This window comes from Dermacentor andersoni, unplaced genomic scaffold (assembly GCF_023375885.2).
Source record: "Dermacentor andersoni unplaced genomic scaffold, qqDerAnde1_hic_scaffold ctg00000039.1, whole genome shotgun sequence".
NCBI classification, from domain to species: Eukaryota; Metazoa; Arthropoda; class Arachnida; order Ixodida; family Ixodidae; genus Dermacentor; species Dermacentor andersoni.
Genome location: NW_027314752.1, coordinates 6,995,033 through 7,067,121, shown reverse-complemented (window position 1 = coordinate 7,067,121; position 72,089 = coordinate 6,995,033).

Genomic DNA, 72,089 nt, shown 5'->3' with positions numbered 1-72,089 from the left:
CGCCGGATGAATTTGCGGAGTCATCTGACCGATACATGCACGGACGGTCGAATTGGCGAGCCATATTCCCCCTCACTGTAGAAAGGAAATGGGCGTGAAGGATACTGCAAACACGTACGTTTCCAACGACAGCTAATCGCGCACCTCTCATTCTTTATTTTATTGATTTTTATTTATACAAGTACCTGCAGCGCCACAAGGGTATTATTGCAGGGGGGGACAAATTGAAGAAAAGTGAACATGTGACAAAAGCTTGATACAGCAGAGCACAGGTGGTAAAAGTAACAAAGTACGTAACATAGATGAGTCATCTAGATGGCCAAACGGTCTTGTGAAATGCGGTGCAAATTTGCAAGACAGAAATGGAAAGGGTACAGTATCGCATAAATTGCAATGCCAGCCAAATGATATAAAGAAAACTGGAGAATATACTACGACAGACTGCGTGACAATAAAGAGAGAAACTCTGAACACGTTTTACATTCACCAATGCTCCTGGTAAGCCTATTCCAGTGCGCGGAAACATGCGGAAAAAATGAATTACGGTAGACATCAGTACGACAGCGCATTTCAAGGACTTTCAGCTCGTGATCACATCGTTTAGAGATGAAGTGGGGAGGGTAAATGTACAAGTTCTTGTTTATTCCTGTGAGATCAAAGTAGATTCGGAAAAAAGTTCTAATTTTGCAGTTAAGTGGCGGTGTGCTAGTGTTTTCCAACCAAGGTCCTCTTTAAGCAATGTAATACTGCTACGGAAGTTATTATTACCAGAAACAAATCTTGCAGCGCGGTTTTGGACGCGTCCCAGCTTTTCTATATGTTTAGAGCTTTGAGGGTCCCATACCTGGGAAGCGTATTCGAGTACCGGACGAACATTTGTTATGTAAAGCAGTTCTTTTACTTTCTGGGGGGCGTTATAAAAATTACGTCTAACAAGGTTTAGTATACGAGATGATTTTAAGGTTAAGAATTCAATATGTCTGTTCCATGTTAAATTTTCAGATATATAGACCCCGAGGTATTTGTCGTGTTCGAGCTTTTCAAGAAGTAGTCCGCCCAATTTATAGAGTGATCTCGCAGGAAAGCGTTTACGGGTGAATGACACAAGTTGGCATTTAGCATTGTTCAAAGACATGCCCCACTTAATGCACCATGCATGAATTTTGTTTAGATCATTCTGCAAACTACTAACATCACAATCATTTTCTACATTCTTGTATATGGCACAATCATCAGCATATAACCTCACTTTGCATTCTAGATTGTGCACAATGTCACTTATAAAGACTAAAAATAACAAAGGCTCCAAAACAGACCCTTGGGGCATGCCAGAGGTTACGGTGACAGGTGTTGATTTAGTGCCGTTTATTAAAACATGCTGTGTTAGTCTAGACAGGTAATTTCCAATCCAATGTAATATTGCAGGGTGTATACCAAGACAAGATAATTTATGTAAAAGCAATGCATGAGAAACGGTGTCGAAAGCTCTCCGGAATTCTAAAAATATACAGTCTACTTGAAATCCAAGGTCAAAAGAGTAAAAGAGATCATGAGCGAAGTCTACCAGTTGAGTCGTACATGACAAGCCGGGCCTAAATCCATGTTTAAAATCCGAAAAGAAATTATTGCTTGAATGGTGCTTCATCACAGCACTGTATATGATGTGTTCTATTGTTTTGCGACATACACATGTTAGAGAAATAGGCCTGTAGTTTTCTAGTACATTTTTGGGATCGTTTTTATGGAGGGCAACGACGTGGGCTACCTTCCACTCTGCAGGTAATGAGATGGTATTTAATGATTTATTAAACAGAGTGACTAAAAAATGCGCAATTTCTTGAGAGCAGGATTTCAATACCTGCGACGGAATACCATCAGGACCGCCAGCTGATTTGTTGTTCAGATTGGAAATAAGTTTCAGAACACCGTTATATGTGACAGTGACCATAGGCATATTCTCATAGACTATTTCTTGTATTTCAGGTGGTTCACCAGTGTATGTCTCAGAAAAAACACTTTTAAAATAGGAATTCCAAAATTCTTTAGGATTATCCCTTAACTTTGCGTCAAGCGATGAAATGTAAGTTTGTTTATTCACCTTTATTTCTTGCTTAATATTGTAGTTCACATGACGCATTTCATGGAAAACACATTGATTGCCAGTCTTCAAATACGAAGCATACAGGCGGCGTTTTTTGTTAATTAGCGAGCGAATTTTCTTATCTACCCACGGTTTATCTTTCCGGCGTCTAGTTGTCAAAAGTTTGGAAGGTATGTATTGTTCAATTAAAGCCTTTAATTTATCTCTAAGAAGAATCCAAGCTTCATCTATGCCCACTGTCTGGCTGACCTCATAAAAATAGGGAAGAAATTTGAAAGCTCTCGTGATAAAGAGATGTAATCCCCTCGGTCGTAGAAAAAAACCTTTCTAGGATATTTATGGGTTGGTCTAACTGAAGCGGCACTAGACGTGGCAACAACGCAACCGTCATCACTGATACCAGGGGTGACAGCTACATTTTGGATCAACGACTCAGAGCTAGCAAACAACAAATCTAAAGTGCTGGCAGAAAAATGGTCTCTTCGCGTGCATTCGGAGACGAATTGGGTTAGGTCATTAGTTAAAATGAACTCTGAAAAGGCAAGAGATAGGGCAGTCGGGTCTGAGAACACAGGTTTGCCATCTTCCCATTCAACAGCAGGCATGTTAAAGTCACGCCCAAGTATATACACAGTATTTACGGTAGTTAAAAAGTTTGATAGCTCGGTAAATGATTCCGGATTACAAGAAGTAGGAGACCGGTAAAAAGACCCAACAGCAAGGTAATTGCCATTGCCCATTATAACCCTGCACCATATGGATTCAGAGTGAATAAAAGAAGTAGGGAGTTCAGTACTGTGAAGGCACTCATTATTGAGAAAGAAAACGCCGCCACCACGTGTGTTTCTGTCACACCGGTAAACATCATAACCATACGGAAATACCTCATTATTGGCTATGGATTCATGAAGCCAGGATCCCGTTCCGATCACTATGTGTGGTTGAACAGCGGAAAGTAAAGCTGCAAACTCATCGGCCTTATTTTTCAAGCTTCGGTAGTTAACTAACAGAAGATTAAGTGTAAGATAGCAAGAAGTGTTATGTTCCGCACCAGTACGTAAGTTTTAGGTTCTGCACGATGCTTGACCTTTAGCTATCTTATTTCGGTTACCACCTTTTTTCCGCTATCATACCCAAAGATTTTGTTGCTCATGTGCAGTTTATCGAAACCTAGTTTAAATGAGAGGTTTGTGGCTAAAGCATATTCAACCAGTTTTGATCGTGCATATCTGATAGCAGGACTGAAAGCCTCTCGAATTGCGCATTCCTTATCTTTCAGCCTGGATCCGCAAGACAAAAGTTGTTCCTTAAGTTCATATCTACAGAAATTAAGTATAATTGGCCGGTTCTTTCCCTCGCGAAACTTTCCCAGCCTATGAGCACGTTCAATATCTTCTGTTGTATAGTCTGTTCGAGCTCAGTTTGAAAAAACGCGAGGGCTTTTTTCTCAGACTCTCTCAACTTTCATTTTCGCAGACAGGCCATGTGCATGTGCTGAAAGCAAGTGCGCCATGCGCACTTGCTTTCAGCACATGCACATGGCGTGTCACCGGAGGAATTTTCGGAGTACAGGTGACCGACACATGCACGGAGTCCGAAATGGCTAGCCATTTCATCCCCACTGAAGAAATGAAATGGACGTCAAGGAAAGTGTAAACAATCACGTTTTTAACGACAGCTAATCGCACCCCTCTCTCTCTCTCTCTTCGCTTTCTGCACATGCACATGGCGTGTCGCCGGAGAAATTTTCGGAGTGCAGGCGACTGACACATGCAAGGAGGGTTGAATTGTCTAGCCATATTCGCCCTTATTGTAGAAAGGAAAGAGGCCTCAAGGAGACTGCAAACACGCCCTTTCCAACGACAGCTAATTGCGCATCTCTCTTTTTCTCTTGCGTTCCGGACATGCACATGGCGTGTCGCCGGAGGAATTTTCGGAGTGGAGGTGACCGCCGCTTGCATGTACGGTCGAATTGGCAAGTCAAATTCACCCGCACTAAAGACAGGAAATAGGCGTCAAGGAAACTGCCAACACGAACGTTTTCAACGACAGCTAATCGCGCACAACTCCCTCTCCCTTGCTTTCCGCACATGCACATGACGTGTCGCCGGTGGAATTTTAGGAGTGCAGGTGACCGACATATGCACGGACGGTCGAATTAGCTAGCCATATTCACCCTCACTGTAGAAAGGAAATGGGCGTCAAGGATAAAGCAAACACGCACGTTTACAGCGACAGATAATCGCGCACCTCTCTCTCCGTTGCTTTCCGCACATGCACATGGCGTGTCGCAGGAGGAATTTTCGGTGTGCAGGTGACCGACACATGCATGGACGGTCGAAATGGCCAGCCATTTCACCCTCACTGTAGAAAGGAAATGGGCGTCAAGGAGTCTGCACACACGCACGTTTCTATGACAGCTGATCGCGCACCTTTCTCTCTTGCTTTCCGCACATGCACATGGCGTGTCGCCGGACGTATTTTCGGAGTGCAGGTGACCGCAAATGCATGGACTGTTGAATTGGCTAGCCATATTCACCCTCAAAGTAGAAAGGAAATCGGCGTCAATGAAACTCTAAACAGGCACGTTTCGAACGACAGGTAATCGTGCACCTCTCTCTCTCTTTCTTGCTTTCAGCACATTCACATGGCGTGTCGTCGCAGGAATTTATGGAGTGCAGGTTAGCGACACATGCACAGAGGTGGAATCTTCTAGCAAAATTCAACCTCAGTGTAGAAAGGAAATGGGCATCAAGGAGACTGCAAACACGCACTTTCCGACAACAGTTTATCGCGCATCTCTCTTTCTCTCTTGCCTTCCGCATATGCACATGGCGTGTCACCGGAGGAATTAGTGGAGTGCTGGTGCGTGACATGTGCACGGACGGTCTAAGTGGCTAGCCATATTCACCCTCACTGTAGAAAAGAAATGAGCGTCAAGGAAACTGCAAACACGCACGTTTCCAACGACACCTAATCGCGCACGTCTTTTTCCCTCTTGCTTTCCGCACATCGACATGGCGTGTCGCCAGAGAAATTTTCGGAGCACAGGTGACTGACGCATGCATGGACGGTTGAATTGTGTAGCCAGATTCACTCTCACTGTAGAAAACAAATGGGCGCAAAGGAGACTGCAAACGCGCACGTTGCCACCGACAGCTTCTCGCGCACCTCTGTCTCCTCTATTTCCGCACGTGCACATGGCGTTTCGCCGGAGGAATTTTCGGAGTCCAGGTGACCGTCGCATGCACGGACGGTCGAATTGGCTAGCCATATTCACCCTCACTGTAGAAAGAACATGGGCGCCATGGAGACCGCAAACACGCGCGTTTCCAATGACAGCTTATCGCGCACCTCTCAGTATATGGCTTTCCTCACATGCACATGGTGCGTCGCCCTAGGAGTTTTTGGAGTGCAAAGGACTGACAGATGGACGGACAGACGAATCGGCTAGCCATAGAAAACCTCGTTGTGGAACAGGAATGCGTATCGAGGAGACTGAAAACACTCACGTATTAACGCCAGGTAATCGCGCACCTCACTTTCTCTTGCTTTCCGCACCTGCACAATGCGTGTCACCGCAGGAATTTTCGGAGTGCAGGTGACCGACACATGCAAGGACGGTCGATTTGTCTAGCCATATTCGCCGTCACTGTAGAAAGGAAAGGGGCGTCAAGGAGACTGCAAACAGGCACTTTGATACGACAGCTAATGGCGCATCTCTTTCTCTCTTGCTTTGCGCACATGCACATGGCGTGTCGCCGGATGAATTTTCGGAGTGCAGGTGACCGACATATGCACGGACGGTCGAATCGGCTAGCGATTTCACCTTCACATTACGAAGAAAATGGGCAGCAATGAGACTGCAAACACGCACGTTGCCAACGACAGCTAATCGCGCACCTCTCTCTCTCTCATGCTTTTTGCACATGCAACTCGCGTGTCACCGGAGGATATTTCGGAGTGCAGGTGACCGACAGATGCACGGACTGCCGAACTGGCTAGCCATATTCTCCCTCACTGTGGAAGGGAAATGGTGGTCAAGGAGACTGCAAACACGCACGGTTTACAACGCCAGCTAATCGCGCACAACTCTCTCTCTCTCTCTCTCTTGCTTTCCGCACATGCACATGACGTGAAACCGGTGGAATTTTAGGAGTGCAGGTGTCCGACATATGCACGGATGGTGAAATTCGCTAGCCATATTCTCCCTCACTGTAGAAAAGAAACGGGCGTCAAGGAGACAGAAAACACGCACTTTTACAGCGACAGATAATCGCGCACCTCTCTCCCTTGCTTTCCGCATATGCACATGTCGTGTCACCGTAGTGTTTTCGGAGTGCAGGTGACCGACGCATGCACGGATGGTCGAATTGGCTAACAATATTCACCCTCACTGTAGAAAGGACATGGGCGTGAAGGAGACTGCAAACACGCGCGTTGTCAACGACAATTTATCTCGCACCTCTCTTTTGCTCTTGCTTTCAGCACATTCACATGGCGTGTCGTCAGAGGAATTTTCGGAGTGCACGTGAGCGACACATGCACAGATGACGAAATAGCTAGCCATTTTACTCTCACGGTACAAAGGAATTGGGCGTCAAGGAGACTGCAAACACACACGTTTCCAACGACAGTTAATCGCGCACCTCTCTTTCTCTCTTTCTTTCCGCACATGCACATGGCGTGTCGCCAGAGGAATTTTCGGAGTGAAGGTGACCGACACATGCTCGGACGCTCGAATTGGTGAGCCATATTTCCTCTCACTGTAGAAATGAAATGGGCACCATGGAAACTGCAAACTCTTCCTTTCCAACGACAGCTAATCGCGCATCTCTTTCTCTCTTGCTTTCCGCAGATGCACATGGCGTGTTGCCGGCGGTGGAATTTTCGGAGCGCAAATGACCGACACATGCACGTACTGTTGAATTGGGTAGCAATATTCACCCTCACTGTTGATCGCAAATGGGCGTCAAGGAGAGTGCAAACACGCACGTTTCCAACGACAGCTAATCGCGCACCTCTCTCTCTCTCTTGCTTTCCGCACATGGACGTGGCGTGTCGCCGGAGGAAATTTCGGAGTGCAGGTGACCGATGCATGCACGGAGGGTCGGACTGGCTAGCCATATTCTCCTTCACTGTGGAAACGAAATGGCATCAAGGAGACTGCAAACAAGCACGTTTCCAAAGACAGCTAATCGCGCACAACTCTCTCTCTCTTGCTTTCCGCACATGCACATGGCATTTCACCGGAGGAATTTTCGGAGTGCAGGTGACTGACGCATGCATGGACGGTTGAATTGGCTAGCTATATTTACTCTTGCAGTAGAAAAAAATGGGCGTCAAGGAGACTGCAAACACGCACGTTGCCAACGACAGCTAATCGCGCACCTCTCTCTCCGCAATTTCCGCACATGCACATGACGTTTCGCCGGAGGAATTTTCGGAGTGCAGGTGACTAACGCATGCATGGGCGGTTGAATTGGCTAGCTATATTTACTCTTGAAGTAGAAAAAAATGGGCGTCAAGGAGACTGCAAACACGCACGTTGCCAACGACAGCTAATCGCGCACCTCTCTCTCCGCAATTTCCGCACATGTACATGACGTTTCGCCGGAGGAATTTTTGGAGTGCAGGTGACCGACGCATGCACGGACGATCGAATTGGCTAGCCATATTCACCCTCACTGTAGAAAGAAAATGGGCTCCAAGGAGACCGCAAACATGCGCGTTTCCAATGACAGCTTATCGCGCACCTCTCTGTCTATGGCTTTCCGCACATGCACATGGTGTGTCGCGCGAGGAGTTTTTGGAGTGCAAAGGACTGACAGGTGGACGGACAGACGAATCGGCTAGCCATATAAAACCTCGTTGTTGAACAGGAATGCGTATCGAGGAGACTGAAAGCACTCACGTACTAACGTCAGGTAATCGCGCACCTCTCTATCGCTTTTTTCGCCCTTGCTCATGGCGTAGTGCCGGAGGAGTTTTAGGAGTGTAGGCGACCAACAGAAGAAGGTACGGAGAAATCGGCTAGCCATATTCAGTCTCAATCTAGAACAGTAATGGTTGTTGCGGATACTTCAATCATGCACGTTTCCATCGCTAGCTAATAGCACACCTATCTTTTTTTTTTCGCACATGCACGTGGCGTTATGCCAGACTAGTTGTCGAAGTGAATGCGAACGACACATCGACCGACGGAAGCATCGGTTAGCTAGATACAGCCTCGCTGTCGAACAGAAATGGGTATCGAGGAGACTGAAAACACGCACGTTTTAACTTCAGCTAATCGCGCACCTCTCTACCTGCTCCTTCTCAAAACAGCTCCTTCAGAACAGCTCCTTCTAATTCGACGCGTACAAAGTTATTCCGCGCGATCAGGTCAAACAATACAATCTGAATATTAGCACTCCTATACTTCATTCGCATTGCAACTCAGCGTTTGATCAAAAGGCATTGGTTAGCGCTTTCTTCCATTTTCTCCCACGCTGGCATAAAAACCAAGAAACTTCCCCTTCCCATTTCACGCTTGCAGAATTATTTGGGTGATGAAGCTGAACGATACCATTAGACTATTTTCACACTTATTGCTATTTTCATATTTCAACCCCGCCTTTGTTCATGAAGCAACGCTTAGCACAATATTAAATTTTCTGCCACTGTGGCGAAGAATTTTGAAACTGCCTCTTCACAATAGTCGGCTACAAGCTTACTCTGCGTGATCCGGCCGAGCAATACGTTAAGTATATTTCAACTCCTAGTTTTTTTTTTCTCATGGCACCTCCGCGAGCGTTGAAAAAGAATCGGTTAGCACTATTTTTGATTTTTTTCATCACTAGCGTAAACACCGCGAAACCACCCCGCCTCATTGGACGCATACAATATTACCTGCGCTATCAGGCCGAGCATTACAATGGAAATATTTCCAGTCCTGCGGATTTTTTCACATTGCACCTCCGCATTTGTTAAAAAAGCATTGCTTAGCTCTATAATGCAATCTGCCACTATAGTATAAAATCATTAAGCTGCCCCTTCTTATTTGTCGTGCACAAAATTAATCAGCGTGATCGGGTTTAACAATAAATTCAGAATATTTGGCCTCCTATGGCTTTTTCCGCCTGGCAACTCCGCCTTTCTTCAAGCAGCCAAGGTTACCACTATGTTCCATTTTCTGCCATGATTGCATAAAAACTGTGAAACCGCCCTATCTCATTTCACGCGTAAAAAATTATTCTGGCTGTTCAAGCCGAATGATGCAATCAGAATATTTTCACGCATACAGCTTTTTTCGCATTTTAACCCCGCCTTTGTTCATAAAGCATCGGTCAGCACTACCTTACATTTTCAGCCACAGTATGAAAAAATTGTGAAACTGCACTTTCTCATTTGATACCTACATACTTGACTGCGTAATCAGGCCGAAGAATACTATGACAATTCTTCAAATCCTACATTTTTTTTCGCGTGGCGCATCCACGTTTGTCGAAAAAGCAATGATTAGGGGCAATTTTCTTTCTGCCGCAATGTCGTATAAACGATGTAACTGCCCCTTGTCATTTCTTGCCTACAAAATTACTCAGGGTGATAAATTGGAACAATACCGTCAGAATAATTTCATACCTGTAGCTTTTTTGGCATTGCAACTCCGCGTTTCTTCAGAAAGCATCGGCTAGCACAATATTCAATTTTCTGCCTTGATGGCCTAAAGACTTTGCAACAGGGCCTTCCTATTTCACGCGTACAAAATTAATCTGGGTGATAAAGGCGAACAATACAATCAGAATATTTGTACACCAATAGCAATTTTGGCATTTCAATGCCGCCTTTTTTCCTAAACATCGGTGAGCACTATCTTACATTTTTCCACTATTGCAAAAAACAATGAAACTGCACCTTCTCATTTGACACATACAAATTGATTGTGCGAGATCTGTCCGACTAATACTTAGACAATTTTTGAACTCCAACAGCTTTTTTAGCACTGCACCTACACGTATGTTGAAAAAAGCATCGATTAGCCCTATTTTTGATTTTCTCCAGCGCTGCCATAAACACCGCCAAACTGTCGCTTCTCACTTCAAGCGTACAAAATTATTCTAGCTGTTGAAGCCGAACGATACAATCAGGATATTTCCATACCTACAGATATTTCGCATTTCCCCCCCGCCTTTGCTCATGAAGCATCGGTTAGCAATGTATCATATTTTCTGCCACTCTGGCAAACAATTGTGAATCTGCACCTTCTCATAGTACGCGAAGTTTTCTCTGCGCTCTCAGGCTGAACATTACAATCGAAATATTTGCAGTGGTACGAATTTGTTTACCTTGTGCCTCCCACATTTGTTGAAAAAGCCTTGGTTATGTCTATAATACTATTCTACCACTGTAGCATAAAGCAGTGAAACACCGCCTTCTCATATGACAAGTGCAAATTTAATCTGCTTGATCAGGCCAAACAATAAAATCAGAATATTTGGACTCCAATAGCTTCTGCCGCATTGCAGCTACGCCTTGCTTCAAGAAACCTCGGTCACAACTATATTTCATTTTCTGTCACGACGGCATAAAAACTGTGAAACTGCCCCATCTCATTTCACGCGTACAAAATTTTTCTGGGTGTTCAAGCTGAACGGTACAATGAGAATATTTTCATACCTGTAGCTTTTTTCGCACTTTAACCCTGCCTTTCTTCATAAAGCATTGGTTAGCACTACCTTATATTTTCAGCCACTATAGCAAAAAAAAAAAAAAAGAACTGAAACTTCAGCCTCTCATTTCGCAACTAAATGCTTAATCTGCGTGATCAGGCAGAACAATACAATGACAATACTTCAACTCCTACAACTTTTTTTCGCATGGCACCTCCAAGTTTACTAAAAGAGCATCTCTTAGCACTTTTTTATGCCACGATCTCATTAAAGCGGTAATACTGCCACTTCTCATTTTGCGCGTACAAAATTACTCTGGGCGATGATTTCGAATGATACGGCCAGAATAATATGGTACGCATAGCTTGTTTGCATTCCAACTAGGTGTTTGTTCAGAAAGCATCGGTATGCACAATGTTCCTTTTTCTGTCACGATGGCATAAACACTTTGAAGCAGCCCCTTCTCATTTCACGTGTACGAAATTATTCTGGGTGATCAAGCTGAACGATACAATCAGAATATTTTCACAGCTATAGCTATTTTCGCATTTCAACCTCGCCTTTGTTCATAATCTTCGGTTAGCACTATCATACATTTTTGCCACCATTGCAAGAACAGTGAAACTGCACCTTCTCATTTCACACGTGCAAACTGATTCTGCGAGATGAGACCGAACAATAGTTTGACAATATTCGAAAACCTACAGCTTTTAGCGTATGGCACCTCCGTGTTTGATGAAAAAGCTTCAATTACAATTATCCTTGATTTTATCCCACGCTGGCTAAAACACCGCGAAACTGCTCTTTCTCTGTTCACGCGGACAAAATTATTCTGGCTGTTGAACCCGAACGATATCATCTGGATATTTCCATACCTATAGCTATTTCACATTTCATCGCCGCCTTTCTTCATGAAGCATCGGTTAACACTATGTCATATTGTCTGCCACTGTGGCAAAGAATTGTGAAACTGCACCTTCTTATTTGATGCCTACACACTTATTCTCCTTGATCAGGCCGAAGAATAGTTCGACAATTTTCCAACTCCTACAGCTCTGTTCACACGGCACCTGCGCGTGTGTTAAAAAAGAATCGGTTAGCACTATTCTTGATTTTCTTCCACGCTGGCATAAACACCGCGAAAATGCCCCGTCTCAATGGACGCGTACAAGATTATCGGCGCTATCAGGCCGAGCATTAGAATCCAAATATGTCCAATCCTACAGATTTTTTGCACATTGCACCCCGTATTTGTTCAAAAAACATTGCTTAGCACTATAATACTATTGTACCACTATCGTATAAAACCGTGAAGCTGCACCTTCTCATTTGTCGAGTACAAATTTCATCTGCGAGATCAGGCCGAAGAATAAAATATCAATGTTTGGACTCCTACAGCTTTTTCCGCATTGCAACTCCTCCCTGCTTCATGAAGCCTCGGTTACTACTATATACCGTTTTTGTCATGGTGGCATAAAAACTGGGAAACTGCCCCATCTCATTTCACGCGTACAAAATTTTTCTGGCTGTTCAAGCCGAACGATATAGTCAGAATTTTTTCCCACCCATGCATTTTTTTTCGTATTTCAACCCTGCCCTTGTTCATAAAGCATAGGTTTGCACTATCTTACGTTTTCAGCCACTATATAAAAAACTGTGAGACTTCACCTTCTCATTTGACACCTATATACTTATCCTGCTTGATCAGGCTGAACAATACAATCACAACACTGCAACTCCTACACCTTTTATTGCATGAAGCCTCCAAGTTTGTTGAAATTGCATCGGTTAGCGCAAATGTTTTTATGCAACGACCTCACCAAAACGGTCAAACTGCCACTTGTCATTTAAGCCGTACAAAATTAGTCTGGGTGATAAATTGGAATGATACACTCAGAATTATGTCTTTCATATAGCTTTTTTTGCATTGCGACCCCGCGTTGGTTTAGAAAACATCCGTATGCACAATCTTCCATTTTCTGCAGCGATGGCATAAAAACCTTACAGCCCCTTTTCATTTCACGCGTAAAAAATTAATCTGGGTGATCAAGCCAAACAATACAATCAGAATATTTTCACTCCTATACCTATTTTCGCATTTCAAACTCGCCTTTTTTCATGAAAATCGGTTAGCACAATCTTACATTCTTGCCACTATTGCAAAAAACAGTGAAAGTGCACCTTCTCGTTTGACGCGTACAGACCGATTGTGCGAGATCAGGCTTAACAACACTTCGACAATATTTCAAGTCATTCAGCTCTTTTCGCATCGCACTTCCACGCATGTTGAAAAAGCATCGGTTAGCACTATTTTTTTATTTTCTCCCACACTGGCATAAAAGCCGCGAAATTGCCCCTTCTCAATTCACGCCTATAACATTATTCTGACAGTTCAAGACGAATGATACAATAGGAATATTGTCATACCTATAACTTTTCTCGTGTTTCTTCCCCCGTTTTTGTTCGTGAAGCATTCGTTAGCACAATCTTCCATGTTCTGCACACGATGGCATAAATACTTTGACACAGCCCCTTTTCATTTCACGCATAAAAAATTAATCTTGTTGATCAAGCCGAACGATACAATCAGAATATTTTCACACCTATACCTAATTACGCATTTTAACCTCGCCTTTGTTCATAAAGATTGGTTAGCACTGTAATATAATTTCCGCCACTGTGGCAAAGAATGGTGAAACTGCACCTTCTCATTTGACGCCTACAAGCTTATTCTACGTGATCAGGTCGAACAATTATTTGACAATATTCCAACTCCTACAGCCTTTTTCACATGACACCTCCAGGTTTGTTTAAAAAGCATCGGTTAGCACTATTCTTCATTTCATCCTACGCGGCAATAAACCGCGATACTGCTCCATCTCATTCTACGCGTGCGACCTTAATTCGTACGATTAGGTCCAACAATACAACAAAACTTTTGTCCTCCTATATTATTTTCGCACTGCAATCTGACTTCGTTCAAAAAGAATCGATTAGCCCTATCTTCCATTTTTTCCCCACGATGGTATAAAAGCTGTGAGACTTATCCTTCTCATTTCACATGCACAAACATAATATGGTTGATCAAGCCGAATGATACAATCAGACAATTTTCACACCTATAGCCTATTTCGGATTGAAACTCCGTGTTTTATCAGAAAAGCATACGTAAGCACTACATTCCATTTTCTGCCACGATAGCATACTTTAAAACTGCCCCTTCCCATTTGATGTGTACAACTTGATGTGCGTGATCAAGCCCAACAATAATATGACAATATTTTACCTCATATAGCATTTCGCATGGCACATTCATGTTTGTAAAAGAAGCATTGGTTAGCACTATGTTTAATTTTTTCCACGCTTGGAATAAAATCTCGAAACTACCACTTCTCATTCGGCGCGTACAAACTAAATGTGCCTGATAAAGCCGAACAATATAATGACAATTTATTAACTCGTTCAGCTTTTTTCGCATTGTACGTCCATGTTTGTTGAAAAAGCATCGGTTAGCACTGGTATTTATTTTCGTCCACGCTGGCATTACAACCGCGAAACTACCCCTTTTCATTCGGCGCGTACAAATTTCATCCACGCGATCAGGTACAACAATACAAAGAACATTCGTAATCCTGTAGTTTTTTGCATTGCAACTCAGCGTTTGTTCAAAAAGTATCGAATAGCGCTATCTTGCATTTTTGGTACTATGGCCAAAAAGAATGTTGAAACTGCACCTTCTCATTTGACGCCTACAATATTTTTCTGCTTGGTCAGGCGGAGCAATACTTTCACAATATTTCAACTCCTACAGCTTTTCTCGCATGACACCTCAATGTATGTTGAAAAAAAAAAACATCGGCTAGCACAGTTTTTGTTTCTCTCCCACACTGGCATAAAAATGCGAAACTGCCCTTTCTCATTTCTCGCGTAAAAATTATTCTGACTTTTGATGCCGAATGATACAATCAAGACATTTTGATACCTATAAGTTTTGTTGCATTTCAACCTTGCCTTTGTTCAGGAGGCATTGGTTAGCAGTATATTATATTTTCCGCCAATGGGGCAAATAATTGTGAAACTGCCCTTCTCATTTGAAGCCTACAAACTTATTCTGTGTGATCAGGCCTAGGAATAGTTTGACACTATTGCAACTCTTACAGGTCTCTTTTTTTTACATAGCACCTCCATGTATGCTGAGAAAGAATCAGTTAGCACTATTTTTGATTTTCTTAAACGCTGGCATAAATACTGCGAAACTCCTCCGTCTATTTGCAAGCGTACAAGATTTATCTGCGCTATCAGGCCGAGCATTACAGTCGAAATATTTCCAAACCTACAGATGTTTTCACATTGCACCTCTGCATTTGTTCAAAAAGCATTGGTTAGCTCTATGTTACTATTTTGCAACTATGGTATAAAACCGTTAAACTGCACCTTCTCCTTTGACTAGTACAAACTTGATCTGCATGATCAGGCCGAACAATAAAATCAGAATATTTGAACTCCTATAGCTTCTCCCACATTGCAACTTCGCCTTGCTTCAAGAAGCCCCGGTTACCATTATTTCTATTTTCTGTCACGATGGCTCAAAAATTTTGAAACAGCCCCTTTTCATTTCACGCGTACAAAATTAATCTCGGTGATCATCGAACGATATAAACAGATTATTTTCACACCTATACCTATTTTCACAGTTCAATCTCGACTTTGTTCATAAATATCGGTTAGCACAATCTTACATTTTTACCACCTATTCGCAAAAAACAGTGAAACTGCATCTTCTCGTTTGACGCTTACAAATGGATTGTGTGAGACCAGACCGAACAATACTTTGACAATATTTGAAGTCATTCAGCTCTTATCTTGCATGGAACCTCCACGTATGTTGAAAAATCTTCGGTTAGCACTATTTTTATTTTTCCCCACGCTGTCATAAAAACCGCCAAGCTGCCCCTTCTCACTTCACGCTTACAAAACTATTCTGGCTGTTCAAACCGAACGATACAATCAGAATATTTTCATACCTATAGCATTTTTGCGTTTCATCCCCGCCTTGGTTCATGAAGCATCGGTTAGCACTATAACATATTTTCCGCCACTGTGGTAAAGAATGGTGAAACTGCACCTTCTCATTTGGCGCTTACAAGCCTATTCTGCGTGATCAGGCCGAACAAATATATGACAATATTCGAACTCCTACAGCCTTTTTCACATGGCACGTCTACGTTCGTTGAAAAAGCATTGGTTAGCTCTATTTTTCTTCTAATCCTACGCTGCAATAAAAACCGCGATACTGCCCCTTCTCATTCTACGTGGACGAACTTAATCCGTGCGATTTGGTGCTACAACACAACAGCGTTTTTGCCTTCCTACAGTTTTTTCGCACTGCAACTCTGCGTTTGTTCAAAAAGCATCGGTTAGCTCTATCTTCCATTTTCTCCCACGATGGCATAAAAACTGTGAAACTTATCCCTCCCTTTTCACTTGTACAAATATATTCTGGTTGCTCACGCCGAACGATACAATCAGAAAATTTTCACACCTATAGCTTATTTCGCATTGAAACTCCGTTTGTTCAAAAAAGCATCGGTCAGCACTACATTGCATTTTCTGCCACGATAGCATAATACTTTAAAGCTGCCCCTTCCCATTTGATGTGTACAACTTAATGTGGGTGATCAAGCCCAACATGACAATATTTTACCTCATATAGCATTTCGCATGGCACCTCCATGTTTGTAAAAGAAGCATCGGTTAGCACTATGTTTAATTTTTACCACGCTGGCAATAAAATCTCGAAACTACCCCTTCTCATTCGGCGCGTACAAACTTAGTGTGCCTAAAAACGGAACAATATAATGACAATTTATTAACTCCTTCAGCTTTTTTTGCATTGCACCTCCATGTTTGCTGGAAAAGCATTGGTGAGCACAATTTTTTTTTCTCCCACGCTGGCATTACAACCGCGAAACTACCCCTTATCATTCGGCGCGTAGAAACATAATCCGTGCGATCAGGTCCAACAATACAAAGAATATTCACAGTCCTGTAGTTTTTTCGCTGTCCTACTCGGCGTTTGTTCAAAAATTGTCGGTTAGCGCTACCTTACACTTTTGGTGCTATGGCAACGAAAATTTGAAACTTCACCTTCTCATTGGATGTATACAAACATAATGTGCATGACCAGGACTGTCAATACAATCAGAATATTTCCACTCCAGTAGCTATTTCAGCATTTTCCAAACCGCCTTTGTTAAGGAGGCGTCTGCTAGCACTATATTCCTTTTTCTGCCGCGATGGTAAAAAACTGAAACTGGCCGTTATCAAGACACACGAACAAAATTAATTTGGGTGATCAGGTCGAACAATACTTTCACAATATTTCAACTCCTACAGCTTTTTTAGCATGGCACCTCCACATTTGTATAGAAAACATCGGTTAGCGCTATTATTTATTTTCTCCTATGCTGGCATGAAAACCGCGAAACTGCGCTTTCGCATTCGCTGCGTGCAACAATATTCTGCACTATCAGGCGGAGCAATAGTCGAAATATTTCCAACCCTTCGGATTTTTTCACATTGCACCTCCGCAGTTGCTCAAAAGGTATCCGTAAGCACTATATTAGTTTTGTGCCACTAAGGAAAAAAATTGTGAAACTGTACCTACTCATTTGACAAGTACATAAAAATATACGCTCGATCTGGCTGAGCAGTACCATCAGACTGTTCACGCTCCAGTAGCTTTTTCCATCTTCAAACGCAGTCTTTGTTCAAGTAGCATCGGTCACCAGTACATTCCGTTTTCTGCGTTTGTTCAAAAAGCATCGGTTGGCAGTATCTTTCATTTTCTACAACTAACGCTAAAAACTATGCAGCTGCACCTTCTTGTTTGTCCCCTAATACTTAATCTGTGTGATCACGCCCGAGAATTCAACGACAATGCAACTCCTACAGCTTTTTTCGCATGGCACCTCCACGTTTGTTGAAAAACCATCAGATAGAGCTATTTCTTTTTCTGCCAAGATGTCACAAAAACGGTGAAACTGCCCTTTCTCATTTCACGCGTGCAAAATTACTCCGGGGGATTAATCGGAAAGATACAGTCAGAACATTTGCATACTTCTAGCTTTTTTAGCATTTCTTCCCCGCCTTTGTTCATAAACCAACGGTTATCAATATCTTACATGTTCGGCCACTATGGCAAAAAACTGTGAAACTGCACCTTCTCATTTGAGGCGCACAGACTTAGCCTGTGTGATGAAGTCGAATACAGTCAGAATATTTGCACTCCGATAGTTTTTTTCGCATTGGTGGCAGCTAAGCATTTTTTCAAAAAGCGTTGGTTAGCGCCATATTTCATTTTCTCGTACGATGGCATGAAAACTGTGAAAGTGCACCTTCTGATTTCACACGTACAAAATTATTCTGGGTGATCAAGCCTAATGATACAATCAGAATATTTCCATATCTATGGCTTTTTCCACATTTCAACCCCGCCTTAATTATTAAAGCATCGGTTCGCACTATCGTACATTTCCTGCCACAATGGCAAAAAACTGCAAGTGCACCTTCTTGTTTGATGCGCACAAACTTTATCTGCGTGATCATAGTTCGAAAGGCCACGGTTTGCGCTTGTTTCGATACTCTTTAAAGATGTCATGAAAACAGTGAAGTTCCTCTGATTTACCGCGTACATACAAATTCAGGATGATACGACAGAGGAAAATGGTAAAATCATTTCGAATCATGCAGGTCGATGCGCATTATCCCAGAACCATGGTTCAAAAGGTCTTGATTGGCGCTCGTTTTCATATTGGCCGAAGATGTCATGAAAAGTGTAAACCGTGAATATCCGCTGAGTTACCATATATGCAAATTGAAGTTGATCAGGTGCAGGAAAAGGCTAAGATTATTTCTAGTCATGCAGGTGTTTGCGCCAGCTCTCCGCCGTGGTTCTTTATGTCGCTTTTGGTGCTTGTTTTGATATTGTCGCACGATGTCATCAAAACCGCGACGCCCATCTGATTTAATGCGTACAAAGGTATTGTGGATTATCGGTCGCAGAAAAAGAGTACAATTAATTCCAACCAGGCAGATGATTGCGCATTAGCCCCACGCCAAGGTTCAAGATGTCTCGGTTTGCGCTTGTTTGAATATTGTCTGAAGATGTCATGGAAAACGCCGTGAATCTCCGTTGACTTACCGTTTTCGTAGGAAATGAGGATCACTAGGCAAAGTAAAAGGATAATATTTCCAATCATGCATGACTTTACGCATTAGGCATACGCCATTTTTCAATATGTCTCGCTTAGCGCTTGTTTTCATATTGTCTGAAGATGTCATTAAAACTGTAAAGCCCCTCTTATTTAGCTTGAAAAACCACACTGAGCCTAATTAGGCGGTGCAAAAGAGTAAGTAAATTTCCAATCATGCAGGTCCTTGCGCATTATCCCTCCGCGAAGGTTCTAGATGTCTGGGTGGGCGCTTCCTTAGTTATTGGCCTCAAGGTGTCAAGAAAACCATGAAGCTCCTCTGATTTACCGCGTACATACAAATTGAGGATGACCAGCAGGAGGAAATGAAAAGATTATTTTGAATCATGCTGGTATTTGCGTTAGACTTCCGCCGTTGTTCACGTCTCCTTTGCGCTTGTTTTGACATTGTCGCGCAATGTGATCAAAACCATGAAGCTCCTCTGGTTTACCGCGCACATATAATTTGAGGATGACCAATCAGGGGAAAATGGTGAGATTATTTTCGATCGTGCCGCTTTGTCGCATTAGCCCTCTGCCATGCTCCAACATTTCTAGGTTGGCGTGTCTTTCGATACTGTCCCACGATGTCATAAAAACTGCAAAGCCCCTTCGATTTAGGGAGAAAACCCAAATTCAAGACGATCAGGCGACGAAAAAAGGAAGGTTATGTTTAATGATGCAGGCGTTTGCGCACTAGAGCTCCGCCATGGAAGAAAATGTCTCCGTATTTGCTAGTTTTGGTATTGTCCGAAGATGTCACGAAAACCGTGAAGCTCCGCTGATTTACCGTGCGCATACAAATTGAGGACGACTAGGCAAAGCAACAGGTTAAGATTATTGCCGATCATGGAGATCTTTGCGCATTATCCCTTTGTCATGGTTCAACTAGTCTCGGTTTGCGCTTCTTTCGATATTGTCGCAAGATACCACGAAAACCATGAAGCTCCTCTGATTTACCGCATACATACAAATTGATCATGTTCAGGCGGATGAAAAGGGTAACAGTAATTCGACTCAGGCAGGTAATTGTGCTATTCCTCAACGGCGATACAATATGTCTGCTTTGGTCCTTGTTTTGATATTGTCGCTCGATGTGATCAAAATAGTGAAGCCCCTCTGGGTTAAAGTGTGCAAAGATATTGAGCATGATCAGGCGGAGGAACTGGGTAAGATTATTTCCAATCATGCAGTTGATTCAGCGTTAGCCCTCCGCCCTGGTTAAATATGTGTCGGATGGCGCTTGTTTTGATATTGTCCGAAGATGCCCCGAAAACCGTGAATCTCCGCTGATTTACTGCGCATATATAAATTGAGGATGGTCAGGTGGAGGAAAAAGGTGAGATTATTTCGAATCATCCAGAATTTTGCGCATTAGCCTTCAGCCATGCTTCAAAATTTGACAATTGGCGCATCTTTCGATGTTGTCCCACGATGTAATGAAAACCGTGAAGCCCTTCTGATTTGCCCCATACAAAAAAACTGAGGTATATTATCAGGAGGAAAATGGTAAGAATATTTCCAATCATGCAAGTCTTTGGGTATTAGCTCTACGCAATGGCTCAAGATGTCCCGGTTGGTGGTTATTCAGTAAAGGCCTCAAAATGTCATGAAAACCATAAAGCTCCTATGATTTGCCTCGTACATAAAAATTGATGATTATCAGGCGGAGCAAAAAGATAAGTATGTGTACAATCATGCATATCTTTGTGCATTAGCACTCTGCCATGGTCCATTAGGTCAAGTTGGCGGTTCTTTCAATATTGACTGAAAATTTAATGAAAATCGTGAAAATCGTTGATTTACCGCGAACCTATACATTGAGGATGATCAGGTGAAGGAAAAGGATAAGATTATTTCGAATCATGAAGGTGTTTGCGCTAGTCTCCGCCGTGGCTCAATGTGTCTCCTTTGGCGCTTGTTTTGATATTGTCACACGATATCATCAAAATCGTGAAGGCCCTATGATTTACTGCGTACAATTATATTGAGGATGATCAGGCGTAGCAAAAGGATAAGATTATTTCCAAACATGCAGGTCTTTTCGCGAGCTCTCCGCCGTGGTTAAATGTGTCTCCTTTGGAGCTTGTTTTGATATTTTCGCACAATGTCATGAAAACCGCGAAGTCCCTCTTATTTACGGCGGACAATAATATTGAGGATTAACAGGCGTAAGAAATAGATAACAATAGTTCCAATCATGCACGTCTTTTCGCTGGCTCTGCGCCGTCGTTCAATGTGTCTCCATGGGCGCTTGTTTTGGTATTTTCGCACGGTGTCACGAAAACCGGGAAGCCCTTCCGATTTACTGCGAACAAAGATATTGACGATGATCAGGTGTAGGAAAACAACAAGATTGTTTCCAAACATGCAGGTCTTTTCGCTAGCTCTCCCCCGTGGCTCAATGTGACTCCCTAGGCGCTTCTTTTGACATTGTCACACGATATCATCAAAATCGCGAAGGCCCTATGATTTACTGCGTGCAATAATATTGAGGATGATCAGAGCAAGGAAAAGGATAAGATAATTCCCAAACCTGTCGGTCGTTTCACTAGCTCTCTGCTGTGGTTAAATGTGTCTCCTTTGGTGCTTGTTTTGATATTTACGCATGATGTCATTAAAACCGCGAAGCTCCTCTGATTTACTGCTTAGAATGATATTGAGGATGAACAGGCGGTGATAAGCGTATGATAATTTCCAGCCATGCATGTCTCTTCGCTTGCTCTCCACCGTGTTTCAAAACGTCTCGGTTTGCCTTTTTATGTATTGTCCTAAGATGCATTCAAAACAGTGATTAACCGCGGATTTACCGTGCACATACAAATTCAGCATGTCCAGGTGGAGGAAAAGGATAACACTATTTTCAATCACGCAGGACAATGCGCTCTCACTCCGACTTGGTTTATTATGTCTCGTTTCGTGCTTCTTTTGATATTGTCGCGACAATGTCACCAAAACAACGAAGCCTCTTTATATACTGTGTACTATGATATTAAGGATGATTAGGGGGAGGAAGAAATAAGATTATTTCCACTCATATATGTCTTTGAGATAGCTCTGTGCCGTGGTTCAATATGTCTCCTTTGGCGCGTCTTTTGATATTGTCGCACGATTTCGTCAAAACCGCAACGCCCCTTTGATATACTGCGTACAAAGATATTGGGGATGATCAGGCGGAGAAAAACGGTAAAATAATTTCAATTCATGCAGGTCTTTTCGCTAGCTCTCGGCCGTGGTTCAATGTGTATCCTTTGGCGCTTGTTTTGACGTTTTCGCACGATGCTGTGAAAACCAGGAAGCCCCTCTGATTTACTGCGTACAAAGATATTGAGGATCATCAGGCGCAGTAAAAGGATAGGATTATTTCCAATCATGCAGGTCTTTGCGCTGTCTCTCCGCCGTGGCTCACTGTGTCTCCTTTGGCGCTGGTTTCGATATTTTTACATGATATCATCATTATCGCGAAGGCCCTTTGATTTACAGCGTACAATGATATTCAAGATGATCAGGCGTAGGAAACAGATAACATTATTTCCAATCATGTAGTTCTTTTCGCTAGCTCTCCACCGTGGTTAAATGTGTCTCCATTGGCGTTTGTTTGGATATTTTCGCACGCTGTCATCACAACCGCGAAGCCCATCTCATTTACTCCGTAGTAAGGTGTTGGGATGATCAGGCGAAGGAAAAGGGTAGTAAAATTTCCAATCATGTAGGTATTTTCGCTAGCTCCCCGCCATAGTTCAATTGGTCACCTTTGGGGCTTGTTTTGATATTTTCGCACGATGTCATAGAAACAGAGAAGCCCCTCTTCCTTACAGCGCACAAAGATATTGAGGACGATCAGGTGTAGGAAAATGGTAAGATTATTTCCAGGGTTGTAGGTATTTTCATTAGCTCACCGCCATGATTGAATGTGTCTCCTTTGGGACTTGTTTTGATATTTTCGCACGATATCATGAAAACGGCGAAGCCCCTCTGATTTACAGCGGACAATGATATTGAGGAGGATCAGGCGTAGGAAACGGATAACATTATTTGCCCAACATGTAGGTCTTTTTGGTAGCTCTCCGCCGTGGTTCAATGTGTCGCTTTTGACACTTGTTTTGATATTCTCGCACGAATTCATCAAAACCGAGAAGTCCCTCTTATTTACAGCGCTCTAAGATATTGAGGATGATCAGGTGTAGGAAAACAATAAGATTATTTCCAATTAGGCAGGGCTTTTCGCTAGCTCTCCGCCATTGCTCAATGTGTGTCCTTGTGCGCTTGTTTTGATATTTTCGCTTGATGTCATCAAAACCGGGAAGCCCCTGTGATTTACTGCGTACAATGATATTCAGAATCATCAGGCGAACGAAAAGGGGAAGATTATTTCCGATCATGCAGGTCTTTTCGATAGCTCTCCGCCGTGGTTCAATGTGTCTCCTTTGGCGTTTGTTGTGATATTTTCGCACGATGTAGGTAAAACCGGGAAGCCCTCTGATTTAATGCGTACAATGATATTGAGGATGATCAGGCGAAGGAAAAGCGGAAGATTATTTCCAATCATACAGGTCTTTTCGCTAGCTCTCCGCCGTGGCTCAATGTGTCTGTTTTTCTGTTTGTTCTGATATTTTCGCACGATGTCAAGAAAACCGGGAATCCCCTCTGGTTTACTGCGTACAATAGTATTGAGGATGATCAGGCGAAGGAAAAAGGGAATACTATTTCCAATCATGCAGGCCTTTTCGCTAGCTCTCCGCCGTGGTTCGAAGAGTCTCTTTTGGTGTTTGTTTTGATATTTTCGCGCGATGTGATCAAAACCGGGAACCCCCTGTGATTTACTCCGTAGAATGATATTGAGCATGATCAGGCGAAGGAAAAGGGGAAGATTATTTCCAATCATGCAGGTCTTTTCACTAGCTCTCCCCCGTGGTTCAATGTGTCTCCTTTGGCGTTTGTTATGAAAATTTCGCACCACGTTATCAAAACTGGTAAGCCCCTCTGATTTACTGCGTAGAATGGTATTGACGATGTTCAGGCGATGAAAATGGAAATATTATTTGCATTCATGCTGGTCTTTTCGCTAGCTCTCCGCCGTGGTTCACTGTGTCTCCTTTGGCGTTTGTTTTGATATATTCGCATGATGTCATGAAAACCGGGAAGCCCTTGTGAATTACTACGGGCTATGACATTGAGGATAATCAGGCGTAGGATAAGGATAACATTCTTTCCAACAATATATGTCTTTTCGCTAGCTCTCCGACGTGGTTCAGTGCGTCTCCTTTGGCGTTTGTTCTGATATTTTCGCACGATGTCATCAAAACCGGGAAGCCCCTGTAATTTACTGCGTACAATGATATTGAGAATCATCAGGCGAAGGAAGAGGGGAAGATGATTTCCAATCATGCAGGTCTTTTCGATAGCTCTCCGCCGTGGTTAAATGTGTCTCCTTTGGCGTTTGTTTTGCTATATTAGCACGATGTCATAAAAGCAGGGAAGCCCCTGTGATTTGCTGCGGGAAATGCTATTGAGGATGATCAGGCATAGGAAACGGATAACATTATTTCCAATAATGTAGGTGTTTTCGCTAGCTCGCCTCCATGGTTCAATGTGTCTCCTTTGGCGTTTGTTTTGATATTTTCGCAGGATGTCAATAAAACCGGGAAGCCCCTGTTAATTACTGCGGACAATGACATTGAGGATTATCAGGCGTAGGAAACGGATAACATTATTACCAATCATGTAGGTCTTTTCCCTAGCTCTGCGCCGTGGTTCAATGTGTCTCCTTTGCCGTTTGTTTTGATATTTTCGAACGATGAAGGCAAAACCGGGAAGCCCTCTGATTCACTGCGTACAATGATATTGAGGATGATCAGGCGAAGGAAAAGGGGAAGATTATTTCCAATCATGCAGGTCTTTTCGCTAGCTCTCCGCCGTTGCCCAATGTGTCTCTTTTGCCGTTTGTTCTGATATTTTCGCACGATGTGATCAAAACCGGGAAGCACCTCTGATTTACTCTGTACAATGATATTGAGGATGATCAGGTGAAGGAAAAGGGGAAGATTATTTCCATACATGCAGGCCTTTTCGCTAGCTCTCCGCCGTGGTTCAATGTGTCTCCTTTGGCGTTTGTTTTGATGTATTCGCACGATGTCAGCAAAACCGGGAACCCCGGTGATTTGCAGCGGGTAATGATATTCAGGATGATCAGGGGTAGGAAACGGAAAACATTCTTTCCAATCATGTAGGTGTTTTCGCTAGCTCTGCGCCGTGGTTCAATCTGTCTCCTTTGCCGTTTGTCTTGATATTTTCGTACGACGTAGGTAAAACCGGGAAGCCCTCTGATTTACTGCGTACAATGATATTGAGGATGATCAGGCGAAGGAAAAGGGGAAGATTATTTCCACACATGCAGGCCTTTTCGCTACCTCTCCGCCGTGGTTCAATGTGCCTCCTTTGGCGTTTGTTTTGAAATATTCGCACGATGTCATCAAAACCGGGAAGCCCCTGTTAATTACTGCGGGCAATGACATTGACGATAATCAGGCGTAGGAAACAGATAAAATTTTTTTCCAATCATGTAGATATTTTCGCTAGCTTTCCGACGTGGTTCAGTGCCTCTCCTTGGGCGTTTGTTTAGAAAATTTTGCACGACGTCATCAAAACCGGTAAGCCCCTGTGATTTACTGCGTAGAATGGTAGTGACGATGATCAGGCGATGAAAATGGAAATGTTATTTCCAATCATGCTGGTCTTTTCGCTAGCTCTCCGCCGTGATTCAATGTGTCTCCTTTGGCGTTTGCTTTGAAAATTTCGCGCGCCGTCATCAAAACCGCTAAGCCCCTCTGATTTACTGCGTAGAATGGTAGTGACGATGGTCAGGCGATGAAAATAGACATATTATTTCCAATCATGCTGGTCTTTTCGCTAGCTCTCCGCCGTGGTACAATGTGTCTCCTTTGGCGTTTGTTTTGATATATTCGCACGATGTCATGAAAACCGGGAGGCCCCTGTGAATTACTGCGGGCTATGACATTGAGGATAATCAGGCGTAGGATAAGGATAAATTTTTCCAATCATATATGTCTTTTCGCTAGCTCTCCGACGTGGTTCAGTGCGTCTCCTTTGGCCTTTGTTTTGATATTTTCGCACGATGTCATCAAAACCGGGAAGCCCCTGTGATTTACTGCGTACAATGATATTGAGAATGATCAGGCGAAGGAAAAGGGGAAGATGATTTCCAATCATGCAGGCCTTTTCGATACCTCTCGGCCGTCGTTCAATATGTCTCCTTTGGCGTTTGCTTTGCCATATTAGCACGATGTCATCAAAACCGGGAAGCCCCTGTGATTTGCTGCGGGCAATGCTATTGAGGATGATCAGGCGTAGGAAACGGATAACATTATTTCCAATAATGTAGGTGTTTTCGCTAGCTCGCCTCCATGGTTCAATGTGTCTCCTTTGGCGTTTGTTTTGATATTTTCGCAGGATGTCAATAAAACCGGGAATCCTCTGTTAATTACTGCGAACAATGACATTGAGGATTATCAGGCGTAGGAAACGGATAACATTATTACCAATCATGTAGGTCTTTTCGCTAGCTCTGCGCCGTGGTTCAATGTGTCTCCTTCGCCGTTTGTTTTGATATTTTCGAACGATGTAGGCAAAACCGGGAAGCCCTCTGATTCACTGCGTACAATGATATTGAGGATGATCAGGCGAAGGAAAAGGGGAAGATTATTTCCAATCATGCAGGTCTTTTCGCTAGCTCTCCGCCGTGGCTCAATGTGTCTCTTTTGCCGTTTGTTCTGATATTTTCGCACGATGTGATCAAAACCGGGAAGCACCTCTGATTTACTACGTACAATGAAATTGAGGATGATCAGGTGAAGGAAAAGGGGAAGATTATTTCCATACATGCAGGCCTTTTCGCTAGCTCTCCGCCGTGGTTCAATGTGTCTCCTTTGGCGTTTGTTTTGATGTATTCGCACGATGTCAGCAAAACCGGGAACCCCGGTGATTTGCAGCGGGTAATGACATTCAGGATGATCAGGGGTAAGAAACGGATAACATTCTTTCCAATCATGTAGGTGTTTTCGCTAGCTCTGCGCCGTGGTTCAATCTGTCTCCTTTGCCGTTTGTCTTGATATTTTCGCACGACGTAGGTAAAACGGGGAAGCCCTCTGATTTACTGCGTACAATGATATTCAGGATGATCAGGCGAAGGAAAAGGGGAAGACTATTTCCAGTCATGTAGGTCTTTCCGCTAGCTCTCCGCCGTGGTTCAGTGCGTCTCCTTTGGAATTTGTTTTGATATTTTCGTACGATGACATCGAAACCGGGCAGCCCCTGTCATTTACTTCGTATGATTATATTGAGGATGATCAGGCGAAGAAAAAGGGGAAGTTTATTTCCAATCAAGCAGGTCTTTTCGATCCCTCTCCGCCGTGGTTCAATGTGTCTCCTTTGGCGTTTGCTTTGAAAATTTTGCACGACGTCATCAAAACAAGGAAGCCCATCCGATTTACTGCGTAGTATGGTATTGAGAATGATAAGGCGAAGGAAAGGGAAAGATTATTTCCCATCATGCTGGTATTTTCGCTACCTCTCCGCCTTGGTTCAATGTGTCTCCCTTGGCGTTTGCTTTGCTATATTAGCATGAAGTCATCAAAACCGCGAAGCCCCTGTTAATTACTGCGGGCAATGACATTGAGGATTATTAGGCGTAGGAAACGGATAACATTATTTCCAATCACGTAGGTCTTTTCGCTAGCTCTGCGCGGTGGTTCAATCTGCCTCCTTTGCCGTTTGTTTTGATATTTTCGCACGACGTAGGTAAAACCGGGAAGCCCTCTGATTTACTGCTTACAATGATATTGAGGATGATGAGGCGAAGGAAAAGGGGAAGATTATTTCCAATCATGGAGGTCTTCTCGCTAGCTCTCCGCCGTGGCTCAATGTGTCTCTTTTGCCGTTTGTTCTGATATTTTCGCACGATGTCACGAAAACCGGGAAGCCCCTCTGGTTTACTCCGTACAATTATATTGAGGATGATGAGGTGAAGGAAAAGGGGAAGATTATTTCCATACATGCAGGCCTTTTCGCTAGCTCTCCGCCGTGGTTCAATGTGTGTCTTTTGGTGTTTGTTTTGATATCTTCGCACGATGTGATCAAAACCGGGAAGCCCCTGTAATTTACTCCGTACAATGATATTGAGGATGATCAGGTGAAGGAAAAGGGGAAGATTATTTCCCTACATGCAGGCCTTTTCGCTAGCTCTCCGCCGTGGTTCAATGTGTCTCCTTTGGCGTTTGTTTTGATGTATTCGCCCGCTGTCAGCAAAATCGTAAAGCCCCAGTGATTTCCAGCGGGTAACGATATTCAGGATGATCAGGGGTAGGAAACGGATAACATTATTTCCAATCATGTAGGTCTTTTCGCTAGCTTTCCGCCGTGGTTCAATGTGTCTCCTTTGGCGTTTGTTTTGATATATTCGCACGATGTCATCAAAACAGGGAAGCCCATGTGATTTACTGCGTACGATTATATTGAGGATGATCAGGCGAAGGAAAAGGGGAAGATTATTTCCAATCAAGCAGGTATTTTCGACAGCTCTCCGCCGTGGTTCAATATGTCTCCTTTGGCGTTTGCATTGAAAATTTCGCACGACGTCATTAAAACCGGGAAGCCCCTGTGATTTACTGCGTAGAATGGTATTGACGATGATCAGGCGATGAAAATGGAAATATTATTTACAATCATGCTGGCCTTTTCGCTAGCTCTCCGCCGTGACTGATTGTGTCTCCTTTGGCGTTTGTTTTGATATATTCGCACGATGTCATGAAAACCGGGAAGGCCCTGTGAATTACTGCGGGCTAAGACATTGAGCATAATCAGGCGTAGGATAAGGATAACATTCTTTCAAATCATATATGTCTTTTCGCTAGCTCTCCGACGTGATTCAGTGCATCTCCTTTGGCATTTGTTTTGATATTTTCGCATGATGTCATAAAAACCGGGAAGCCCCTGTGATTTACTGCGTACAATGATATTGAGAATCATCAGGCGAAGCAAAAGGGGAAGATTATTTCCAATCATGCAGGTATTTTCGCTAGCTCTCCGCCGTGGCTCAATGTGTCTCTTTTGCCGTTTGTTCTGATATTTTCGCACGATGTGATCAAAATCGGGAAGCACCTGTGGTTTGCTGCGGGCAATGCTATTGAGGATGATCGGGCGTAGGAAACGGATAACATTATTTCCAATTATGTATGTGTTTTCGCTAGCTCTCCTCCATGGTTCAATGTGTCTCCTTTGGCGTTTGTTTTGATAATTTCGTACGATGACATCGAAACCGGGCAGCCCCTGTGATTTACTGCGTACGATTATATTGAGGATGATCAGGCGAAGGAAAAGGGGAAGTTTATTTCCAATCAAGCAGGTCTTTTCGATAGCTCTCCACCGTGGTTCAATGTGTCTCCTTTGGCGTTTGTTTTGATATATTCGCACGATGTCATCAAAACCGGGAAGGCCCTGTGAAATCTACGGGCAATGACATTGAGGATAATCTGGCGTAGGAAACGAATAACATTATTTCTAATCATGGAGGTCTTTTCGCTAGATCTCCGATGTGGTCAGTGCGTCGCCTTTGGCGTTTGTTTTGATATTTCCGTGCGATGTCATCAACACCGAGAAGCCCCTGTGATTTACTGCATAGGATTATATTGAGGATGATCAGCCGAAGGAAAAGGGGAAGATTATTTCCAATCATGTTGGTCTTTTCGGTAGCTCTCCGTCGTGGTTCGATGTGTCTCCTGTGGCGTTTGTTTTGATATATTCGCGCGATGTCAGGAAAACCGGGAAGCCCCGGTGATTTGCAGCGGTAAGGATATTGAGGATGTTCAGGGGCAGGAAACGGATAACAATATATCCAATCATGTAGGACTTTTCGCTAGCTCTGCGCCGTGGTTCAATGCGTCTCCTTTGGCGTTTGTTTTGATATTTTCGCACGATGTCACGAAAACCGGGAGGCCCCTCTGGTTTACTGCGTACAATAGTATTGAGGATGATGAGGCGAAGGAAACAGGGAAGATTATTTCCAATCATGCAGGTCTTTTCGATAGCTCTCCGCTGTGGTTCAATGTGTCTCCTTTGGCGTTTGCTTTGAAAATTTCGCACGACGTCATCAAAACCGGGAAGCCCCTCTGATTTACTGCGTAGAATGGTATTGAGGATGATCAGGTGAAAGAAAAGGGGAAGATAGTTTCCAATCATGCAGGTCTTTTCGCTAGCTCTCCGTCGTGGTTCGATGTGTCTCCTTTGGCGTTTGTTTTGATATATTTCGCACGATTTCAACAAAACCGGGAAGTGCCTGTGATTTACTGCGGCCAATGATATCGAGGATGATCAGGCGTAGGTAACGGATAACATTATTTCCAGTCATGTAGGTCTTTTCGCTAGCTCTCCGCCGTGGTTCAATGTATCTCATTTGGCGTTTGTTTTGATATTTTCCCACGATGTCAGCAAAGCAAGGAAGCCCCTCTGGTTTACTGCGTACAATATTTTCGCGGATGATCAGGCGAAGGGAAAGGGGAAGATTGTTTCCCCTCATGGAGGTCTTTTCGCTAGCTCTCCATCGTGAATCAATGTGTCTCCTTTGGCGTTTATTTTGATATTTCCGCACGATGTGATCAAAACCGGAAAGCCCCTGTGATTTACTGCGGGCAACCATATAGGGGATGATCAGGCGGAGGAAACGGATAACATTCATTCCAATCGTGTAGGTCTTTTGTCAAGCTATCCGCCGTGCTTTATTATGTCTCCTATGGCGTTTGTTTTGATATTTTCGCACGATGACATCAAAACCGGGAAACCCCTCTGATTTACTGCGTACAATGATTATGAGGATGATCAGGCGAAGGAAAAAGGAAAGATTATCTCTAATCATATTGGTCTTTTCGCTAGCTTTCCGCCGTGGTTCAATGTGTCTCCTTTCGCTTTTGTTTTGGTATATTCGCACGATGTCATCAAAACCGGGAAGCCCCTGTGATTTACTGCGGGCAATGGTTTTGAGCATGATCAGGCGAAGGAAAAGGGGAAGATTATTTCCAATCATGCAGGTGTTTGCGCTAGCTCTCCACCGTGGTTCAATCTGTATCCTTTGACATTTGTTTTGCTATATTCGCACGATGTCATCAAAACGGGAAGTCCCTCTGATTTACTGCCTACAATGGTATTGAGGATGATCAGGCGAAGGAAAACGGGAAGATTATTTCCAACCATGCAGGTCTTTTCGCAAGTTCTCCGCCATGGTTCAATGTGTCTCCTTTGGCGTTTGTTTTGATGTTTTTGCACGATGTCATGAAAACCAGGAAGCGCCTCTAATTTACTGCGTACAATGATATTGAGGATGATCAGGCGAAGGAATAGGTGAAGATTATTTCCAATCATGCAGGTCTTTTCGTCAGCACTCCGCGATGGTTGAAGGTGTCTCTTTTGGCGTTTGTTTTTATATTTTAGAACGATGTCAGCAAAGCAGGGAAGCCCCTCTGATTTCCTGCGTTCAATAATGCTGCGAATGATCAGGCGAAGGAAAAGGGGAGGATAATTTCCAATCATGCAGGTCTTTTCGCTAGCTCTCCGCCGTGGTTCTATGTGTCTCCTTTGGCGTTTGTTTTGCTGTATTCGCACGATGTCATCAAAACCTGGAAGCCCCTGTGATTTGATGCGGGCATTGATATATTGGATGATCACGCGTAGGAAACGGATAACATTATTTTCAATCATGTAGGTGTTTTCGCTAGCTCTGCTCCGTGATTCAATGTGTCCCCTTTGGCGTTTGTTTTGATATTTACGCACGATGTGATCAAAACCGGGAAGCCCCTGTGATTTACTGCGTACAAAGATATTGAGGATGATCATTCGAAGGAAAACGGGAAGGACATTTCCAATCATGCGGGTCTTTTCGCTAGCTCTCCGCGTGGTTCAATGTGTCTCGTTTGGCGTTTGTTCTGATATTTTCGCACGATGTCATGAAAACCAGGAAGCGACTCTAATTTACTGCGTACAATGGTATTGAGGATGATCAGGCGTAGGAAAAGGGTAAGATAATTTAAAATCATGTTGGTCCTTTCGCTAGCTCTCCGCCGTGGTTCAATGTGTCTCCTTTGGCACTTGTTTTGATATTGTCACACGATATCATCAAAATCGAGAAGGCCCTCTGATATACTGCGTTCAATAATATAAGGGAGGATAAGGAGGAGGAAAAGGGTAAGATTGATGATGATGATGTGTTATGTTTTATGGCGCAAGGGCCAGGTATGACCAAAGAGCGCCAAGCCAATGGTATTGAAATCAAAGTTAAGCGTTAAATTACAAGCAATAGATGTTACAGGGCTGTAGAGGGGCCTAAAAGACGGTAACTGCAAAATGCGTAAAAGCTACATGTAATAAAACTATGACTATGATTATGAAGCGTGACAAGGACGCGAAAGAAGCATTGTAAAAGATTAACTTCGTGATAAAATTGGTCATATCCATAAAAAATTTTATAAAGCACTACTGCCCTTACAGAGTCCTTGAAGCGCAGGGACCTGAAGGTGTGTGCTGTCCAGAACTATCATAGCAGCATCCTCTAGAAAGAGGATGTGCTAGGATACTACTGGGCTATTAACATGCAGAACCACATCATTCAAGAAACCTAGGACATCATTGGTGGTAAAAAGGGGTTCCTTGCCTAGAAACGTACCAGGATGGAGAGGGATACAATACCGCTATGCTTTAGGAAAATTTTTTCTTCTTTCTCTTTCGGCTTCCCGACACTCCACGGGGACGTGGAGGATGGTGAGCCCTTCACCACATCTACCATAGGTAGGAGGTTCGTTACCAGTATGCAGAAAATTGTGAGTGCCATATGTGTGTCATACTCGGAGTCTACAGAATAGGACATCGGTCAGTCTTGTTTTTATAACAGGGGGCCAGAAATCGATCCTTGGCTTAATCAAATGGAGCTTATTATTTGTTTCATTGTCCCAAATGCGTTGCGAGTAACTTTGCACTTTCGTTCGCAAAAAGGCGTGAGGTCTGTGGCAGGAATGGCAGTTGTGGTATTACCAGCTTTAGGTGTAACTGATGTGGCCATTTGGTCGGCCAGCACATTACCTTCAATGCATCTATCTCCAGGGATCCAGCATATTGTCACATGTCTACGAGCCGAAAAAAATATTGCACAAGAGACAGTAAAGCTCAATGAAACCATTATTCCTCTGTTTTCTTAAGGACATTAGTGCTCTCACAACACTCAACGAGTCCCTGAATATTATCGCTTTGTCTAGTTTTAATTTCTTTGTGTTTTACCGCAGATAGTACTGCGTAGGCTTCTGAAGTAAAGATGCTTGTATGGGGGCTCATTACACCTGCTTCGGAGAAAGAGGGTCCAAGAGCCGCGTAGGGCACACCAAAATTCGATTTCGACGCATCAGTGTAGAATTCCGCACAAGAGTACTTCAATTGGAGTTCATGGAAATGCATTCCTATTTCGAATTCTGGTACGTGTTTTGTAACACTTACAAAAGATATATCACACTCTATCACTTGCCAGTCCCAAGGCGGTAGCTGTTAAGCTGGAGGCATCAAGCGGAGTTCGAAGAGTGGAACATCCATTTCCCCGCTAAGCTCCCTCACATGGAGTGAGTGCGGAAGAGTGCAGTACATGCCGTATCGTTAATAGTTTCACAACACGGATGTTCAGGATTAGAGTGCACTTTAAGAAAATATGAGAAGCTGGTGTAATATCTCTGCAGATTGAGTGTCCACTCATTCGATTCTACATGCAAGCTTTGAATGGGGCTAGTTCTGAATGCGCCTGTGGCCAGATGGATACCCAGGTGGTGGACGGGATCCAGGATCTTTAGTGCACTCGGGGCTGCAGAGTTGAACACTATGGTGCCATAGTCGAACCGCGATGGAATGAGGCTCTTGTAAATATTTATTATACACTTCCTGTCACTACACCATGTTGTGTGTGATAGTATTTTGAGTAAGTTCATTGTTTTTAGACACTAAGCTTTGAGATATTTTATGTGTGGGATAAAAGTAAGCTTAGAGTCAAGTATTACACCTAGAAAATTGTGTTGATTGTAGACATGCATTTCTTGTCCACACAGTTCCATGCACGGGTCTGGAACCAGGCCTCTCTTTCTTGTAAAGAGAACACACGAACTTTTGTGGGGGTTGATTTTAAACCCATTTTCGTCTGCCCACTTAGATATCTTGTTCAATCCCTGCAGTACTTGTCTTGTGCACACTGCAAGGTTGCAGGATTTAAAACCGATTTGTATGTCATCTATGTAGACAGAATAAAATATAGCTGGCGGTATCGAAGTGCGTAGTGTGTTCATCCTAATGATAATGAGAGTGCAACTGAGTACGCCTCCCTGGGGTACACCAGTTTCCTGTGTGAATGTACGCGGCAGCACATTACCTATTTTCACCCGAAATGTACGGTTTTGTAGGTAGCTTTCGATAATGCTTAACATATTGCCGCGGATGCCCAGCGCTGACAGCTCGCGCAATATTCCGTACCGCCAGGTTGTATAGTACGCCTTTTCCATGTCAAGAAATAGGGATAGGAAGGATTGTTTATGTACGAAAGCATCGCGAATGTTTCATTCGATGCGCATGAGATGGTCGGTTGTGGAACGCCCTTCCCTGAAGCCACATTGAAGTGGGTCAAGCATACTGCTGGACTCTAGAAAATGTACGAGATGGCGATTGAACATTTTTTTTTCGAAAAGCTTGCAAAGATTGCTCGTAAGCGCTATAGGACGGTAGCTGGTCAGCAGTGATGTATCATTACCGTGCTTCAAAACAGAGATAACAATAGGTTCTTTCCATTTAGAGGGGAGGTACCCGGCCGCCCATATAGCATTGAAAAGTGCGAGTAGCGTTATTTGAGTATCGTTGTGGAGATGTCTAAGCATCTCGTGCATGATCCTGTCAGGTCCTGGTGCAGAGCTCTGACATGCAGCCAAAGCAGCTGTCAATTCAGCAATGTTAAAAGACTGGTTATATAATTCGTTCTGTCTGCATTTGCGGTTGATGGCCTCACGTTCTGCTATTTCTTTGTGCTTTAGGAATGCCTTGGAATAATGATTTGAGCTGGAAATCCGCTCAAAATGTTCCCCGAGTGCGTCAGCTTGCTCGTGTAAGCTATTGCCTTCATCGTTTACTAGCGGCAACGGATGAATTTCTAGTCCCTTTAGCCTTCTAATCCCGTCCCACACTTTAGCATCTTGAGTACATGAATTTATAGCTTTATAGCTCTGCCAGCTTGCCCTCTTTGCCTGCATTCGCGTTCGTCTTCCCTGGGATTTAATCTGTTTAAATTCTACTAAATTTTCGGAAGTAGGGCATTGACGTAGTTTGCCCCAGGCTTTATTATGTCTCCTCTGTGCCTTTCTGCAATCGTTATTCCACCAGGGGACCTGTCTTTTCAATGAAGTGCCATTTGCCTGCGGGATGAATTTCTGTGCTGCATCAATGATAAGAGCGGTAAAATATGATACGGCATGATCTATGCTAAAATCGCATATAAAATCTGGTAATATGTAGGTGGATTCTTTAAAGCATTCCCAATCAGCCTCGGCTCGTTTCCAGCGAGGAACAGGCGTCGGGGAGTCATGTTGTGTAACTAGGTTTAAACTTATTGGGAAGTGATCACTTCCAAATGAATTTTTAATTACAGACCACTTTAAATCAGGGAAGATAAACCCAGAACCGATAGATAGGGCTATTGAGGAGTATGAATTATGCAGTGGATTGTAGTAGGTTGGTTCTTTCTTAATAACGAGGCACGCACTGGAGTTTAAAAGGAAATTTTCAATGAGTCGACCTCTCGCGACGCATCGTGAGTCTCCCCACATCGGGTTATGGGCGTTAAAATCTCCCACGAGTATGTAAGGCTCGGGGAGCTGGTCAATGAGGTTATTAAAGTCTCTTTTTTTGAGACGCTGGTTTGGCGGTATATAAATAGAACACAATGCTACTAATTTGTGAAAAAGATTGGCCTGAATTGACACTGCCTCGAGGGGTGTGTTAAGGGCGACGGGTCGGCAAGCGACAGATCTGTGTGCTACTATTGCTACACCGCCAGAGGCGGTAGCCTCGCCGCGGTCACTCCGAAAGATAGAGTAAATACGAAATAAATAAGTGTTTGTAGTTTTCAGATGTGTCTCTTGAACACACAGCAACCTTGCATTATGTTTGTGTAACGGTTCGTTAATGTCGTCGAGGTGACGTAAATGTCCGCGTACATTCCCCTATAGTATTTGTGTTTCCAATATGATAAATGTGTTGGGTGCTGTGTGTTTAAGAGAGAAGAGTTAGCTCACGGATCTTTTTCAGGCGCCGTGACGGGAGTTTGGTCTCTTTTGGAGCGATCGAGAGTGCCTCGCCGCTCCTTGGGCGCTGGTGGCGCCGTCATGCTGGTTGTTGTGTCCATCGCCTCTAGAGAGGCGCTGGACAGGCGCTCTTCCGAGCGCTTTCTTTGGCGTGAAGGACTCGGCACGTTGGACGAGGCGTTTGAGGTCACCTGGCCGGAGGCACATGGCCCCATCTGCTGGGTTGGCGTAGCGGCGCTAGCTACAGCCGCCGGGGGGGGGGGGGGGGAGGGAGCGGATGGCGTTTCTGCCGCCTCACTGAGTGTGAGTCGGACAGCCGCCAGAGACCGTTGTGGCGCGGTCCCCTGACGCGCCACTTCGGCGAATGTGTTTTTGGGCAGGTAGGGTACCCGCCTGCTTGCCTCCTTGAAACTAATATTTTCTTTTACTTTCATCGTCACAATTCCTTTTTTTCCAGTTTGGGCACGCCTGCGAGAATGCGACGTGCTACCCTTCACACTTTACACAATGGAGAGTGTTCCTGCAGGCTTCAGAAGTATGTTCATGTGCTTTGCATTTGGCACAGGTTTGACGGCCTCGGCAGCTCTGCGAACTGTGGCCGAAACGTTGGCATTTGAAACATCTGAGCGGATTTGGCACATATGCCCTAACACGGAGCTTGATGTACCCTGCCTCGATTGACTCTGGCAGGACAGTTGATTCGAAGGTGATTATCAAGGGCTAGGTTTGGATTTCTTTGCCATCGCGCCTTATCTTAACTCTTTTGACATTGATTACATTCTGTTCACTGAAGCCGTCCAAGAGTTAAGCCTCAGTGAGCTCCAGCAAGTCATCGTCCGACACATCGCCGCGCGTAGTGTTCATATTACGGTGCGGGGTTACTTTTAGTTGGTTACCCCAAATGACACTAGCATAGGCAGTTTCTCGTATTGCTTCTTATCGCGGAGCTCCAGGAGGACATCACCACTTGCCATCCTGGTCGCCTTATAACCGGCTCCAAAAACAACAGTCAGTCTTCGATACCAGGAAAGGCGAAATGGTGCGCACTGGTTTGCTTGGTTTTTCCGAGTGAACTACATGGAAACGTGGAAAGTTGTGGACTTGGCATCCGAAAAACTGAAAAACTTCATCGGGGCGCCCTCTTTTCTGAGGGCGATCAGGGATTTGAGGAAAGGAGCTATCCATAAATATATGTGATACTTCGGCAGTAACGCCAGCCACCCACCGTGAAGTCCTACAAGGGACGCTGCAGGACCTGTGAAACACGGCCTGCAAACGCAACCTGTACATTACCACTATAACCAAATATGAAATAACCTAGGTTGGCTATCCACACAAGGTTAACCCTTGCTGCCTGGAAAAATTGGAAGAAAAGGAAGCCAGAAGAAGACAGGAAAGGTGGAAAGTAAGGAAAAGACGAAGGTTGTAGGGAGAGAGACAGGAAAAGGCAACTACCAATTTCCCACGGGCGGGTCAGTACGGGGGTGCCGCCTATCTGAAGCATAGGCCAAAGAGGTTTGTTGCCTCCACCTGGGGGTCTTAAAGGTCCAAACACCCAGCACCGGCTCAACCTCCAGGATCCCCCTTTCTCCAGACAAGGCTAAGCCTCGCACGGCAACACGCGGCAGGGTCCAACCCTCGCGTGCTCAGGTACGTGGTGTCGCAACACACCAAACGCCTGCTGACGCAGACGCCCTTGCGGGCAAAGGGTAAGATTAGTTCCAATCATGGAGCTGATTCGCGTTTGCCCTCGCCATGGTTTAAAATGTCTGGGTTGGCGCTTGTTTTGATATTGTCCGAAGAAGTCATAAAACCGTTGATCCACGTTAATTTATCATGCTCATACAAATTGAGGATGATCAAGCGGAGAAAAAGAAAAAGATAATTTCCAATCATGAAGGTGTTTGAGCTAGCTCTCCGCCGTGGTTCAGTGCGTCTACTTTGGCGCTTGTTTTGATATTTTCACACGATGTCATCACAACCGCGAAGCCCCTCTTAATTACAGCGCAAGGATATATTGATGAAGATCAGGTGCTGGAAAACAATAAGATTATTTCCAATCACGCCGGTCTTTTCACTGGCTCTCCACCGTGGTTCAATGTGTCTCCTTTCGCGTTTCTTTGATATTTTCACACGATGTCATCATAACCAGGAAGCCCCTCTGATTTACTGCGTACAATGATATTGAGGATGATCAGGTGAAGGAAAAGGGGAAGATTTTTTCCAATCACGCAGGTCTCTTCGCTAGCTCTCCGCCGTGGTTCAATGTGTCTCCTTTGCCGTTTGTTTTGATATTTTCGCACGATGACATCAAACCCGGGAAGCCCCTGTGATTTACTGCAGGCAATGATATTGAGGATGATCAGGCGTACGAAACGGATAACATAATTTCCAATCATATAGGTCTTTTCGCTAGCTCTCCGGCGTGATGCAGCGCGTCAGCTTTGGCGTTTGTTTTGATATTTTCGCACGATGTCATCAAAACAGGGAAGCCCCTGTGATATGCTGCGGGCAATGATTTTGAGGATGATCGGGCATAGGAAACGGATAACATTATTTATAATCATGTACCTCTTTTCGCTAGCTCTCCGTCGCGGCTGAATGTGTCTCCTTTGGCGTTTGTTTTGATATTTTCGCCCGATGTCATCAAAACCGGGAAGCCCCTCCTATTTACTGCGTACAATGATATTGAGGATGATCAGGAGAAGGAAAACGGGAGAGTATTTCCAATCATGCAGGACTTTTAGCTAGCTCTCCACCGTGGTTCCGAGCGTCTCCTTTGGCGTTTGTTTTGATATTTTCGCATGATGTCAGAAAAACTGGGAAGCCCCTCTGATTTGCTGCGGGCAATGATATTGAGGATGATCGGGCGTAGGAAACGGATAGCATTATTTCCAACCATGTAGGTGTTTTTGCTAGCTCTCCACCGGGGTTCAATATGTCTCCTTTGGCGATTGTTTTGATATTTTCGCACGATGTGATCAAAACCGGGAAGCCCCTCTGATTTACTGCGTGCAATGATATTGAGGATGATTAGGCGTACGAAACGAATAACATTATTTCCAATCATGTAGGCCTTTTCGTTAGCTCTCCGCCGTGATTCAATATGTCTTCTTTGGCGTTTGTTTTGATATTTTCGCACGATGTCATCAAAACCGAGAAGCTTCTCAGAATTAATGCGTACAATGATATTGAGGGTGATCAGGCGAAGGAAAAGGGCCAGATTATTTCCAATGATGCAGGTCTTTTCGCTAGCTCTCCGCCTTGATTCAATGTGTCTCGTTTGGCATTAGCTTTGATATGTTCGCACGATGTCATCAAAACGGGGAAGTCCCTCCTATTTACTGCGTACATTGATCTGAGGACGATCAGGAAATGGAAAACGGGAAGATTATTTCCAATCACGCAGGTTTTTTAGCTAGCTCTCCACCATGGTTCAGTGTGTCTCCTTTGGCGTTTGTTTTCATATTATCGCACGATGTCATCAAAACCGGGAAGCCCTTCTGATTTACTGCGTACAATGATATTGAGGATGATCAGGCGAAGGAAAAGGGGAAGATTATTTCCAATCATGCAGGTCTTTTCGCTAGCTCTCCGCCGCGGTTCAATGTGTCGCATTTGGCATTTGTTTTGATATTTTCGCACGATGTCATCAAAACCGGGAAGCCCCTCCTATTTACTGCGTACAATATTATTGAGCAGGATCAGGAGAAGGAAAAGGGGAAGATTATTTCCAATCATGCAGGTCTTTTCGCTAGCTCTCCGCCGTGATTGTGTCTCCTTTGGCATTTGTTATGATATATTCGCATGATGTCATCAAAGCCGGGAAGCCCCTCCTATTTACTGCGTACAATGATATTGAGGATTGTCAGGAAAAGGAAAACGGGAAGATTATTTCAAATCACGCAGGTCTTTTAGCTAGCTCTCCATCGTGGTTCAGTGCGTCTCCTTTGGCGTTTGTTTTGATATTTTCACTCGATGTCATCCAAACCGGGAAGCCACTCATATTTACTGCGTACAATGATATTGAGGATGATCAGGAGAAGGAAAAGGGGAAGAATATTTCCAATTATGTAGGTCTTTTCGCAAGCTCTCCGCCGTGGCTCAATGTGTCTCGTTTGGCGTTTGTTTTGATATTTTCGCATGATGTCATCAAAACCGGGTAGCCCATCTGATTTACTGCGTACAATTATATCTAGGTTGATCAGGCGAAGGAAAAGGAGAAGGTTATTTCCAATCATGTAAGTCATTTCGCTAGCTCTCCGGCGTGGTGCAGCGCGTCTTCTTTGGCGTTTGTTTCGATATTTGTCGCAGGATGTCATCAAAACCGAGAAGCCATTCTGATTTACTGCCTACAATGATATTGAGGGTGATCAGGCGAACGAAAAGAGAAGAATATTTCCAATGATGCAGGTCTTTTCGCAAGCACTCCGCCGTGGTTCAATGTGTCTCCTTTGGCGTTTGTTTTGATATTTTCCCACGATGTTATCGAAACAGGGAAGCCCGTGTGATATGCTGCGGGCAATGTTATTGAGGATGATCAAGCATAGGAAATGGATAACATTATTTATAATCGTGTACGTCTTTTCGCTAGCTCTGCGTCGCGGTTGAATGTGTCTCCTTTGGCGTTTGTTTTGATATTTTTGCACGATGTTAGCAAAACCGGGAAGCCCCTCTGATTTACTGCGTACAATGATATTGAGGATGATCAGGCGAAGGAAAAGGGGAAGAATCTTTCCAATCATGTTGGTGTTTTCTCTAGCTCTCCGACGTGAATCAGGGCGTCTCCTTTGGCGTTTGTTTGATATTTTCGCATGATTTATCAAAACCAGGAAGCCCCTGTGATTTGCTGCGGGCAGTGATATCGATAATGATCAGACGAAGGAAAAGGGGAAGATTATTTCCAATCAAGCAGGTCTTTTCGCACGCTCTCCGCCGTGTTTCGATGTGTCTCCTTTGGCGTTTGTTTTGATATTTTCGCACGATGTCATCAAAACCGGAAAGCCCCTCTGATTTACTGCGTACAATGATATTGAGGATAATCAGGCGAAGGAAAAGGAGAAGGTTATTTCCAATCATGTAGGTCATTTTGCTAGCTCTCCGACGTGGTTCAGTGCGTCTCCTTTGGCGTTTGTTTTGATATTTTCGCACGATGTCGTCAAAACAGGGAAGCCCCTGTGATATGCTGCAGGCAATGTTATTGAGGATGATCAAGCATAGGAAACGGATAACATTATTTATCATGATGTACGTGTTTTCGCTAGCTCTCCGTTGTGGTTGAATGTGTCTCCTTTGGCGTTTGTTATGATATTTTCACACGATGTTAGCAAAACCGCGAAGCCCCTCTGATATACAGCATACAATGATATTGAGGATAATCAGGCGAAGGAAAAGGGGAAGAATCTTTCCGATTATGCTGGTCTTTTTGCTAGCTGTCCACCGTGGTACAATGTGTCTCCTTTGGCGCATGTTTTGATATTTTCGCACGATGTCATCAAAACCGGGAAGCCCCTCTGATTTACTGCTTACAATGATATTGAGGATGATCAGGCGAAGGAAGAATGGAAGATTATTTCCAATCTTTCAGGTCTCTTCACTAGCTCTCCGCCGCGGTTCAGTGCGTCTCTTTTCGCGTTTGTTTGACATTTTTGCAGGATATCATCAAAAGCAGGAAGCCCCTGTGATTTTCTGGGGGCAATGATTTTGAGGATGATCAGGCGTAGGAAACGGATAACTATATTTCCATTCATGTAGGTGTTTTCACTAAGTCTCCACCGGGGTTCAATGTGTCTGCTTAGGCGTTTGTTTTGATATTTTCGCATCATCTCAGAAAAACCAGGAAGCCCCCCTGATTTACTCTGTACAATGATATTGAGGGTGATTATGCGAAGGAAAAGGGGAACATGATTTCCAATCATGCAGGGCTTTTCGCTAGCTCTCCGCCGTGATTTAATGTGTCTCCTTTGGATTTTGTTTTGATCTTTTCGCGCGATGTCATCAAAACCGGGAAGCCCCTCCTATTTACTGCGTACAATGATATTGAGGATGGTCAGGAAAAGGAAAACGGGAACATTATTTCCAATCATGTAGGTCTTTTCGCTAGCTCTCTGACGTGGCTCAGCGCGTCTCCTTTGACGTTTGTTTTGTTATTTTCGCACGATGTTATCAAAACAGGGAAGCCCGTGTGACATGCTGCGGGCAATGACATTGAGGATAATCAGGCATAGGAAACGGATAACATTATTTATAATCATGTACGTCTTTTCGCTAGCTCTGCGTCGTGGTTGAATGTGTCTCCTTTGGCGTTTGTTTTGATATTTTCGCACGATGTTAGCAAAACCGCGAAACCCCTCTGATATACTGCATACAATGATATTGAGGATAATCAGGCGAAGGAAAAGGGGAAGAATCTTTCCGATTATGCTGGTGTTTTTGCTAGCTGTCCACCGTGGTACAATGTGTTTCCTTTGGCGCTTGTTTTGATATTTTCGCACGATGTCATCAAAACCAGGAAGCCCCTCTGATTTACTGCATACAATGATATTGAGGATGATCAGGAGAAGAAAGAATGGAAGATTATTTCCAATCATTCAGGTCTCTTCACTAGCTCTCCGCCGTGGTTCAGTGCGTCTCCTTTGGCGTTTGTTTTGACATTTTTGCACGATATCATCAAAAGCGGGAAGCCCCTGTTATTTCCTGGGGGCAATGATATAGAGGATGATCAGGCGTAGGAAACGGATAACTTTATTTCCAATCATGTGGGTGTTTTCGCTAGCTCTCCACCGGGGTTCAATGAGTCTGCTTTGGCATTTCTTTTGATATTTTCGCATGATGTCAGAAAAACCGGGAAACCCCTCTGATTTACTGCGTACAATTATATTGAGGGTGATCAGGAGAAGGAAAAGGGGAAGAAGGTTTCCAATCATGCAAGTCTTTTCGCTAGCTGTCCGCCGTGATTCAATGTGTCTCCTTTGGCGTTTGTTTTGATATTTTCGCACAATTTCATCAAAACCGTTAAACCCCTCCTATTTACAGCGTACAATGATATTGAGGATGATATGAGAATGAAAAGCAGAAGGTTATTTCCAATCATGTAGGTCTTTTCCCTAACTCTCCACCGCGGTATTGTGTCTCCTTTGGCGTTTGTTTTGCTATTTTCGCACGATGTCATCAAAACCGGGAAACCGCTCTGATTTACTGCGTGCACTGATATTGAGGATGATCAGGCGTAGCAAACAGATAACATTATTTCCAATCATGTAGGTCTTTTCGTTATGTCTCCGCCGTGATTCATTGTGTGTCATTTGGCGTTTGTGTTGATATTTTCGCACGATGTCATCAAAACCGAGAAGCCATTCTGATTTACTGCCTACAATGATATTGAGGGTGATCAGGCGAAGGAAAAGAGAATATTATTTCCAATGATGCAGGTCTTTTCACTAGCTCTCCGCCGTGGTTCGGTGCGTCTGCTTTGGCGTTTTTTTGACATTTTCGCACGATGTCATCAAAACCGGGAAGCCCCCGTATTTACAGCGTACAACGATATTGAGGATGATCAGGAGACGGAAAAGGGGAAGATTATATCCAATCATGCAGGTCTTTTCGCAAGCACTCCGCCGTGGCTCAATGTGTCTCCTTTGGCGTTTGTTTTGATATTTTCACAAGATGTCATCAAAACCGGGAAGTCCCTGTGATTTACTGCGTACAATTATATTGAGGTTGATCAGGCGAAGGAAAAGGAGAAGGTTATTTCCAATCATGTAGGTCTTTTCGCTAGGTCTCCGACGTGGTTCATTGCGTCTCCTTTGGCGTTTGTTTTGACATTTTCGCACGATGTCATCAAAACAGGGAAGCCCGTGTGATATGCTGCGGGCAATGATATTGAGGATGATCAGGCATAGGAAACGGATAACATTATTTATAATCCTGTACGTCTTTTCGCTAGCTCTGCGTCGCGGTTGAATGTGCCTCCTTTGGCATTTGATTTGATAGTTTCGCATGATTTATCAAAACCAGGAAGCCCCTGTGATTTGCTGCAGGCAGTGATATCGAGGATGATCAGGCGTAGGAAAGGGATAACTTTATTTCCACTCATGTAGGTGTTTTCGCTAGCTCTCTGCCGAGGTTCAATGTGTCTTCTTTGGCGTTTGTTTTGATATTTTCGCACGATGTCATCAAAACCGGAAAGCCCCTCTGATTTACTGCGTACAATTATATTGAGGGTGATCAGGACAAGGAAAAGGGGAAGAAGGTTTCCAATCATGCAAGTCTTTTCGCTAGCTGTCCGCCGTGATTCAATGTGTCTCCTTTGGCGTTTGTTTTGATATTTTCGCACAATTTCATCAAAACCGTTAAACCCCTCCTATTTACAGCGTACAATGATATTGAGGATGATATGAGAAGGAAAAGCAGAAGGTTATTTCCAATCATGTAGGTCTTTTCCCTAACTCTCCACCGCGGTATTGTGTCTCCTTTGGCGTTTGTTTTGCTATTTTCGCACGATGTCATCAAAACCGGGAAACCGCTCTGATTTACTGCGTGCACTGATATTGAGGATGATCAGGCGTAGCAAACAGATAACATTATTTCCAATCATGTAGGTCTTTTCGTTATGTCTCCGCCGTGATTCATTGTGTCTCATTTGGCGTTTGTGTTGATATTTTCGCACGATGTCATCAAAACCGAGAAGCCATTCTGATTTACTGCCTACAATGATATTGAGGGTGATCAGGCGAAGGAAAAGAGAATATTATTTCCAATGATGCAGGTCTTTTCACTAGCTCTCCGCCGTGGTTCAGTGCGTCTGCTTTGGCGTTTTTTTGACATTTTCGCACGATGTCATCAAAACCGGGAAGCCCCCGTATTTACAGCGTACAACGATATTGAGGATGATCAGGAGACGGAAAAGGGGAAGATTATATCCAATCATGCAGGTCTTTTCGCAAGCACTCCGCCGTGGCTCAATGTGTCTCCTTTGGCGTTTGTTTTGATATTTTCACAAGATGTCATCAAAACCGGGAAGTCCCTCTGATTTACTGCGTACAATTATATTGAGGTTGATCAGGCGAAGGAAAAGGAGAAGGTTATTTCCAATCATGTAGGTCTTTTCGCTAGGTCTCCGACGTGGTTCAGTGCGTCTCCTTTGGCGTTTGTTTTGACATTTTCGCACGATGTCATCAAAACAGGGAAGCCCGTGTGATATGCTGCGGGCAATGATATTGAGGATGATCAGGCATAGGAAACGGATAACATTATTTATAATCCTGTACGTCTTTTCGCTAGCTCTGCGTCGCGGTTGAATGTGCCTCCTTTGGCATTTGATTTGATAGTTTCGCATGATTTATCAAAACCAGGAAGCCCCTGTGATTTACTGCAGGCAATGATATTGAGGATGATCAGGCGTACGAAACGGATAACATAATTTCCAATCATATAGGTCTTTTCGCTAGCTCTCCGGCGTGATGCAGCGCGTCAGCTTTGGCGTTTGTTTTGATATTTTCGCACGATGTCATCAAAACAGGGAAGCCCCTGTGATATGCTGCGGGCAATGATTTTGAGGATGATCGGGCATAGGAAACGGATAACATTATTTATAATCATGTACCTCTTTTCGCTAGCTCTCCGTCGCGGCTGAATGTGTCTCCTTTGGCGTTTGTTTTGATATTTTCGCCCGATGTCATCAAAACCGGGAAGCCCCTCCTATTTACTGCGTACAATGATATTGAGGATGATCAGGAGAAGGAAAACGGGAGAGTATTTCCAATCATGCAGGACTTTTAGCTAGCTCTCCACCGTGGTTCCGAGCGTCTCCTTTGGCGTTTGTTTTGATATTTTCGCATGATGTCAGAAAAACTGGGAAGCCCCTCTGATTTGCTGCGGGCAATGATATTGAGGATGATCGGGCGTAGGAAACGGATAGCATTATTTCCAACCATGTAGGTGTTTTTGCTAGCTCTCCACCGGGGTTCAATATGTCTCCTTTGGCGATTGTTTTGATATTTTCGCACGATGTGATCAAAACCGGGAAGCCCCTCTGATTTACTGCGTGCAATGATATTGAGGATGATTAGGCGTACGAAACGAATAACATTATTTCCAATCATGTAGGCCTTTTCGTTAGCTCTCCGCCGTGATTCAATATGTCTTCTTTGGCGTTTGTTTTGATATTTTCGCACGATGTCATCAAAACCGAGAAGCTTCTCAGAATTAATGCGTACAATGATATTGAGGGTGATCAGGCGAAGGAAAAGGGCCAGATTATTTCCAATGATGCAGGTCTTTTCGCTAGCTCTCCGCCTTGATTCAATGTGTCTCGTTTGGCATTAGCTTTGATATGTTCGCACGATGTCATCAAAACGGGGAAGTCCCTCCTATTTACTGCGTACATTGATCTGAGGACGATCAGGAAATGGAAAACGGGAAGATTATTTCCAATCACGCAGGTTTTTTAGCTAGCTCTCCACCATGGTTCAGTGTGTCTCCTTTGGCGTTTGTTTTCATATTATCGCACGATGTCATCAAAACCGGGAAGCCCTTCTGATTTACTGCGTACAATGATATTGAGGATGATCAGGCGAAGGAAAAGGGGAAGATTATTTCCAATCATGCAGGTCTTTTCGCTAGCTCTCCGCCGCGGTTCAATGTGTCGCATTTGGCATTTGTTTTGATATTTTCGCACGATGTCATCAAAACCGGGAAGCCCCTCCTATTTACTGCGTACAATATTATTGAGCAGGATCAGGAGAAGGAAAAGGGGAAGATTATTTCCAATCATGCAGGTCTTTTCGCTAGCTCTCCGCCGTGATTGTGTCTCCTTTGGCATTTGTTATGATATATTCGCATGATGTCATCAAAGCCGGGAAGCCCCTCCTATTTACTGCGTACAATGATATTGAGGATTGTCAGGAAAAGGAAAACGGGAAGATTATTTCAAATCACGCAGGTCTTTTAGCTAGCTCTCCATCGTGGTTCAGTGCGTCTCCTTTGGCGTTTGTTTTGATATTTTCACTCGATGTCATCCAAACCGGGAAGCCACTCATATTTACTGCGTACAATGATATTGAGGATGATCAGGAGAAGGAAAAGGGGAAGAATATTTCCAATTATGTAGGTCTTTTCGCAAGCTCTCCGCCGTGGCTCAATGTGTCTCGTTTGGCGTTTGTTTTGATATTTTCGCATGATGTCATCAAAACCGGGTAGCCCATCTGATTTACTGCGTACAATTATATCTAGGTTGATCAGGCGAAGGAAAAGGAGAAGGTTATTTCCAATCATGTAAGTCATTTCGCTAGCTCTCCGGCGTGGTGCAGCGCGTCTTCTTTGGCGTTTGTTTCGATATTTGTCGCAGGATGTCATCAAAACCGAGAAGCCATTCTGATTTACTGCCTACAATGATATTGAGGGTGATCAGGCGAACGAAAAGAGAAGAATATTTCCAATGATGCAGGTCTTTTCGCAAGCACTCCGCCGTGGTTCAATGTGTCTCCTTTGGCGTTTGTTTTGATATTTTCCCACGATGTTATCGAAACAGGGAAGCCCGTGTGATATGCTGCGGGCAATGTTATTGAGGATGATCAAGCATAGGAAATGGATAACATTATTTATAATCGTGTACGTCTTTTCGCTAGCTCTGCGTCGCGGTTGAATGTGTCTCCTTTGGCGTTTGTTTTGATATTTTTGCACGATGTTAGCAAAACCGGGAAGCCCCTCTGATTTACTGCGTACAATGATATTGAGGATGATCAGGCGAAGGAAAAGGGGAAGAATCTTTCCAATCATGTTGGTGTTTTCTCTAGCTCTCCGACGTGAATCAGGGCGTCTCCTTTGGCGTTTGTTTGATATTTTCGCATGATTTATCAAAACCAGGAAGCCCCTGTGATTTGCTGCGGGCAGTGATATCGATAATGATCAGACGAAGGAAAAGGGGAAGATTATTTCCAATCAAGCAGGTCTTTTCGCACGCTCTCCGCCGTGTTTCGATGTGTCTCCTTTGGCGTTTGTTTTGATATTTTCGCACGATGTCATCAAAACCGGAAAGCCCCTCTGATTTACTGCGTACAATGATATTGAGGATAATCAGGCGAAGGAAAAGGAGAAGGTTATTTCCAATCATGTAGGTCATTTTGCTAGCTCTCCGACGTGGTTCAGTGCGTCTCCTTTGGCGTTTGTTTTGATATTTTCGCACGATGTCGTCAAAACAGGGAAGCCCCTGTGATATGCTGCAGGCAATGTTATTGAGGATGATCAAGCATAGGAAACGGATAACATTATTTATCATGATGTACGTGTTTTCGCTAGCTCTCCGTTGTGGTTGAATGTGTCTCCTTTGGCGTTTGTTATGATATTTTCACACGATGTTAGCAAAACCGCGAAGCCCCTCTGATATACAGCATACAATGATATTGAGGATAATCAGGCGAAGGAAAAGGGGAAGAATCTTTCCGATTATGCTGGTCTTTTTGCTAGCTGTCCACCGTGGTACAATGTGTCTCCTTTGGCGCATGTTTTGATATTTTCGCACGATGTCATCAAAACCGGGAAGCCCCTCTGATTTACTGCTTACAATGATATTGAGGATGATCAGGCGAAGGAAGAATGGAAGATTATTTCCAATCTTTCAGGTCTCTTCACTAGCTCTCCGCCGCGGTTCAGTGCGTCTCTTTTCGCGTTTGTTTGACATTTTTGCAGGATATCATCAAAAGCGGGAAGCCCCTGTGATTTTCTGGGGGCAATGATTTTGAGGATGATCAGGCGTAGGAAACGGATAACTATATTTCCATTCATGTAGGTGTTTTCACTAAGTCTCCACCGGGGTTCAATGTGTCTGCTTAGGCGTTTGTTTTGATATTTTCGCATCATCTCAGAAAAACCAGGAAGCCCCCCTGATTTACTCTGTACAATGATATTGAGGGTGATTATGCGAAGGAAAAGGGGAACATGATTTCCAATCATGCAGGGCTTTTCGCTAGCTCTCCGCCGTGATTTAATGTGTCTCCTTTGGATTTTGTTTTGATCTTTTCGCGCGATGTCATCAAAACCGGGAAGCCCCTCCTATTTACTGCGTACAATGATATTGAGGATGGTCAGGAAAAGGAAAACGGGAACATTATTTCCAATCATGTAGGTCTTTTCGCTAGCTCTCTGACGTGGCTCAGCGCGTCTCCTTTGACGTTTGTTTTGTTATTTTCGCACGATGTTATCAAAACAGGGAAGCCCGTGTGACATGCTGCGGGCAATGACATTGAGGATAATCAGGCATAGGAAACGGATAACATTATTTATAATCATGTACGTCTTTTCGCTAGCTCTGCGTCGTGGTTGAATGTGTCTCCTTTGGCGTTTGTTTTGATATTTTCGCACGATGTTAGCAAAACCGCGAAACCCCTCTGATATACTGCATACAATGATATTGAGGATAATCAGGCGAAGGAAAAGGGGAAGAATCTTTCCGATTATGCTGGTGTTTTTGCTAGCTGTCCACCGTGGTACAATGTGTTTCCTTTGGCGCTTGTTTTGATATTTTCGCACGATGTCATCAAAACCAGGAAGCCCCTCTGATTTACTGCATACAATGATATTGAGGATGATCAGGAGAAGAAAGAATGGAAGATTATTTCCAATCATTCAGGTCTCTTCACTAGCTCTCCGCCGTGGTTCAGTGCGTCTCCTTTGGCGTTTGTTTTGACATTTTTGCACGATATCATCAAAAGCGGGAAGCCCCTGTTATTTCCTGGGGGCAATGATATAGAGGATGATCAGGCGTAGGAAACGGATAACTTTATTTCCAATCATGTGGGTGTTTTCGCTAGCTCTCCACCGGGGTTCAATGAGTCTGCTTTGGCATTTCTTTTGATATTTTCGCATGATGTCAGAAAAACCGGGAAACCCCTCTGATTTACTGCGTACAATTATATTGAGGGTGATCAGGAGAAGGAAAAGGGGAAGAAGGTTTCCAATCATGCAAGTCTTTTCGCTAGCTGTCCGCCGTGATTCAATGTGTCTCCTTTGGCGTTTGTTTTGATATTTTCGCACAATTTCATCAAAACCGTTAAACCCCTCCTATTTACAGCGTACAATGATATTGAGGATGATATGAGAATGAAAAGCAGAAGGTTATTTCCAATCATGTAGGTCTTTTCCCTAACTCTCCACCGCGGTATTGTGTCTCCTTTGGCGTTTGTTTTGCTATTTTCGCACGATGTCATCAAAACCGGGAAACCGCTCTGATTTACTGCGTGCACTGATATTGAGGATGATCAGGCGTAGCAAACAGATAACATTATTTCCAATCATGTAGGTCTTTTCGTTATGTCTCCGCCGTGATTCATTGTGTGTCATTTGGCGTTTGTGTTGATATTTTCGCACGATGTCATCAAAACCGAGAAGCCATTCTGATTTACTGCCTACAATGATATTGAGGGTGATCAGGCGAAGGAAAAGAGAATATTATTTCCAATGATGCAGGTCTTTTCACTAGCTCTCCGCCGTGGTTCGGTGCGTCTGCTTTGGCGTTTTTTTGACATTTTCGCACGATGTCATCAAAACCGGGAAGCCCCCGTATTTACAGCGTACAACGATATTGAGGATGATCAGGAGACGGAAAAGGGGAAGATTATATCCAATCATGCAGGTCTTTTCGCAAGCACTCCGCCGTGGCTCAATGTGTCTCCTTTGGCGTTTGTTTTGATATTTTCACAAGATGTCATCAAAACCGGGAAGTCCCTGTGATTTACTGCGTACAATTATATTGAGGTTGATCAGGCGAAGGAAAAGGAGAAGGTTATTTCCAATCATGTAGGTCTTTTCGCTAGGTCTCCGACGTGGTTCAGTGCGTCTCCTTTGGCGTTTGTTTTGACATTTTCGCACGATGTCATCAAAACAGGGAAGCCCGTGTGATATGCTGCGGGCAATGATATTGAGGATGATCAGGCATAGGAAACGGATAACATTATTTATAATCCTGTACGTCTTTTCGCTAGCTCTGCGTCGCGGTTGAATGTGCCTCCTTTGGCATTTGATTTGATAGTTTCGCATGATTTATCAAAACCAGGAAGCCCCTGTGATTTGCTGCAGGCAGTGATATCGAGGATGATCAGGCGTAGGAAAGGGATAACTTTATTTCCACTCATGTAGGTGTTTTCGCTAGCTCTCTGCCGAGGTTCAATGTGTCTTCTTTGGCGTTTGTTTTGATATTTTCGCACGATGTCATCAAAACCGGAAAGCCCCTCTGATTTACTGCGTACAATTATATTGAGGGTGATCAGGAGAAGGAAAAGGGGAAGAAGGTTTCCAATCATGCAAGTCTTTTCGCTAGCTGTCCGCCGTGATTCAATGTGTCTCCTTTGGCGTTTGTTTTGATATTTTCGCACAATTTCATCAAAACCGTTAAACCCCTCCTATTTACAGCGTACAATGATATTGAGGATGATATGAGAAGGAAAAGCAGAAGGTTATTTCCAATCATGTAGGTCTTTTCCCTAACTCTCCACCGCGGTATTGTGTCTCCTTTGGCGTTTGTTTTGCTATTTTCGCACGATGTCATCAAAACCGGGAAACCGCTCTGATTTACTGCGTGCACTGATATTGAGGATGATCAGGCGTAGCAAACAGATAACATTATTTCCAATCATGTAGGTCTTTTCGTTATGTCTCCGCCGTGATTCATTGTGTCTCATTTGGCGTTTGTGTTGATATTTTCGCACGATGTCATCAAAACCGAGAAGCCATTCTGATTTACTGCCTACAATGATATTGAGGGTGATCAGGCGAAGGAAAAGAGAATATTATTTCCAATGATGCAGGTCTTTTCACTAGCTCTCCGCCGTGGTTCAGTGCGTCTGCTTTGGCGTTTTTTTGACATTTTCGCACGATGTCATCAAAACCGGGAAGCCCCCGTATTTACAGCGTACAACGATATTGAGGATGATCAGGAGACGGAAAAGGGGAAGATTATATCCAATCATGCAGGTCTTTTCGCAAGCACTCCGCCGTGGCTCAATGTGTCTCCTTTGGCGTTTGTTTTGATATTTTCACAAGATGTCATCAAAACCGGGAAGTCCCTCTGATTTACTGCGTACAATTATATTGAGGTTGATCAGGCGAAGGAAAAGGAGAAGGTTATTTCCAATCATGTAGGTCTTTTCGCTAGGTCTCCGACGTGGTTCAGTGCGTCTCCTTTGGCGTTTGTTTTGACATTTTCGCACGATGTCATCAAAACAGGGAAGCCCGTGTGATATGCTGCGGGCAATGATATTGAGGATGATCAGGCATAGGAAACGGATAACATTATTTATAATCCTGTACGTCTTTTCGCTAGCTCTGCGTCGCGGTTGAATGTGCCTCCTTTGGCATTTGATTTGATAGTTTCGCATGATTTATCAAAACCAGGAAGCCCCTGTGATTTGCTGCAGGCAGTGATATCGAGGATGATCAGGCGTAGGAAAGGGATAACTTTATTTCCACTCATGTAGGTGTTTTCGCTAGCTCTCTGCCGAGGTTCAATGTGTCTTCTTTGGCGTTTGTTTTGATATTTTCTCACGATGTCATCAAAACCGGAAAGCCCCTCTGATTTACTGCGTACAATGATATTGAGGATGATCAGGCGAAGGAAAAGGAGAAGGTTATTTCCAATCATGCAGGTCTTTTCGCTAGCTCTCCGCCGCGGTTCAATGTGTTTCATTTGGCGTTTCTTTTGATATTTTCGCACGATGTCATCAAAACCCGGAAGCCACTCCTGTTTACTGCGTACAATGATATTAAGCATGATCAGGCGGAGGAAAATGGTAAGAATATTTCCAATCATATAAGTCTTTTCGCTATCTCACCGCCAAGGCTCAATGTGTCTCCTTTGGCGCTTGTTTTGATATTTTCGCACGATGTCATCAAAACCGGAAAGCCCCTCTGATTTACTGCGTACAATAATATTGAGGAGGATCAGGAGGAGGAAAAGGGGAAGAATATTTCTAATCATGCAGGTCTTTTCGCTAGCTCTCCGCCGTCGTTCAATGTGTCTCCTTTGGCGCATGCTTTGATATTTTCGCGCGATGTCATCAAAACCGGGAAATCCCTCTGATTTACTGTGTATAATGATATTGAGCATGATCAGGCGGAGGAAAATGGTAAGAATATTTCCAATCATATAAGTCTTTTCGCTATCTCACCGCCAAGGCTCAATGTGTCTCCTTTGGCGCTTGTTTTGATATTTCCGCACGATGTCGTCGAAACCGGAAAGCCCCCGTGATTTACCGTGTAAAAAGATATGGTAGATGATCAGGCATAGGAAAACGGTAAGATTTTTAAAATCATGTACGTTTTTTCGCTAGCTCTCCGTTGTGGTTCAATATTTCTCCTTTGTATCTTGTTTTGATATTTTCGCACGATGTCATCAATGCCGCCAAGCCCCTCTATTTTACTGCGAACAATGATATTGATGTTGTTCAGGCGGAGGAAAAGTATTGTGTTGTTTCCAATCATGCAGGTCTCATCGGTAGCTCTCCGCCATGGTTCCATGTGTCGCTTTTGGATCTTGTTTTGATATTTTTGCACGATGTCACCAAAACCGGGAAGCCCCTCTGATTTACTGCGTAGAAAGATATTGACAATGATCAGGCGTAGGAGAAATTTCAGAATATTTCTCATCATGCAGGTCTCATCTCATTAGGCCTCCGCCATGGTTCAAATTATCTGCGTTGACGCTTGTTTTGATGTTATCTGAAGATGCCTTGAAAACCGTGAATATCCAGGGATTTACCCTGCACGTACCAACTGACGATGACCAGGCGCAGGAAAAGGGTAAGTTTTTTTCCAATCGTGCAGGTTTTTTCGCTAGCTCTCCGCATGGTTCAATTTGTCTCATTTGGCACTGGTTTTGATATTTTCGCACAATGTCACCAAAACCGGGAAGCCCCTTTTGTTTACTGCGTACAAATATTTTGGGAATGATCAGGCGTAGGAAACCCGTAAGTACATTTCCAATCATTTAGGTCTTTTCACTATCTCACTGCCATGGCTCAATGTGTATGATGTCATGAAAAGCGCGAAGCCCCTCTCATTTGCTGCGGACAATGATATCGAGGATCATCAGGCGTAGCAAAAGAGAGATTATTTCCAATCATGCAGGTCTTTTTGATAGCTCTCCGCCGTGGTTCAACGTTCTCTTTAGGAGCTTCTTTTGATATTTTCGAACTATATCATCAAAACTGCGAAGCCCTACAGATTTACTGGGTACAAAGATATTGAGGATAATCAGGTGTAGGAAAAGGGTAAGACTATTTCCAATCATGTAAAGTTTTTCTAGATCTCCGCTGTGCTTCAATGTGTGTTCTTTGACGCTTGTTTTGATATTTTTGAACGATGTCACCAAAACTGGGAAGCCCCTCTGATTTACTGCGTACAAAAAAATTGTGAATGATCAGGTGTAGGAAAAAAATAAGATTATCTGCAATCATGTCGGTCTTTTCGCTAGCTCTCCGTCGTGGTTTGATGTGTGTCCTCTGGCAGTTCTTTTGATACTTTCGCACGAGGTCACAGAAAGCGGGAAGCCTCTCCGACTTACTTCGTACAGTGATATTGAGGATGATCAGGGGGGAGAAAAGGATAAGATTATTTCCAATCATACAGGTATTTTCGCTATCTCTCCGCCGTGGTTCAATGTGTCTCCTTTCGCGTTTGTTTTGATATTTTCGTATGATGTCACCAAAACCGGGAAGCCCTCTGTATTTACTGCCTACAAAGTTATTGAGGATGACCATGCGTAGGAAAAGGGTGACGATATTTCCAATCATGCAGGTCTCTTCACTATCTCTCCACCCTGGTTCAAGGTGTCGCCATTGCCGCATGATTTGACATTTTCACACGATGTCACCAATATCCGGAAGCCTCCCTGATTTAAGGTGTTCAAAAGTATTTAGGCTGATGAGTCGTTCGAAAAGCGTAAGATTATTTCTAATCATGCAGGTATTTTCGCTTGCTTTCCGGCGTGGTTCAATGTGTCGCTTTTGTATCTTGTTTTGATATTTTTGCACGATGTCATCAAAACCGGGAAGACCCTCTGATTTGTGGCCTACAAAAATATTAGGGATGATCAGGTACAGGAAAAGGATAAGGTTACTTCTAATCATGCAGGTCTTTTCGCTAGCTCTCTGCCGTGATTCAATGTGTCGCTTTCGGAGCTTCTTTTGATACTTTCGCACGATGTCACCAAAACCGGGAAGCCCCTCTGGGTTACTGCGTACAAAGATATTGAGAATGATCAGGCGTAAAAAAAGTGTGAGATTATTTCCTATCATGTAGGTATTTTTGCTAGCTTTCCGCCGTTGTTCAATGTGTGTCCTTTGGCGCTTGGTTTAACATTTTCGCACGATGTCATGAAAAGCGTGAAGCTCCTCTGATTCACTGCGGACAATGATATTGAGGATGATCAGGCGTAGGAAAAAGGTACGATAATTTCCAATCATGCAGGTCTTCTCGCTAGCCCTCTGCTGTGGTTCAATGTGTCTCCCTTGGCGTTTCTTTTGATATTGTCCCACGATCTCATTAAAACCACGAAGCCTCTTTGATTTACTGCGTACAATGCTATTGAAGATGTTCAGGTGGAGGGAAAGGGTAAGATTATTTCCAATAATGCAGGTCTTTTCGCTAGCTCTCGGCCGTGGTTCAAGGTGTCTCCTTTGGAGCTTGTTTTGATATTTTCGTACGATCTCATCAAAACTGCAAATCCCCTCTGAGTTACTGCGTACAAAGATATTGAGAATGTTCAGGCGTAAAAAAAGTGTGAGATTATTTCCATTCATGCAGATCTTAGCGCATTAGGCCTCCGCCATGGATCAAAATGTCTCGGTTTGCGCTTGTTTTGGTATTATCAGGAGATGCTTTGAAAACCGTGAATATCCAGTGATTTACCGTGCACATACAAACTGAGGATGATCAGGCGTAGGAAAAAGGTAAGATTATTTCCTATTGTGCAGGTCATTTCACTAGATATGCGCCGTGGTTTAATGTGTCTTTTTTGCACTTGTTTTAACATTTCCCAACGATGTCATCTAAGCCGCGATACCCCTCTCATTTACGGCGTACAATTATATTAAGGATGATCAGGAGAAGGAAAAGGGTAAGATTATTTCGAATCATGCAGGCCTTTTCGCTAGATCTGCGCGGTGGTTCAATGTGTGAATTTGGCGCTTGTTTTAATACTTCCCAACGATGTCACCAAAACCGGGAAGCAGCTCTGATTAACTGCGTACAAAGATATTGAGGATGATCAGGCGGAGGAAAAGGGTAAGATTATTTCCATTCATGCAGGTCTCTTCGCATGCTCTCCGCCGTGGTTCAGGGTGTCCCCTTTGGCCCTTGTTTTGGTATTTTCGCCCAATGTCACGAATACCGGGAAGCCCATCTGATTTACGGCCTACAATGACATTGAGGATGATCAGGCGTAGGAAAAGGAGAAGATTATTTCCAATCATGTAGGTATTTTTGCTAGCTTTCCGCCGTTGTTCAATGTGTGTCCTTTGGCGCTTGTGTTAACATTTTCGCACGATGTCATGAAAAGAGCGAAGCTCCTCTGATTTATTGCGGACAATGATATTCAGGATGATCAGGCGTAGGAAAAAGGTACGATGATTTTCAATCATGCAGGTCTTTACGCTAGCCCTCCGCTGTGGTTCAATATGTCTCCTTTGAAGCTGGTTTGATTTATTCGGACGATCTCATCAAAACCGTGAAGTCCCCCTTGTTTGCTGCGCCCAAAGATATTGACGATAATCAGGCGTAGGAAGAGGGTAAGATTATTTCCCATCATATAGGTTTTTTTGTAGACCTACGCCGTGGTTCAATGTGTCTCCTTTAGCGCTTGCTTTGATATTTTCTCACGATTTCATCAAAACTTCGAAGCCCCTCTGATTTAGGCATACAATTATATTGAGGATGATCAGGCGTAGGAAAGAGATACGATTATTTCCAATCATTCAGGTGTTTTTGTATCTCTCAACCGGGCTTCAATGTATCTCCTTTGTCGCTTGCTTTGATGTTTTCTCACGACGTCATCAAAACCGGGAAGCCCCTCTGATTTACTGCGGCCAGTGATATTGAAGTTGATCAGGCGCAGAAAAAGGGTAAAATTATTTTCAAAAATGTAGGTTTTTTCGCTAGCTCTCCGCCGTTGTTTAACCCATCTCTTTGGCGCTTCTTTTGATATTTTTGCACGATATCACCCAAACCGGGAAGCCCATCTGATTTACTCCGAACAAGGATATTAAGGAAAATCAGGCATCGGAAAAGGAGAAGATTATTTCAAAATCATGCCGGTCTTTTCGTTAGCTCTCCGCCGTGGTTCAGTGTGTCTCCTTTGGCGCTTGATTTGATATTTTCGCATGACGTCACCAAAACCGCGAAGCCCCTTTGATTTACTGCGTACAAAGATATTGAGGATGACCCGGTGTCGAGAAAGGATGAGATTATTTTCAATCATGTATCTCTTTTCGCTAGCTCTCAACCGTGGTTCAATGTGTCTCCTTTGGCGCTAGTTTGATATTTCCGCACGATGTCATGAAAACCGCGCAGCCCCTCTGATTCACTGCGGACAGTGATATTGAGGATGATCAGGCGTAGGAAAAGGGCAAGAATTTTTTCCAATCATGCAGGTCTTTTTGCTAGCTCTCAGCCGTGGTTCAAAGTGTGTCCTTTGGAGTTTGTTTTGATATTTTCGCACGTTGTCACCATAACCGGGAAGCCCCTCTGATTTACTGCGTACAAAGATATTAAGGATGATCAGGTGTACGAACATATTACTGGATGATTATTTCCAATCATGCAGGTCTTTTCGGTAGCTCTCCACCCTGGTACAATGACTCTCCTTTCGCGTTTGTTTTGATATTTTCCCACGAAGTCACCGAAACCGGAAAGCCCCTCTGATATACTGCGTACAATATTATTGAGGATGATTGACGGAGGAAAAAGACAAGATTATTTGCAATCATACAGGTCTTTTCGCTAGCTTTCCGCCGTGGTTCAATGTGTCTCCCTTGGCGTTTCTTTTGAGATTGTCGCACGATGTCGTTAAAACCACGAAGCCTCTTTGATTTACTGCGTACGATGCCATTGAAGGTGATCAGGCGGAGGAAAAGGGTAAGATTATTTCGAATAATGCAGGTCTTTGTGCATTAGCCCCCTGCAATTGTTCAATATGTTTACTTTGGCGCTTGTTTTGATATTGTCGCACGATATATTCAAAATCGCGAAGCCCCTCCGATTTCCCGCGTACGATGATATTAAGGATGATCAGGCGAAGGAAAAGGGTAACATTAGTCCCTGTCATGTATGTGATTGCGCATTAGCCCTCCGTCATAGTTCATTATGTCTCGGTTGTCGCTTGTTTTCGTATTGTGCGAAGATGTCATGAGAACAGTGAATCTGCGCTGATTTACCGTGTTCATAGAAGTTGAGGACTACCAGGCAAAGTAGGGGCATAAGATGATTTCCAATCATGCAAGTCTTTGCGGCTTAAGCCTTCGCCAGGTTTAAAATTGCCTCGCTTTGCGCTTGTTTTGATATTTTCTGAAGACGTCATAAAAACCGTGAAGCTCCGCTGATTTGCCAAGGACATACAAATTGAGTATGACAACGCCTGTAAAAGGATAAGATTAGTTCCAATCGTAAAAGTGATTGTGCATTAGCCTTCCGCCATGATTCAAAATGTCTCGATTTGCGCTAGTTTTCATATTTTCCATAGATGTCATGAAAACCATGAATATTCGCTTATTTACCGTGCACATACAATTTGAGGAAGATCAGGCGCAAGAAAATGATAAGATTATCTACAAGCAGGCAGGTGTTTGCGCTATCTCACTGACGTGGTTCAAAATATCTCGGTTTGCGCTTGTCTTGATAATGTCCGAAGATGCCATGAAAACCGTGAATCTCCTCTGATTTTCCTTGCACATAAAATTGAGGATGATCAGGAGGAAGAAACTGATAAGGTTATTTCTAATCATGCAGGTGTCCAGGCTATCTCTCCGCCAAGGCTCTGTGTGTGTCCTTTGGCGCTTGTTTTGATATTGTCGCACGATATCATCAAAATCGCGAAGCCCCTCTGATATACTGCGTGCAATGATATTAAGGATGATCAGGCGGAGGATAAGTATAAAATTATTTCCAATCATGCAGGTGATTGCGCATTAGCCCTCTGACATGGTTCAAGATGTCTCGGTTTGCAATTGTTTTGACATTGTCCGAAGATGCCATAAAAACCGTGAATCTCCGCTGATTTATTGTGCATATACAGATTGGGGATGATCAGGCCGAAGAAAATAAGAATATTTCCAATCAAGCAGGTCATTGCGCTAGCTCTGCGCCGTGGCTCAATGCGTCTTCTTTGGCGCCTATTTTGATATCTTTGCACGGTATCACCAAAACCGCTGCAAAGATATTTGCAATCATGCAGGTGAGCGCGTATTAGCCCTGCGCCATGATTCAAAATATCTCGGTTTGCGCTTGTTTTGATATTGTCAGAAGATGACGTTAAAACCGCGAATCTCCGCCGATTTATCGTGCACATAGAAATTGAGGATGATCAGGCGTTGGAAGAGGATAAGAATATTTGCAGTCATACACGTCTTTGCGCTGGCTCTCCGTCGTGGCTCCATGTGTCTCCTATGCCGCTTGTTTTGGTATGATTGCACGATATTATCAAAACCGTGAAGCCCATCTGATTTACTGCATAGAGTGATATTAAGGATGATCAGCAGGAGGAAAAGTATAGGATTAGTTGCAATCATGCAGGTGATTGGGCCTTAGCCCTCCGCCATTGTTTAAAATGTCTCGGTTTTCGCTTGTTTTGATATGTTCAAAGATGTAATAAAAGCCGTGAATATCCGCTGATTTACCGTCTACATACAAATTGAGTATGATGAGTCGAAAAAAAAGGGGTAAGATTATTTCCAATCATGCAGGTCTTCGCACAGCAGCGTCCCGTCATGCTTCAATATATACCCATTTTTGCTAGTTTTGATATTGTCCGAAGATGAAATGGCAAGCGTGAAGCTCCGCTGTTTTACCGTGTACATATAAATTGAGGATGACCAGTGAAAGGAAAAGGATAAGATTATTTGTAATCATGCAGGTCCTTGCGCATTAAGCCTCCGTCATTGTTCCAAATGTCTCTGTTTGCACTCTTTTTGATATTCTCGCAAGATGTAATGAAAGCCGTTAATCTCCGCTTATTTACCGTGTACATACAAATTGAGGATAATCAGGCTAAAGAAAACGCGCATGTGTGAAAGCCTCTAACCCTACATCTAGAATAGACCTCGCATTTGCTCTGCGGTGGTGGTGGCGAACGGCATCGCAGAAAGCGTAACCAAGTTCTTCGATACTTGCAGGTTGGTGCTGTTGCAAACTGTACCTTTTAGTAGAAGTCTTGCTTGCTCCCTGCCACCACTACTGCTGCTTCTAATGTTACTCTGATGCACTTTTTTGATTAGAAATGCCTCTGTCTGGACATTGTCTAGTCTGCAATGACGCGCTTCCAGAATCAGGCTCGTACCGTATGTGCACAAAATGCGGCTTTGGTTACCACATCGGCGCATGCTCAGGCGTGACTAAGTCCGCGTTTAGGGTACAAGATGACGCGACGAGGAATAATTGGAAATATCAGACGTGTGTTCTATTAGCAGCCCGAATGGCCGATGACGTGCGAAAAAAGAAACACGAGGTAACTTCAGGAGTTGAATGGAGGTCTTAAATTATCAAGCAGTCGATGCAACTACCGGCCGTTATGAATAAAGTTGAAGAACTCATGCTGCTGAAGCACACAGTAGGCAAATTAGAGCAAACTCTGCAGCATTTCTCGGATGTGTACGATGAAGTGCTGGCTACAATGTAAACCCATCCTTCAGAGATAGCTGCTTTGAAAAAAAAGGCCGAAGAAGCTGAGGTAAGCAATGGTAAAGAAGAAATTTCTAAACTGCGGCAGCAAGTTAACCAACTTGAGCAGTATAGTAGGCAGCACAATTTGGAAATTCATGGTATTCCGCACAGTAACAATGAAGTACTGCTTGATAAAGTAAACAACTTAGCGAAAACACTGCAACTTGCCGAACTGTCTCGAGCAGATGTTGAACGTATGCATAGGCTTCCACCCAAACCAGCCAAAGAACCAGTAGTACTCGTCCGTTTTGTATCCCGTGTCACGCGGGACGATTGGATGACAAAAAAGAATGATTTGAAAACAAGGAAATCTAATGTTTACTTCCTCGTTAATCTGACGCCAGAAAACAAAAAGCTTCTGTGGGAAATGAAGCTACAATTGCAGGAGAAGCGTTACCTATTCGCTGGACATAGGGACGGCAAACTGTTCGTGCGCAGGGCTAAGGGTGAGCGCGCAATCTGTTTTGCATGCGAAACTCATTCATCTCTGATACGCTGACTTTCTCGCGCCTTCTGGTCATTACAGATTACTTTTTCTCATGGCAGGCACATGCGCATCAGCTTACTATGACTGTTCTTTATTTACTTCTGCCGTAAGTGCTTCATGTTTTATAAAAGATGAGAACCTATCTATTTTTCATTTAAATGCTAGGAGCCCGAAAAATGAATATATGGAAACGGAAACTTATTTGGAATTTTGAGAAGATAAATTTGAAGTCCTTTACCGAGACCTGGTTCACAAGCGCGGATGATATTATTCAATTTGATGGTTAGAAACGTGAAGTGTTTATTGTAAACACCGCCGGGGTGGAGTTACTTCACTTTATTTGAAAAACGATCTGTCCTACGAGCTGCTGTGCGAATTCTCGTGCGTTACTGATTCCTATGAATGTGTTGCTGTAAAATGTTGTCAATATTTTATTGCATCAGTGTACCGTCCTCCTTCAGGTGATCTTGATGATTTCATTGAATTCTTTACCAAAATATTAGAAGATGCTTCTGATCTAAGTCTCCCGATTGTTTTGGTTGGTGATATGAACATTAACCAATTATTACCTACCGCTCACAGTCAACAATTCATTGACGTAGTACATTCTTATAATTGCACTAACACAATTTGTTCGCCAACCAGAATAACGCCAGATTCTGAATCAATTATTGATATATGTATTACGAACCACAATCCAAATTACGTTTTTTCGGGAATTCTCACCTCTGATTTAATTGATCATTTGCCAGTATTTTGTTTTTTTGCCACGACATAAAAACAAAAGAAGGCGTTTTCGAAGTCTACTTTCTTTCTGTAGCCACTTTAGCGATGAGAATATGAGCTTTTTTGCTCCATGATAGAGAATACCGACTGGTCTACAGTGTATAGCTAAAATGGTCCGAATATTTCGTATGATATGTTTATTCAGATAATAAAGTCGTGTTATGATGCTGCTTTCCCATTACAGCAAATAAAGACCTACAAGAAAGCTAGGAAGCCGTGGGTAACTCGAGAGATGTATAAAAGAATGCAGAAACGTGACAAATTATTTGATACATTTATTCGGTACAGGGATCTTGCCATACTAAATGAATACAAGAAAATAAGAAACAAGTTGACTTCAGACCTCAAAAAAGCTAGAAACAGGTATTACGAACATATGTTTTCTACGGCATCAAACAATCCAAAGAAATTATGGAATGCAGGTCGCGGGTTAAAAGGAACCCACTATAACACAAACCCGAATACTCTAACGTTTGGTACACAGAAGACAGTGAAACTTCCTTGACCAATATATTCAACGATCATTTTTTTACCTGGGGGTGGGTCATCCCACTCTAGTAGTTCATTACTGGCACCAGAAAAATTTCTAATCTACGAGACTTCCAATTCTATCTTCCTATCACCTTGCACTGAAATGGAAGTGTATTCCGTTCTTGAGGCTTTAAAAAAAGATACTGCAGCAGGGACTGATGACATAAAAGCAGCACCAAACATATCTGTTGCTGATGTTGTCTCGGCTCCATTATGCCATGTCTGTAACAGTACTTTCGGGAATGGCATTTTGCCCGATTCTATGAAAATTGCCAAATTGATTGTATTGCATAAGGGAGGCTCTGTCGCTGATTGAAATATTTATAGACCGATACCCATACTACCTCTTTTCTCAAAAGTGTTGAAACGACTCGTAAAGTGCAGACTAACTAAACTTCTAGATAAGAACCACGCCCTTGTAGACCAACAGTTTGGCTTCCGTGAACACAGATGTACTGAAATGGCACTTGTTAAGATCAAAGAAAAACTCCTCTGTAACATCGAGAACAAACTATATACGGTTGGTCTTTTCCTGGATATTAGAAAAGCTTTCGACTCCATTGAACACACCATCCTATTTAATAAACTCTCATACTACGGAGTTCGCGGAGTGGCCCTAAAACTGATTCAAGATTACTTCACTACCCGATAGCAATACACGTGTTATAATGGGTTTTGTTCACACAAGAAAGAAATAGCACTCGGTGTCCCTCAAGCGTCAATTTTGGGTCCACTGTTCTTTATTCTATACGTAAACGATATTGTAAACATACCGCTTACTCCAGATATAGTTTTGTATGCTGACGAGACAAGTTTGTTTTTCTCAGGTGACAGTCTACGAGTGCTAGAAATTACAGCCAATAATTGGTTGAATCAACTTTTAGTTTGGTTATCAGGGAACCACCTGTAGTTAAACGTCAATAAAACAAAATATGTGGTTGTTAAGCCTAGAAATAGGCCTGATGACTGTGCTTTCTGTGTAAAGTTCAATAGTTGTGTAATCGAGCGGACTTCAGCTTTTAAATTTTTAGGTGCGCTTTTGATGAGAACCTGAGTCTCACACCTCATGTACCGAAGATTCATTCTAGCAGTTGTAGGTCAATAGGCATATTGTTTAAGATTAGATACCTTTTTCCTACTTGGTTGAAACGCCGTCTCTATTATGCATTAATTCAGTCTCGTGTTAGTTATTGCCTTTTGGTATGGGGGACTACATTCCAATCAAACTTTGATCGATTGATATGTCTCCAAAAACAAGCAGTTCGCTGTGCTGAGAACTTTGGACGCCGCTATCACACGGCACCCTTTTTTATAAAACATGCACTTTTAAAAATCAATCAACTATACGAACTGAAGTTCGCAATATACATACGAGGCGAACTCGAGAAAAATTAACTCATTTTTTATCAAAACCACCTCTCAAGTTACACACTATACAATTTCAGGCATGACCATATTAGAGTTCCATTTTGCAGGACCAACTACGGTAGAAAACACTAGCATACTTAACCCCCTCCTTCATAAATGCACATTCTAACACGATCACTATCGCTCAAAACTTCAGATCATTAAACTGCTTTAAAAGTGCCATGAAAAAATATTTGCTTTTCCTTTCTGATTTACATTGTGCTAATTGGTTTCTTGTGTGTTTTATGTACAATTATTTTAAGTGGGTTTCATATTGTGATTGTATATATATAAAGTTTTTTTCGTGTTCATATTACTCTGTTAATCCTAAACTGTTTCTACTTAGAAAGTTGTACAGTGATTGTTGTATTTAATGCACGTATGTTTATAATGTATGCTATGTATGTCTAATCGATGCTATTAATATGTGTATATACTATCTGTATGTTATATGCTACCTCACTGTTGAGCAATGTATGGGAAACAGGGCCTTAGTCAGGCAGACAATGTACTGCCTTTAGCCTTGCCACCAAGACCTTCACTGTGTCTAAATCAATGCTGAATAAATCAATAAAAAATAAATATTAAATAAATAAATAAATAAAGTTAATCAACAAGCATAAGACAGCTGACACAAGGAAGTATAATATGGATAGAATTGAACATGTTCTCAGGAACTCAGCAAGCCTAAAAGCAGTGAAGAAAAAGGTAGCCATAGGCAAGAATCAGATGCATGCGGTAGGAGAAAAAGCCGGCAGTATCATTACTGATATGGATGAGAGCGTTAATGTGGCTGAGGAGTTCTATAGAGATTTATACAGTACCAGTGGCACCCACGATGATAATGGAAGAGAGAATAGTCTAGAGGAATTTGAAATCCCACAAGTAACGCCTGAAGAAATAACGAAATTCGTGGGAGCTATGTAAAGGGGGAAGGCAGCTGGGGAGGATCAGGTAACAGCAGGTTTATTGACGGATGGTTGGCAGATTGGTCTAGAAAAACTCTAGGGCACATGACTTCGAGCATACCGGAATCTTGGAAGAACGCTAACCTTATGCATGCTGCACAAGAGGCAATTCGCTTAAGTTGATAAGGTCATACCTTGAAAAACGGCAGCAATCGGTACGTGTTGATGGTTGTAGTTCCACTTTTGAATATTAAAGATGCGGAGTACCACAGGGCAGCATCTTAGGTTTGTTCCTCTTTAACGAATATATGAACGATCTCGTCCGTAATTCAAAGAAGTTTAAATTTATAATATATGCCGACGACACTAGTTTATATATATCTGGAATCTCATCAGATGGATTCCTATTTGAAGCGAACACCATATTGGAAAGCCTCCATACCTGGTCTCATGTTAGCAGCTTAAAGATTAACTATAATAAAACAAAGGTGGTTATTTTTCTTACGAGAAATCGGAAAGTAGCCATATCAATCCCACTGCTTATTAGAGACTACGCTATCGAAATCGTGAGTGAATATAAATCTCTTGGCGTAATATCTGACGAACATCTTAAATGGGCTGATCACTTCCGTCATCTTTCTTTAAGCTTTTCGAAATCTCTAGGAGCTCTGTCACGAGGTCGCGAGTTGTTACCCGTGAAAGTAAGAAAAATATGTCATTCATTATTGCATTCTCAAATAAGCCACTGCCATGTTGCGTGGAGAACTGTGGCTCGCCGGCGTCTAAACCAACTACTACTTCTGCAAAAAAAAGCTATCCGCATAGTTTCTGGCTCAGATTACCTAGCTCATACCAAAGCACTGTTTAATAAACGTGAAATATCTCCCAATCATTATCTAGTGTCATTTACCATTCGTAGCGCCTTGAATAACTTCAGCTTACCTTGGGCTAAGTTCATAAGCCAACTCTCATCAGTGACACAAATTGACGCATTGAGTATGGTTCCGTCAGTCATGATGTATGTGAAATTGTACTTTTTTTCCCTGCACCGTTGCCATTTCGTGAATGGGCTCCGGACTCCCCCCCCCCCCCCCCCCCCCAAGCTGCTCCTAGGCAGCGTTTTGTCCCCGGCCTTCTTCCCTTGGAGAAATAAATGAATCTTGAATCTTGAATAATCATAATCCATAAGAAAGCGGACGCGAAAGACTTGAAAAATTATAGACTGATCAGCTTACTCTCAGTTGCCTACAAAGTATTTAATAAGGTGATTGCAAATAGAATGAGGAACATCTTAGACTTCCGTCAACCAAAGGACCAAGCTGGATTCCCTAACGCCTACTCAACAATAGATCACATTCACACTATCAATCAGGTGATATAGAAATTTGCGGAAGTAAGCCAACCCTTATCTATAGCTTTCATTGATTACGAGAAAGCGTGTGATTCAGTCGAAACATCAGCAGTCATGGAGGCATTACGGAATCAGGGTGTAGATGAGCCGAGTGTAATGATGCTGAAATATATCTATCGCGGCTCCACAGCAACCGTAGTCCTCCTTAATGAAAGCTACAAAATCGCAATAACGAAAGGCGTCAGGCAGGGTGATACGATCTCCCCAATGCTATTCAAAGCGTGTGTACAGGAGTTATTCAGAGACCTGGATTGGAATGGTTAATGGAGAATACATTAGTAACTTGCGATTCGAAGATGATATTGCCTTGCTTAGTAACTCGGGGGACCAACTGCAATGCATGCTCACTTACCTGGAGAGGCAAAGCAGAAGGGTGGGTCTAAAAATTATTCTGCAGAAAACAAAAGTAATGTTAAACAGTCTGGGAAGAAAACAGCAGTTTACGATAGGTAGCGAGGCACTGGAAGTGGTAGGGGAATACATCTACTTAGGACAGGTAGTGACCGCGGATCCGGATCATGAGACCGAAATAATCAGAAGAATAAGAATGGGCTGGGGTGCGTTTGGCAGGCATTCTCAGATCATGAACTGCAAATTGCCTTTATCCCTCAAGATGAAAGTTTATAACAGTTGTGTCTTGCCAGTACTCGTGTACGGGGCAGAAACCTGGAGGCTTAAGAAAAGGGTTCTACCTAAATTGAGGACGACGCAACGAGCTATGGAAAGAACAATGATAGGTGTAACGTCAAGGGATAAGAATAGAGCAGGTTTGGTGAGGGAACAAACGCGAGTTAATGAAATCTTAGTTCAAATCAAGAAAAAGAAATGGGCATGGGCAGGACATGTAATGAGGAGGGAAGATAACCGATTGTTATTAAGGGTTACGGACTAGATTCCAAGGGAAGGGAAGCGTAGCAGGGGGCGGCAGAAAGTTAGGTGGGCGAATGAGAGTAAGAAGTTTGCAAGGACAACATGGCCACAATTAGTACATGACCGCAGTAGTTGGAGAAGTATAGGAGAAGCCTTTGCCCTGCAGTGGGCGTAACCAGGCTGATGATGATGATGAGGCGAAAGAAAAGGATAATATTATTTCCAATCATGCAGGTCCTTGCACAATAGCACCCCGCATGGTTCAATATATATCCGCTTTCGCTAGTATTGATATTACCTGAAGTTGAAATGAAAATCTTGAAGCTCCGCTGTATTACCGTGTACATATAAATTGAAGATGATCAGGCATAGGAAAAGAACAATATTATTTGCAATCATGCAGGTCCTTGCGCATTAGGCCTCCGTCATTGTTCCAAATGTCTCGGTTTGCGCTTGTTTTGATATTCTCCAAAGATGTAAATAAAGCTGTGAATCTCTGCCTACTTACCGTGTACATGCAAATTGAGGATGATCGGGTGAAAGAAAAGGGTTTAGATTATTTCAAATCATGCAGGTCTTTGCACAATAGCACCCCATCATGTGTCAAAATGTATCCGTTTTTGCTTGTTTTGATATTTTCCGAAGATGAAACGAAAAGCGTGAAGCTCCGCTGATTTACCGTGTACATAGAAATTGAGCATGACCAGGCAAAGGATAAGGATAAGAATATTTTTAATCCTGCAGTTCTTTGTGCATTAGCCTTCCCCCATGGTTTCAAATGTCTCGGTTCGCGCTTGTTTTGATATTGTCCAAAGATGCAATGAAAGCCGTGAATCTCCGCTGATTTACCGTGTACATATATATTGAGGATAATCAGACGAAAGAAAACGGTACGATTATTTTTAGTCATGCAGGTCTTTGAACAATAGCACCCCGTCATGGTTCAACATGTCTCTGTTAGCACTTGTTTTCATATTATCCGAAGATGTAATGAAATCCGTGAATCTCTGCTGATTTACCGTGTACATAGAAATTTTTAATAATAAGGTGGAGGAAATAGCTAAAATTATTTCCAATCATGCAGGTGTTTGCCTATTCACCCATCGCCATGGTTAAACATTTCTCGGTTGGGACCTTTTGATATTCTTCCACGATGCCAAGAAAAGTGCACAGCATTCCTGATTTGTTGCGCACAAAAATGTTTAGGATTATCTGGCGGAGAAAAAGTATGATATTATTAACATTCATGAAGGTGCATGTACTTTAGCCCTCCACGATTTTTCAATATGTCTTGCGGTGTGCTTCGTTCGATGTGGGCCCGATATTTCATGAAAAACGTGGAACACTCCTGATTTATTGCGTACAAGGTATTTAGAATGAGCAGGCGGAGGGGAAGGATGAGATTATTTCCAAATATGAAGTTGTGTTGCTTTAGCCCTCTGTGATGGCTTTATATTTTTCGCTTGGCGCTTCCTTCGATAGTGTCACATGGTGTCATGAAAACCGCAGAGAATTCCTGATTTAAGGCGTACAAATATGTGTAGGGTGATCAGGTGGAGGGAAAGAAACATATTATATTTATCATGAAGGTGTTCGTACTCTAACCCACCGCGATAGTTTGAAATGTATCGCAGGGCACTTCTTTCTATGTTGTATCATGATGTCATGAAAACTGTATCACATTCTTGATTTAATGCATTCAGCTAAATTTAGGATGGTAAAGCGCAGGGAAAGCATAACAATGTTTTTAATCATGCAGGTGTTGGCGCTTTAACCCACCGCGATGGTTGAAGATGTCTCACTTGGCCCTTCTTTCAATATTGCCCCACTATATTATGAAAACCGTACAGCATTCCTAATTTACTGCGGATAAATATATTTAGGATGATCAGCCGGAGGGTAAGGATCAGAATTTTTTCATTCATGAAGGTGTATGCTCTTTAATCCACCACGAGGGTTCAATAATGTAGCGACTTCACTCCACACAGATTTATAAAAATAAATTATTTATTAAAGGGAGAACATGTGCCTTCTATCGCATGCGCAGCGATAAACAATCACTCTGTCGCATGCGCAGCGTAAGCCGACCATAAACATTTTCTCTGCCACGAGCCACTGTCCTCGAATGCCTCTTCTGGCCTCTCTTGGTGAAACCACACGCGGTCGTTTCCTATTCATGGAGAAGCTCCTCGGCGGGAGCTCGTGCGCATGTAGCCTGGAAGGCAGGCACACTTCGTGTGTCTTGATGGTCGCTGGTGGTACTTCGCTTTGTTTGAAGGCTTGCGGTCTCCAAAGCGATGTGCATAGTACTTGAATGCAGGCTACTTGGCACTATCCCGCCTACTCATGCGCATCGCCCTGAGGCGTAAGAAAAGAATGGGAAGTGTACATGTAGCAGATGTGATAATTTATATTGTTGCAGGAAGAAAGCAGGTCCACCAGTGTAAAATAACGCATATATACAACTGGCATATAAGGCATTCAGGCAACTGCCAGACTTCGTCTTCGTCTAGTCCAATCCAACTTCTTCATTCCCTTCACCGTAACTTCACCGTCCCGGTAGAGTAGCTCCGTCCCGGTGCAAATTATAGAGCCTCACTTAATGGGGGCCATAGGGCTTAAGCCTGGCGACGTGAACAACATCGCTGGTGACGTTGCGATGCACTGAAGGCTGACCGACTAGGGTGATCTCGTATGTCACGTCGCACAGTAGGCGTAAGATCTGGTACGGACCAGAATAACGGGAAAGAGAAGGACAAGGGAACCAAGTGAAAAATGATGGTCTTATTGCCGAAGGTCGTAGCGTCGCTTTTGAGAAGCTTGCGAGACTGTGAGGCGATGACGGGCGACATCTCGGGTCTGGGCGGCTAAGTCAATAGCATCGCGAGCGCAACCAGTGCTGAGTGATTGTACTGCGGAAGGTAGCAACGTGTCATAGGGCAAGGTGGGGTCGCGGCCATACAAAAGGTAAAATAGTTAAAATCCGGCAGTGTCGTGACGGGACGAGTTGTAGGCGAAAGTGATGTATGGTAAAGCGACGTCCCAGTCACCGTGATCGTCGGAAACATACATGGCCAGCATTTCAGTTAGCTTGCGGTTGAGTCGTTCGGTGAGGCCATTCGTTTGAGGGTGGTACGCGGTAGCAATCTGGTGTTCTGTTGCGCAGGAGCGGAGCAGGTCATCGACGACCTTCGATAAAAAGTAGCGGCCGCGATCCGTCAGCAACTGGCGAGGGGCGCCGTGGTGCAGGATGACGTTGTATAGTAAGAAGTCTGTGACACCTGTAGCGCAGCTGGTTGGTAGCGCTCGCGCGATGGCATATCTCGTGGCATAATCGGTTGGTACAGCAATCCATTTGTTGCGTTTGATAGACATTGGAAACGGGCCCAGGAGGTCTAGGCCCACACGAAAGAAAGGCTCTGTGGGAATATCGATTGGTTGAAGCAAACCAGCGGGAGGCGTAGCAGGAGTCTTCCGGCAGTGACACAGGTCGCAAGAAGTGAGATAACGGCGTACCGAGCGATAAATGCCGGACCAGAAGAAGCGGTGCCGCAGGTGGTCGTATCTACGAGTGATGCCCAGATGTCCAGCAGTAGGAGCGTCGTGAAGTTGCTGGAGCACGGCTCGTCGAAGGTGCTTGGGAACGACTAGGAGGAGCTCCGGGCCGTCAGGACGAACGCTACGACGGTATAAAGTTTCATCGCGCAAGGTGAACATGCGGAAGGACGGGTCATTCGGCGAGGAGCTTAGGCGTTCTATAAGTGTTCGAATAACAGGATCTTTGCGCTGTTCGTCGCCAATATGGAGAAAGTCGGAGATGGATAGAACACTGATGTCCGAGTCTGCATCGGTATTGTCCGGTTGATCCTCGGGATTGCGGGACAGGCAGTCAGCGTCTTTATGCAGGCGCCCTGATTTTACACAATAGAAAATGTATATTCCTGTAGACGCAATGCCCAACGTGCAAGTCCTTTAGTTGGGCCCTTCAAAGAGGAGAGCCAGCAGAGGGCGTGATGATCGGTTACGACGCAGAAGCTCCGACCGAAAAGGTACGGCCGGAATTTTGCGACCGCCCATACAAGCATGAGACATTCTCTCGCGGTAATGGAGTAATTTCGCTCGGGCGAGGAAAGAAGGCGGCTAGCGTTAGCGATAACACGGTCTTGGCCCTGTTGACGCTGAGCGAGGACAGCAACGATGCCGTGACCACTCGCGTCAGTTCGTACTTCAGTGGGCGCAGAAGGGTCAAAGTGTGACATAATTGGGGAAGTTGTAAGCCGCTCAGTCAGGGTAGAAAAGGCTTTCTCCTGCAGAGGTCCCCAAGAGAAAGAGACGTCTTTCTTAAGAAGGTCAGTGAGAGGGTGAGCGATGTCGGCAAAATTTTTC